The sequence below is a fragment of the Haliotis rubra genome, unplaced genomic scaffold, assembly GCF_003918875.1.
Source record: "Haliotis rubra isolate DU_JTF1 unplaced genomic scaffold, ASM391887v1 Scf901, whole genome shotgun sequence".
Lineage (NCBI taxonomy): Eukaryota > Metazoa > Mollusca > Gastropoda > Lepetellida > Haliotidae > Haliotis > Haliotis rubra.
In genome coordinates, this window is record NW_025767637.1 from 30,453 (window position 1) to 102,541 (window position 72,089).

Consider the following 72,089-nt stretch of genomic DNA (forward strand, 5'->3'; position numbering starts at 1 on the left):
CAACATTTCTCATTTTGTTCTACAAATGGCTGAGTCTCCATATCATGGAAAGATTGGGTAAGGGCCACAATAGCAAAACCTGTGAATTACTGGGCTCAATGGCCGTATTGCCACTGTTTCACAATATATACATTGTATCGTGGCTACTCGAGTTTCACCCAGTGTGTGATAACACCACCCCTCTTCGCACGCACTCACTCACTTATACACCCACCCTGCCTGAACTGGCGGTTGAGCTGGTTGTAAACATAAACGTTGTCGTCGTTGACGTTGACACAGACGACCACAAAGAGGGTTCGCTATCCCCCTCATTTAGTTATTAGCTTGTACAATAATTTATCATTTATCGATGATCAAATAAACAACTAATGGCCAGACCAGAAATACCTGGTAATCGGCGTGGCCAACTTAGAAGGGCCGCTGTTGCTGCTGACAGAAAGGTCGCCACTGAGCGTCGGCGAAAGATCGTCATAATATCAATCACTGGTTTGTCTGGACCAATCAGAATTGTTGGTGGATGTGGAGGTAGAATAGTGAGGTGTAATACATGCCATGAATGTTGAGATTCGTGTCAATACCAGCCCTGTCTTTAATGCGAGGGAGCTGCAACATGTACGTGGATTCTTACTGCCTGGTACCCCTGAAGCACGGCTAACCGTCGATATATTCATGATAGGATGCCGCGCTTTGTATTTGTTTGTCTGATGCGTAATAATAAAGGGCACCAGGTGACAACCTGGACATTGTGCTGCAGAGTTTCATGAATAAAAACGTGTTAGTTTCAGGGACGTGAAACGGACATAAACATGATAGCCGACTTATGGACGGACAGAGGGACGCGCTCATTATCAACTGTACAACATACCGGGGTTCACTAACGGACAGACGGACTGATAGCGGCGGGCAGACGTGTCTGACAAATAAGCTGTATCCCGCAGCCAATCATTTGGAGGAAGGGGTGTGGGGTTTTGGGTGGGGATGCTGTGTCCCCAGCATCCCATTCTTGGACCTGATGGGACTGGACGAGCTTGTTGGATTCTGTGTGACATTACTTCCAGTTTGTGATCGGGTGGTCAGTTTCGCTGACTTGGTTGACACATGTCATCGGTTCCCAATTGCGCAGGTCGATGCTCATGCTGTTGATCACTGGATTGTCTGGTCCAGACTCGATTATTTACAGACCGCCGCCATATAGCTGGGATATTGCTGAGTGCGGCGTAAAACTAAACTCACTCACTCACTGTTAAAGGCTGTACAAACTGCTGGCCAAGTTTATCGGGACAGTTTAAACTGACTGAAGCGCCAGACAAATAGCCGAAAATGAGTGAAAAACAGCCGTTTGGTTTCATAGAGCCGCACACAATGTGGGTGTGGTAAGGTAAACACAAATTCTTGCCTCTGCTTTTCATGTACTATACCCATATCTTCTTCAAAGTCATGTGAAAATGTTCATTCACCAAGACAAACATATTTGTCACGAAATGAATATGAAAAAAAACAATCGGACCCGAACTCGCCTACATCCCAATTCGCCTACAGTCTTAAAACAACATTTCATGGTCTGCTGACTGTTGATTACGCAATGGTAAGCTAGTGGCACCCCTATGATCTAAAAGTGGACTCTTCTAGTTGAAGTACAAATGAATTTAGCTCGGTTATTTGTCAGTTATTTATTTATTCTGTTATTTGTCATTTCCCGATCACAATGTTGTTCACATCATATCACAAATTCACATCATATCGAATTAGTATTATGGAAGTTAATTTGTGCAGATGTCCATTTAGGAGATAAACATACTGTGTTGGAAAATTAGAGGTTTATAACGAAATTATAATAGCTCTAAATTTGAATTGAAATCCCTAAATGTATAGCGTGAGTTTTTAAATACAAACTTTAGAACTAAGTAGTATACAGAATAGCGGTACGAGATCACTTTTGACAAAAGCCTCTGTAAAGCTTTATTATTTATGAAATAAAGCTTTTATCAGGCCCTAATCTCTCCCGCTATTGTATATACAACTTTTGAATCCCCAGCCAACTTCCTGGTCACTATGACCGCGAGCCAACACTTTCCTGGTCACGTGACACTATTGTGATCACTCGACAGGGAGGTAAGTGTTAAATATTTTGAACCGTTACTTCTTGGGTGGGGGTAACATTGTGTCGTGAGGCATGACCAATAATTCCTCTCTGGCGAAACCTCTTGGCGGCCCATCTTTCAAATAGTACAAGTTCGGTTCGTCGTCCTTGATGTCCACTTTATCTATGTAAGTGTTGATCGACCATGTCGGATCGGTGGCTCATTTCCGAGTGTCTCCGTGTTCTCTGGGCTGGTAGAGGTACCTAACGAGAACCCGCTCGGGTATTTGTTTCTCTTTCCCTTTACACGATGGTGCAGCTGATTCAGCGTTCACTAATTTCAATTTAATAGTGTCGGCTGTTTTTTTATTGGTGAGAAGATTGATTTCGTGATTGATAACCGACACCACTTGAGGTAGCCACGCGGCCCATTCGGTGTTGGGTTTATTTAGACTTATTTCCTGCGCGTACTGATGCCTGAATAAGCGCTCAGCCAAGGTCCTATTGAATCTCTCGATGATGGTTTGGCTGCGTTGAGCTCCGGCTGCGCCGGGCCTGACTTGGATGTCGTGCTTGGTTAGTATACTAGGCACATAAAGAAACTGTACATACAAAAATTTCAAATCTAAATTTATCAAACCTGTGTAGTCACATAAGGACTTAAACTCAGAGATAAGTGACACGCATCCAACATGCATGCACGTGCCACGTTCCGTGACGTCAGTGGGTTCGTCCTTGAGACGTGCAATACGTTGTTGCATGTGCATTCCGGGAAAGAGAAACAGAGCAAATGCATGCCACACATTACTGTCACTTTGGAAAGCTCAACTCCTGTCCTTGCGATCGTTCCAAAAATTAAATGGCTATTGAAACGCATACCATGCCAAGGCTCACGTCTGCACAACGTCATGAGGCCATTGGGGTGGTCCGTGGGGGAATGTCTCAATGACAAGTGGCTGCACATTTCCATTGCCTCCAGAACACCATTTCTGCACTGGTGAGACGCTACCAGAACACAAATGACGTCATCGATCGGCCACGTTCTGGACGTCCACGTGTAACAACGCCAAGACAGGACAGATGGATAAGGGTGACCCATCTTCACCACAGGTTTTAGACTGAAGTGATGACTGCCCAAACCATCCCAGGACTTCGCCGTATCCACCCCAACACAGTTCGACAACGTTTACGTCATCACAGGATCAGACCACGACGTCCAGGCCTATCCTGACACAGCGTCATCGACAAGCTCGCCGAATGTTGTGCCGAAATCATGTCCGCAGACCCTTGTGTTTGTGGAGAAATGTTGTTTTTACAGATGAGTAAAGGTTTAACATTTCCCATAGTGATGGAAGTCAACGTGCCTATAGACGCGTGGGAGAACGTTATGCACAGGCCTGTGTCTTGGAGAGGAATCGCTTTAGTGGTGGTTCCGTGATGATTTGGGGAGGAATAACAGCACGCCAAAGAACTTCTTTGGTGATTGTTCCGGGCAACTTAACTGGTGTGGGCTACAGGGATCAGATTCTTCGACCTGTGGCAATTCCTTTTCTGCACCGTCATGGCCCTGGGTTAACATTCCAACAGGACAATGCCCGCCCTCATACGACAAGGGTTGCTATGGATTTCTTGCAACACCACAACGTTGACTTACTGCCTTGGCCTGCAAATTAACTGGGTCTCTCCCCGAAAGAGCATGTTTGGGACGACGTCTACGCTGTCTTCCTCATCCGCCAGATAACGTCCTCGACCTTGCAACAGAATTTGAGAGAATCTGGCGTAACATCCCAAAAGCCTTCCTTGCACGTTTGATAGGTGTCGTCGATGCACTGCTGTTCTCAATGCCGAAGGTGGACATACCTGTTATTGAGCTTGTGACATGGTCGTTTGACCCCTGTCACGCTTGTGGACTCGTGACGTCATTGTGATTGACTTTTCAGTTGAAATTCTCCCGACTTGTTATGGTCTCATGATCCCTCCATTAAAGTTTATATGTACCTTTGACATTGTTATCGTACTATCAACTGCGATAATATTTTGAGAATGCACAGTTTCTTTATGTGGCTAGTATAGTTGTGACAGGGCACCCATGAACTCCCGTCCAGGGTCGACTTACAGCTCGGTGGGCCATGTCAGCGGACTGCGCATGTATATATATGCGCTCGAACGCATGAGCTACTTGGGTCGAATCTTTCGTGGTTAAGGGTTCCGCTTCTTTGTAGCGGCTGGCCACGTCAATGACGGTTAGGGCGTACTTTTATGTTTTACGTCTCACCCTGTCGTGAGGTAGAAACAGGTCAGCTTGGTGAACGCGATTTGGCGTTTTGTGATACTCTTGCTATCTCGACAAGCTTGTGTATTCTGATTTCATTATCGTCTGCTTTCAGGATGGAATACAGCGACTTGCAGCTTGGTGGGCTATGTCCGCGGACTGCGCTTGTATATATATGAGCTCGAACGTATGAGCTACTTGGGTCGAATCTTTCGTGGTTAAGGGTTCCGCTTCTTTGTAGCGGCTGGCCACGTCAATGACATTTAGGGCGTACTTGTATGTTTTACGTCTCACCCTGTCGTGAGGTAGAAACAGGAGGTCGGCTTGGTGAACGCGACTGGGCGTCGACACGTCAAATTTTCTTCTAAGTACGTAGCATGGTGCTGGTAGGTAGATTTGCCACAGGGCTTGTTTTTCCAACCACGCTTTGGCTTCGTTTTGTGATACTCTTGCTATCTCGGCAAGCTTGTGTATTCTGATTTCATTATCGTCTGCTTTCAGGATGGAATACATTTTGGGTCTCAAGCCGATGTATTCCGCGATCTGCATGCCGGCGCATTCGTCCTTCATCTTGACGAGCACTTTTTTATTGATAGTGTCATACATCGGGTGATCCTTGGGGTAGTCGCTGGTTTTCTTCATGTCCTCGTACACGTCATAGGTTCGAATTTCCAGGGAATCCGTGTCCGTGTAAAATACTTCACACCTGGCGCCGTACTGGTCCTTCAGTTCGTTGTAATAAAAGTCGTACATCAGGTGTTTGGATAAGTCGAGGATGCTCATCCCCACGTAAACAGGCTGGTTGAATTTGATTTGACTTTTTCTCATGTGCTACCAGATCGTCGCTGAAAATTTTGCTTTGGGTGAATGCTGGACTAGCTATCAGTTTTGTTCCTCTTCGATCGGACTAGTTTCATGTTCACGCGTTTTCTCCATTGTCTTACCGAACACTGAGTTGTTCATGAGCTTGTACAGGTATTTCTCGAAATCACTGTTGGCCCGCTTTCGTAAATCCGTGTTCATTCTAATGTAGGGCTCCATCCACGGACTTTGGTCGAACTTGAGCACCCTATGAATTTTCGTGAGTTCCATTCCCAGCGACAAGTACAGTTGCAGGTTGCGATAGTGAACGATACATTTTTTCTTGTTCATCAAGTTGGGTACGAGTTTTTCAACGCTAGCCGGCTTATTTTTCCCCAGTAGCGTTTGTTGATATTCGGACATCCAATCTGGGTTAACTGCCAAACGTTCGGGAGCGAGTGGATAGCTGTTGTGTGATTTGTGTAATTCCACGGGATATTCCAAGTCCACTTTGAGTATATAGCCTTTTTTCGAATCTGACACGATGGTCATGACGTCGATCATCTCGGATGTCCACTCGAATGCCCCGGTGGGTAGATACTGACTCATGGGCCAGCTGTACAAGTTGTTGGCGTCAAGATAAAGGATATGGGTGGTGGGTTGATTGGGGTTATAGTTTTTCACGTACTTGTTGTTGGCTTACGCGTAGCGTTTGGAAGCCATGGAAATCTCACCTGCAATCCTTTTTCGATGAACAGGTGCATGCCGTCAACAGTTTGAGTTGCACACCGGTCTTTTTCAACAAGGCATCCCAAGAGACACCCGGGGAGGAGAAATACCACACGGGGTCTAGGCCGTACTGTTTCGAGGCCGTTTCTCTAAATATCTTGAACACGTCAGCCAACAGGAGTACATCTGTTTTCAAGTATAGGTCATGGTAATCACCCAGATTCTTGCAGCCCAGTTTATCCCATACGTTAATCGCATGCGAGTAATCGTCCTGGGTGATGGCCGAGCCGGTCAAGTTGCTGTAAAATCGGTTGATGGGAGGCAGTGTTGCCTCGTTGAACTTGACCCAGCTGTCCATGTATTCATAGGGGTAAACGCCCTCCCTCATCAACAGAGGTTGAGTCTCGGCGTCGGTTTATCGATTGGTGATGTGGAAGTCGTTTGGGTCGTTGGCCTTAACCAAACTATCGAGAGACGACAGCAGGAATTGAACGCTGTCGATGAATCTAAGACCGTTTAGTGAGAAGGAGATTTATTTTTCCATGTTGTTGGGGATGCATGTCAGGTTGCCGTCAACCTTCGCGATGGCCTGTATAAACAAGTGAGAGTCGTACCCTCTCAAATTGTGAAACATGACAGGTTGCCGTCAACCTTCGCGATGGCCTGCATAAACAAGTGAGAGTCGTACCCTCTCAAATTGTGAAACATGACAGGGATTTGCATGGTTTTGGGATTGATTTTGAGTTTGAGGTTACACGCACGTTGTGAGCGGCGCCTCTGTACTCGTAGGTGACGTGGCAGTGATCTCTCACCGAATTACCGTTCAGCGGTTCGTCGCACACGTGGCACACGTGGCTGTCGTTGTGAGCTCGGTTGTCGGCTTGGGTCAATGGCATGGGAATGACGGTGTGCCACTTTTTTCCAGCAAACACATTAGAAATTTTCAGCCGCGTCGGGACCTCTGTACACCACGGGAGCGTTTGTTTTCCCATCGCATCGGACTACCATGTATCCGAATGCACAGGCCTCATGCTCCTGCGTTTTGTGGGTGAAAATTTTGTCTGGGGACGGCCTGATGGTGTCAACGTGTTTGATGAGGGCTTCGAAGTAGGCATAGATAATGTAAGGCATGGGCACTTGATTTTTGTGGTTGGTGAATTTTAAGATGTTGTCGTTTTCGTTGGGCATGTCGATTCGTATGGCCGTATGTCCCACGACTAGGCAACCCTCCCGATGAGATTCTAATAAATCAGCTCACGTGAAGCCGTGCAGGCACCGTTCACAAAAGTGTTTTTTCCCTTCGTATTTCGATTGGTCGTGCAACAGTCTGCTGAACTGTTTTATCCACGCGTAGTGATACTTGTCGCCTCGCTGGATCACGAATATATTGATCATGCGACCCTCGGTCATCGGGCTGATCCTGTGCACGATCGTTTTGTTGCCTTTGCGTCCAAAGACATTGATGGCTATGTGGTTCTGTTTTTCGATTTTGGTGATCTGAGATATGGGTGTGGGTTCGTCTATACAGTGCCAGTTGAGTCCGTCGTCTTCGGGATAGCTCGAAGGTCTGTTCGAATTAACGTTGACCGGAAACAATGCCGATCTGATCTCTAACCTTAAACAATTATTACCTCTGTTTTTGATGTTGACCATGGCTTGTTTTTTCTTGAAGTAAGGGGGCAAGTCTAGGTACGATCTGCCTTTGTTGAACGGTATGTAGTTATCTACGTCTAGATAGACCTTATCGATTCTTTCCACGACCCACCCGGAACCTCTGTGTGTGTAGCGTTCCAGGTATTCTCGTATTTTTTGCAACGAGGTGTCGATGGACGCGTCTATCATCTAGGGTTGAGTCGCGACTTCTTGTTTACCTCTGAAGTAAGGCTGAACTTACTCAATGACACCGTCCGTCTGCTGTTTATCAAGCGACATTTTCACCGTGATTTGAAATTTGAGACCTACGAGGTCGTTCAGTTCCTCATTGACTTTGTCAGCGACCAGTAGTTTGACGTCGTCGATGTCTATATTTTTGCCTCTATTCATCCGCCAGCCTCTCAGGTAATTACCTATAGTGTGTTCAGTGCACCTGAACTGTAGATCGACGACTCTGTGTTGATGCAACAGTTCAACGAGCTCGGGTATCCTCATACAGGAATAACCTACCAGCCCCAGCTCTTTCGCTTGGAGTTTGAGTTGTTTCATAGTGGGAAGAGGTTGTGCGGGTTCATGCAGGCGTTCGACAAGCTCTTCTTTCCTCAGGCGGGAATAACCCGTCAGCCTCAGCTCTTTCGCTTGGAGTTTGAGTTGTTTCACAGTGGGAGGGGGTTGTATGTTGTATCTCAACCGCTGAGGTTTCCTTAATCGGGAGTAACCGATTACACCTCGTTCTCGTGCAATCTGTTTAAGCTCTTGAACAGTAGTCATTGTTATACTTAGTTGCAAACCCAATCTCTAAGTGGGTCACCGGTTATGAAGGGAGGTAACTCTATCAGCCTTATTTACTGAGTAAAATAATAAATAAAGCGCTCATAAAATCTTTTTTTAATATTTTACTTTCAACATATGGAGGGGTATGCTTAGATAGACTGTACTCAACACGTTCCAGGTGTTCTTGTATGTTTTGTAATGAGGTGTTGAAATACGCATCTATCTCAGGTTGAGTCGCGATTTCTAGTCCACCTGTGATAGGGAGAATATACTTAAAAGCCCCATCAATCCACGTTATTTTCAACCATCCTATACCATCAGCTGTCTCAACGACAGCATGGGTTGCTGAAAACGAATTTTAACCCGGATGCTACCAGAGACCCAAGGGCATATATGTACGTCATATACACTCAAGGCCAGAAGAAAGTGGCCCATTTTATTTTTGATATATGAAATTTATTCAAAATTGTTCAAATTTATTTTCTATTGTTTAACAATCTCCAAAAACATCAATACTGTTGTCATTTGGAAAAATTGACTTCGAGCTAAAAAATCGTGAAATTTGTGCAAATGGTGAAGTGCACGTGTTGTTAAGGATATAAGGGACACTACGTCAGACAAAGAGGCATTAAATGACCGTTGGTATAACACAGACGTTGTGTAACAGGAAAACACTTTAGATATGCCTAGAGTTACTTCAGAACGGCGTGAAAGAATTATAGAAGTGATAAACATGGGAGCTTTTCATACCCATGTCGCAAGAACGATTGGTTGTCACAGACATACTATCAATAGACTGATTAAACGTTTCAATGAGACTGGCAGGACTGTCGGTAGACCAAAGTTCACTACCCCCCAGGAAGATCGATATCTACGATGTATACATTTGAGGAATCGGTTCCTGATAGTTTCGGAATCGGCATCAACGGCACTCAGTCGAGTTGTCAGCAGACACACAGTTAGACGACGACTACAGCATGCCGGAATTCGAGCCCACAGACCATTCCGTGGAACAATGCTGGCACCTCAACATCGACTGAATAGGCTGATATGTGTTCGACGATGACAGTTTCGTGATTGGCGTAGAGTTCCATTCAGTGATGAGAGTAGGTTTTGTTTATACCATAACGACGGTAGAGCACGCGTGTATCGCCGTTGTGGTGAACGTCATGCCCCGTCATGCGTTATGGAGGTTCAGGCTCATTTGGTGACAGTTCAAGGCAACCTGACAGCACAACAATACATTGACTAGGTGATTCGTCCAGTTGTGTTTCTTTTCGTTAATCAACACCAAGGGACATTATTTCAACAAGACAATGCTCCTGCACACACAGTTGGGATTGTTACAGACTTCATGGGAACCAATAACATCAACGTTTTGCCTTTGCCGCGTCGTTCCCCTGACCTCTCATCAATAGAGCATCTATCAGACTTTCTGGGCAGGAAAATGAAAATGAGACTAAACCCTCCAGCATACCCGAGACAACTGGAACAGGCAATTCATGAGGAATGGAGGAATACCCCAATGCATTCATCAGACGTCTCACAACGTCAATGAGACATCAAGTCCTTGCATGTATCAGGGCAGAAGGAGGACACACACCATATTAAACACACCTAAACGTTGACAAATGTGTTGTAATCTGGAGTTCACAGATATTGTTCAACACAACTGAAAACATGTAACTTTACCTTTTGATACAAGTGTCATTTCATTAAATATTGCTGGCACCCATGAAGGGCCACCTCCTCGTGGTGGGTGCTGGGTCACGCTAAGCGCCCTTCAACCCCCCGTTGTGGACCCGGGGGAATATTTGGTCCACCAACCCGTTTGCCGTGGGTTGCGCCCCTGTGTCGGTGGAGGAAGGTAGTCTGGTGGTTGAGGGCACTGGTTCCAGGAACAGTGTTCCTTTGCCCAACACACCACTTCGGCCCTGACTTCACCTAGACGGGTGGTAGAATGGGCCTGGTTCTACCAATCGGCTGGTCATGCTGAGCCCTGAGCAGTATTTCATAACACAAATTGTTAAAACTTCTAACATATCTTGTCAGTGGTCTTGGCCAAATAATATTTCTCTTGAATTTTGAAATATGCTTTTTCTATTTTTGTCTTTTGCCTCGAGTCCTAATGCCCAGAAGGCAGTGGCTCATGGGCCAATCTGGTAGGATGTATCTTTTCAAGATATTTTCTGCTTGAGTATACCCTCCTAGTATCCTTGGTGCCATCTGTTGGAGATCCACAGACATGAGGCATCGTCCTTGTTGACACTCCATGGTGGGTGGGGAGCTAGGAGGGTGAATCATATATATTTCTAACATGGCACCCCCACTCAAAAAACGCTCTCACGAATCTGAAGATTCGTTTTCTTCTGAGGATGAGGCTCCTGCAGTTATCACAAACCCGGATAACTGGCCTCGTTTCCTAGTTATGTCAGCACCGGATGGTGGAGGTCTTAAGCTTAATCCTTTTGCTGTAGCGAAAGGTATCGAAGGTTTGGCAGGTGATGTCAAGGAAATTAAAAAACTCAGATCAGGTTCACTGCTTATTGAATGTTGAAAGCTGATACAGTCTAAGATTCTGCTCTCATCGAGATCATTAGCAAATGTTCCTGTGGAGAGTGTCCCCTCACAGGACATTGAATTGTAGTAAAGGCATAGTTCATGATAATGGACGATGCCTCTCCGACATGAATGAGTTTGAGATTGTGTCCGAATTACAATCGCAAGGCGCTGCACATGTGAAACGCTTCACTGCAAGGAGGAATAACGAGACTTTCAAGACAAATACTTACTTGTTCACATTTTGTCTTCCGGTACATCCAACATCACTGAAAGCGAGATACTGTCATCTAAAGGTCGATACCTTTATCCCAAATCCTTTGAGGTGCTATAACTGCCAAAAGTATGGTCACCGTTCAAAGTCTTGCCATAACCCGGCTGCATGTCACAAATGTGCTGGAAAGTGTGACGACAGTGATCTTTGTACCAATCCTCCTACTTGTGTCAACTGTTCAGGCAATCACCCATCTTCTTCCAAGGAGTGTCCTACTTGGAAGCTTCAGTCCAAAATTTCGAAATTAAAGCATCAGAATAATATAACATTTTCAGAGGCAACGAAAATCGTTCTTTCACAAGAACAATCAGGACCAACATATTCTAATGCAGTTTCTGCATCTATTCAGGGCTCAAAGCCAAAACCTATTGCTTATCATTCTGTAGGTTGTCAGACAGACTATACATGGGCAAGGACATCTGCACCTACCTTGCTGTCTGCTGACGTCCAGTCACGGCCTTCACAAGTGACCTGCAGTTCACAAACCGCAGCCTCATCGAAAAGTATCCCTCCATCAAAGACATCACCTGAGATAGATACATCTCAGAAACTTACTAACCCTGATCCAACTGTCAAACCAACTGCAAAAGCCAAATCAAAGCAAAACAGGGAAACATCCAAAATGAATCAAAGTGGAAGAACACCAAAGGGGGCGAATAACCATATCCAACTTTTTAATAAGTTTGGATCCCTTGATGATGACATGGATGTGTCCGACCAAAGCCATGGTAGGACACATAGCTTGTCGCCATCAAGGAAGGTGAGGGGAAGATCTCCTGTTTATCCTCCGAAGAAATAATGTCCTAACTTATAATACAATGGAATTGTTGGGGACTTCGGAATAATTTAAATGATTTACAATTATTAATCCAAGATTTAAAACCGTTAGCTGTCTCCATACAAGAAACACATCTGAAACATACTGATAATTTTGACTTACGTCAATTCAATGCATATCACTGTTTTTCTCCCTCGGATGACTATTGGTGGATCATCAATCCTGGTGAGGCAAAATGTTATCCATAGCCCAGTTACACTCACAACCAATCTCCAAGCCGCTGCAGTACGTCTTACATTGCACGTTGCATTCACTTTGTGCTCTTTATACCTTCCGCCTTCATCCACTGTTCAACTAACGGATCTGCAAGCTCTTTATAATCAGCTACCTAAATCTTGTATAATCATGGGTGATTTAAATGGCCACAACCCACTCTGGGGTGGCACTGATACAAACACCAAAGGTAAATTACTGGAGGATTTTATTTCCAACAACGATTTATGCATTTATAATGTCGGTTCAAATACGTATCTTCATCCTGGCACAGGAACATATACAGCTCTTGATTTGTCAGTTACTGACTCCAACCTATTGTGTGAATTTGAATGGTCAGTCCACGACGACCCCTGTGGAAGTGATCATTTCCCAACATTGCCAACATCATCAAGATGGAATTTTTAAAAGGCCTGGTGAATCCATCGTGACGTTCCTCCATGGATTCAAGATGCCATAAAATGTTTTTGAAATAAATAAAAGGCTGAACTGGCCTTCATATATGAAACCATGGTTTCGTGACAAACTTAGGCACGGAAGAAAGCCTGAACATCCTTTTAATTTGGTATTTTCGCTGTACATGCCATAAAATGAAACTTTTCAGATGAAATAAATATATCCAAGGTGTGGAAAGCAAAGGGCTTAGTCTAGCATTACTCTGAATTCTTACTAATAAATCAGATATAATAAACTTGGTGAAACTCAGCAAATTATGTAGAATTCCAAAACTAAAAAAGCAAAAAGCTATTAATTTCAATTCAGATAATGGGGAAGACTACAATGAAACCTTTTCGATACATGAGCTTCATACTGCTCTTGATCAGGCTCACGATACTGCTTCTGGAGCTGATAACATACATTATCAACTCCTGAAGCACTTGCCAGAGTCATGTTTGGAGACACTGTTACATCTTTTTGATGACATTTGGACAACTGGAAATTTCCCTTCGTCGTGGTGTGATGCTATAATTGTACCCATCCCTAAACCTGGACGTAATCATACTCATCCTTCCAATTATAGGCCAATTTCACTAACTAGCTGTGTTTGCAAGACCATGGAACGCATGATAAATAATCGACTTGTTTGGTACCTGGAAACCAATAACTTAATAACAGATATACAATGTGGTTTCTGTGAAAACAGAAGTACTATCGATCATTTAGTGCGTTTAGAATCTTTTGTTAAGAATGCCATAATTAATAAACAATATGCAGTGTCGATCTTTTTCGATTTAGAAAAAAGCATACGACACAACATGGAAACATGGGATTTTAAAAGATTTACATGACTTAGGATTACAAGGCCGTTTGCCTCAATTTATATCCAACTTTTTAACTGACAGGCAATTTCAAGTCCGATTGTGGGTTCAACCCAATTGATGGTCTGACCATTTCAATCAGTTGGATCAGTGTGTCCCTAATTGTCTACAAGGCATAAAGTATTTTGTCTGTCACGTTGTTTAGTATCAAGATGCCGCAAAATTAAAAAGTTTATCAAAGGTTTTAACTTTCGATTCAATTGATGGATCACTTTTTGTGGATGATTTTAATATTTCTTTTGTCGTGGTAGCACGTCCGCAAAATATGCATACAATTGAACGAGCAATTGCAGTTGTGTTTAAATAAAATAAATTAATGGTGTCTTGCAAAAACGTTGGCTTTAAATTTTCCAAGTGCTAATGAAAACTAATTGTCTACACTTTGGTAGAAAATATAAGCCTCATAAAGATCCATAATTATCTTTAAATGGCACTCCCATCAAAGTTGTTAAGGAGGCCAAATTCTTGGGTCTAATTTTCGACTCCCATTTAACTTTTTTACCGCATATTAAATCACTTAAAGCCAAATGCCTAAAGGCACTCGATTTGTTGAAAGTTGTTTCCAACTCAAAGTGGGGAGGGGATCAAGCTACCCTCCTCCACCTATATCGATCATTGGTCCGCTCTAAACTTGATTATGGCTCCATTGTATATGGTGGAGCCTGCAAAAGCAACCTAAAACTACTTGATTATGTCCACCACCAAGGCCTAAGACTTTGTCTTGGGTCCTTTAGAACCTCTCCTATTGATAGTCTATATGTTGAAGCAGATGAGCCTTCTCTTACACAACGCCGTATAAAATTATCTTTACAATACATTACTAAACTATATTCTAGCGAGTCTAACCCTGCATTTAACTGTGTCTTAAATCCCCCCTATGGGGATTTATACAACAAAAAACCTTCTCTTGTTCCGCCTCTTGGACACAGAATAAAGCCCTTTATTTCTGCTGCCGGCATTGAGCTGGAAAATATAGCTCCTTCCCGTCTTCTTTCTTCTCCGCCTTGGCAACTGGTGAGGCCTGAAGTTGACCTAACTCTGACAAAGTTTAAGAAATCTGTAACTAATGAATTACAATATAAACAAGAATATAATCAATTAAAAGATAAATATAATACATACAAATCCTTATTTACTGATGGGTCCAAGGACGGTGGCGCGGTGGCATGTGTCACTGTCATTGGATCCCGAACAATATCTTCTCGACTACCAAATAACAGCTCTATTTTCACGGCAGAAGCTAACGCCATATTAACAGCACTTAAATATATTAATAAACACCGTAAATATGAACAATACATCATCTTTTCCGATTCTCTATCTTGTCTTCAGGCTGTTAAAACTATTTCTGGCAAACATCCACTTTTATTAGAAATTATAGAATTGTAAAATGAACTTGCTCCTGGCCAATGCGACATCGTCTTTTGTTGGTTACCCAGCCACGTTGGCATTTCTGGGAACACCATGGCTGATCTTGCTGCTAAGGCAGCACTCAACAAATCTGTGACACCACTTCTAATTCCATACTCAGATTGCAAAGCTAGCATTAGAACTTACATCCGTGATCTGATGCAGAAGAAGTGGGACACCCAAGTAAGTATTAATAAATTACATGAAATAAAACCTTATATTGGTTACACATACTTGGGTTGTCAGTCCAGATTTGAAGAGGTCATTATGCGACGATGTCGCATTGGCCATACCAGATATACTCATGAATATTTATTGAAAGGCGAAGATCCTCCGTTTTGTATCCCTTGTGATGAAAGCATCACAGTCAAGCATGTCTTGCTTGACTGCATTGAATATTCCATGACAAGGGATATCTATTTCAAATCCAAAACTCTGAATGATCTTTTTAATAATGTTAGTTCTCATTTAATTATTGCATTTTAAATTTTTTTAGATTTGTTGAGTGATTTGTAAATAGATATATATTTTATTATTGGTAGTTTAGATTAGCAACTGAGATTGTTAGTCGCTGTATCCTCAAAGGGGTTGTAAAGTATTGTAAAATTATTGTACGTAAGTCCCAAAACATTTCAAGTACATTTAGGTATACCAGGTGTTTAAATCGTAGTATTTTTGTCATTTTAATGTATGGCTAATTATCGGTATAAACGCCAATGGCTGAAGGGATGGTGTAAATCCAGCTAGGGTCCATGCAGGTAGCAAAGGTAATGTAAGTCCCTATGGGCCTTAGTATGGTGATCTAACTTCAGTTGTTGGCGATCTATAGCCCATTTGTACATTGTATTGTCTTCTTTAATTGGAATATTTTAGCTTTGTTCGCTAGTTTTGTATTCATATCTGTGATTATCTAGTATTTTTACTGTCCTTCGTAGGCAGGTTTTTATAATATCTATATCTATTCTATTTCAATGTCAAATGTTCTCGTTCACGATATGGCTGAAATATTGCCGATGTGACGTTAAATATTAACTCACTCACTCATTAAATATTGCTTTAACCTTACTTCGTGTTCGATGTTTTGATGTTGATGTTTACTATCAACATATCAACATAAACAGATATGGATTAATTTTTGTGTCTGTGTTGATTTTTATTAAGATTTTTAGCACAGGCCACTTTCTTTTGGTCTTGAGTGTACACCCATCTTTCAACAGCATAGGGATATACAGATATTATTGGGGATACTTAGCTAAGAAAAAAATGCATGACCATTCATTTCAAACAACAATCTTGCCTTCCAATCACTTTTTTCCAAGCTTGTTTGTGATTTTGTGATATTAAGCTAATTGATATGACTGCAATTTATTATGAAACAGAATTTACTATGAAACAAAAAATCATCAGAAATCACAAGAATGATGTGTATGTTTTCGACGTTTAATACTGACCTACATTCCAGCTATATGACAGTTATGTGTAAATAATTGAGTCTGTTCACTTTTGACAAAGAAATTATGAAAAATGTTTATTTCGTTTTCTTAAAATCATTATGAAAAAATATCAAAGTGCCATGTTCAAACTTTGCTCTTTCTACACTTATAAACATGAGTTCATGGTTACTTTTTGTCACGTAATTACTTAACATGATGTTTTATTATAGAAATAGTGAACAAATAATCAATGGCATCTTTGGCCATTTCACATGAACACCAATATCATCTAAGGATATAATACACAAGTGGTGCTGAAGCTCTTTTCCTTGTCACAGAACATTACATTTTACTAAACAAATCCAGAGATATACACCAAAATCTGAATTTATCTGAAATATGTAATGCCCATACATGTGGTATGGATAAAACAACATTGTTATTATTCTCACATATATACAGTTAATTACTTATGGCATATGTTATGATGTTAATGTGGTTTAGGTACTGGATATGAAAACAAAACATACATGTATATAACTTAAACTGGCAGCTATGTTTTCCACGCTTGTTCGAGTGTGAAAACTAGACATCTGGATACATATGAGTATTTTCTATGCACCGATCTCTACGTAACTACGTTCTTGTGTTTGATAGGGTTAAACAATGCAACTTTGATTTACAAAAATATATTGAAAGGTGTCAGTTTGTATTTTCCTCACGGTTCTGGATGAGTGACGAACGTGGATATTTCGGTACATATGAATATTTTACATGTAATGATAAGCAAACTTGAAACATATCCTCCAGTTAATTCATAACCAAATGCAGGGGGTTCCTACTCACGTCAAAGCGAAACATGTGGTGAAGAAAACGTTCACTTTCTCGTGCACATCTGGTATCGTCACTGATACTGATTCATAAACAGATCATCATATAGTCAGGATGGTCCAGTCGACTCTGTAGCAGAGATTTCCTATTGATGTGAAAAGGGTTTTGTAGCTTTATTTTACTAGGGTTAAAAATAGTGCAAAGACCAGATGTTCATGAAAAGGTGAGTGTATCCTGTCCCATTGGCGGTACACGTCATAAACAAAGGCAAAGGCTAGTCAAGTGTTTATCTGAAATATATCGGGAACGATTGGTACAAATCAAACTTTGGAACTTTATCGGACATCATTATGTCGCTGACACATTGAACTTGGGAATGGCCTACACATGTCTACCAGAGGACTCTTTGAAAGATTTAATAAGGCCTTGAATGCCCCATTCTTGATCAAACAACTTCATATAAAAGATTGCTCGTCTTTACCGCAAAAGTTGTGAAATGTAAACACCAAAGGCATCAGCTTTTTGAAAATTGCTCAACATTACAGAGAAAGCTAAGTTTTGGAACATGATCATTCTTGTCCTATACCCTTGGGGGGAGTTTGTTGTCACAGTGAATCTTTATACGTAGATCTTAATATGAACCTCATGACGTGGTATCACTTGTCTCCTTTATTTCAGGCTCAAGTGAGAAAACCAGTTGAAATGAATTGGCTATTTCATACTGAACGATAACTGATCATCAATGTACTTGAAGCTTATGGTAAAGGGCTTGTCAAAATGTCTTCTCTTGAAAATATACACAAAAACAGATCCGCAAGGAGAGAAGGACAAGGTGTGCCCATAGGGATGCCTACTTCTTGTCGAAGCGTTTCACCCTCAAATCTTACATGGTACCAATGAAGAAGTCAATCATTTCAAATAATTGTTTCTCAGTAAGCTTTTAATGGCATTTGCTTTCATTTTGGCCCTCAACATCCGGAGATAGATGAACAACCAAACTAGTTCGTTATAACCTAATGTGCGTTATGTGTTGTAGCTGGCATGTGATTATGATATTTTCCTGACAACCGCAAGTTCGGGAAGGTTATGGCATAGGCTTGGGTGAGGCAGGAGGTGTGGAATTCAGTTGGTTAGAAGGAACCAAAAACATTTGTGTGACATTAAATGAAAATCAAAATCACGGAAATTTACAGGAGGTGCTATATTAAAGCAGTATTCAAATAAAGTTGGTTAGAAGGAACCAAAAAACATCTGGTGTCCCAGCCAGTGCTATCACTGAAAGCCAACAACGGTGTAAAATAGAACTTACTCACCACTAAGTCTTACTTTACATAAACGAGACATTTGTGCCGCATCTGAGGTCAAGCACAGACTTTCGGGTAGGACAAAATAATCCACATAATCCTGAAGAGTTGCAGTGAGAAAACCTCACTCAACATGTGAATATCCTTGACTCTCTGATTTGACCTGGCCACATACTATGAGATATAATAACACAACCGATAAAAGCTGCACTAAAGATACTACAAACATCACGTAGTTTAACATTTGTACAGATATGTTTGCCATCAGTTGTCCAGTCAGAAGAGACATGACAGCATAGCCTACCATGTCAACAATGGATGATATACCATACAATATGTTTCTATGTGTATTGGTATCAAGAGCCCACGTTTGGACTGCCGGGAAAACAGGGGCACATACTACTGCTAAAATACTAGTCCCTATCCACAACCATGTGATATCTATTTCGGATACGTACACAAGTATGGCAGACATCATTATGCTCCCAGCTGTGCAGACGTTGATGAGCATAATCTGTGATATAACTTGACTACAAAGTGTGCCAAGCAAACGTCCAATCACAATGCAGGCATAATATGATATGGACATATTTGCCATCTTTGTATTGCTTGCATGTAGTTTACTGTGAATGACAAACGTTGGTAAGAATTGACTATATACAAACATCATCGTCCCACAGATTATAGTGTAGACAATTATAATTAATAAAAATATGCCATCAGTCATGCTCACTGTCTTTACTCTCTTCTCCTCTAGTTGATTCTCGTCCCTGTCTATATCATTTTGAAAAGCTTTTTGTGCAAGTATATATCCTGAAAAAACAATGACGCCTGAACAAGCAAAAACGAAAAACCCGTAAGTTACGTTTGAACTGAAAGTGTTACAGAATTTGTCTTGTGAGTGTACACTGCTGTTCTGTGAGACAAACGTTGAATTGTTATAATAATAGATTGATCCATTTTCACTTGAATTGGGAAGATGATAAGCATTGTCGGAGAGAAACAGCGAAATTACAAATGGTCCAGTAAAGAGTCCTGCACTCATTGCTAGGTTGATGATGTGGATGGATGCATCATATTCTTTACTCAAATCCCCGGAGAGGACAGCCATAGCTGCAACACAGAAAAGAAAAGTAGGGTCGAGACAATTTAGTAAGAAGAACTCTGAATTCAGATTAACAGTTTATTTTCAGCATCAGACCTGGACTTAACCCTGAACTGTCAAAGATGCGTGGCTCATGATGAAATGATTTTGTTACACATTAAACTTAAACAGGCGTGTACAAATGATTCTCTGAAAATATATAAAGTAATTTTGCAACATATAAACAAGGGCACAAATTGTTATTGTCAACGGCAAATGTCCTGAGACAGCAGAACATCCCGGTACTTCCCTGGCCAGCTGTTTCTCCGCACCTGTTCCCCATTGAACACGCTTTTAATGAATTGTAGTGACGTTTACGTCAAACTCAGAGTCAGCCATTGACGTCAGCAAGGAAAAGACCATTATTGGCATCAGTGTATTATAGGATATCAAATAAGCTTCCCCTTTCATATCAAGTTTATGTCCCTTGTGAAATAATTTTGCTTTGCCACGAGCTTTAGCGAGGCTACGATACTTCTTGTACAGTGCTACCAGAGCGCATGCGGGTGGTGGCGGTTGTGTTTCTGTCGTGCTCCACATGTCGGTACGTTACTTCGAAATATCAGCACTTAAAATAAGTCAAAGCATAGTACTAAACTGAGTAGAAATGCCAAAGGCAAGGATGGAAGAGGTGGACAACACGACACAAGCAGAAAAGGAACTTAAAGAAGAACAGGAGCGAAAACGAAAACGAGAGGGCTCGACACCAGGAGCGGATGAAGATGGCGGCGTGTTGCACGAGGACTTCGTGGCCATGCGGTCGGAACTCGTAACTGTGAGTGAGACTCTAGCAAAGGTGAACAGCACGCTAGGTGAATTAAACGATACAGTGATGAAAAACAAATACATGTGTAGCTGCCATTGAGAAACGGCTGGACAACCATGATGAACTTTTGCAAAACATGCAACAAAATATTGAATCCACTTCAAAGAAAGTTGCTAAAATTCAGGATGAAGTCGAGGTAATTTGTAAATTGAAAGCAGAACTGATAGAAACAAATAAGACTGTAGACAAAATCAGGGTACACTATGAAAATATCATGAAAGAAAATTAAAGAGCTGGAAAGGAGGGGTTTGGAACAAGAGACAAGAAGCAGGAGGAACAACCTGATATCTCTACGGTCTGAAACCTGCTGCTACCTCTCCCAAACAGGGAACGGCAAGCAATACGGAGGACTGTGAAATGCTGGTTAAATCCTTCATGACCAGCGAAATGGGGATATCTGCAGGCGAAGTCTCAAAAATAAGGATAGGGAGGGCACACAGGCTTGGAAAAGCGAACACAGCCGGGAAAGCGAAGCCCATAGTTGTGTGAAATTTGAAAGTTTTAAAGACAAGGAGTTCGTCAAAAGACAGGGGAGAAATCTGAAAGGTAAACAGAGTGGTGTCAGCGAAGATTTCCTAAGGAAATTAGAACAGCAAGAGACAAGCTGAAAGATGAACTAAACAAGCGAAGAAAAACAACAAAAGGCAACAATATTGTATCCAGCAAAGCTGTTCGTGGATGGAAAAGTGGTTCGAGAGATCCAGGTTTTCGAGGAGCAGGAGGATATAGGAGTTGCTAGGACAGAACGCTTAAAGAAGGGTGTACCACGGGACGTGTCGTTTATATCCTGGAATGTGAATGGCAACTTGGTGAGTAAACTTGATGTTTCACATTTTGTGAGAGACATTACAGAGCATGATATTATCTTGCTCTCTAAAGAAACCTGGACTAACAAGAACAGTAATGTTGATATTGACGAGTACGAAGTGTACAGTAAGCACAGACAGAGGAGAAGAGGAGCGAAGAGGGACTCTGGGGAATGGTGGCGTACTTCCACAACCGTGTAGCACATGGTGTTACACAAGTTCACAGTGATTGTGAGGGACATTATGATTTTTCGTTTCCATAAGGTGACATTTAATTTGGAAAAGATCTGTATTTGTTTTTGTTTTATATAACCCGTCGAACTCGAGTAGGAGAAATGTTTATCAAGGGTTAGATACTTTTGAATTTTTATTTCAACATGTTGCGGAATATCGACAGTGCGGTGACATTACAATTATGGGTGATCTCAACTCCCGTACAGGTGAAAAATCTGACTATATCGAACTAGAAAATATACAAGATATGGACCATATTCCACTCCCCTGAAGACTATGTGGTTGATGACATACAATCAGAGATGTCATTCATGGACAATAACGGATTTACAATGAAACGTATATCTAAGGATAAAACGATTAATGAAAATGGAAATAGGCTCTTGGATTTCTGTAAAACATTTCAGTTAAGAATTGTAAATGGTCGAGTGAGTTGTGATCGTGATGTGGGTAATTTCACGTTTTGTGGGTGCCAGGGTGAAAGTACTATTGATTATTTTTTGTCAACAATTGATATGTTTCCTTTGATTAGTTATTTTGAAATTGGACAGTTATCAGAACATTCAGATCATCGCTGTCTCCATGTAAAGTTAAAACTGGACAGTTATTACCAAGAATGTAAACCTACAGGCGAATATAGAGATCGATATAAATGGAGGGACAGTAAATGTGATGACTACCACAATTACCTCAAGGATGATCATACAAAATGTGCCTTTACAGAGCCTAAAAAACACTCTCGATAAAGTAAATATTGACAAGGATTATATTGACAATTGTGTTGCGTCAATCACTGAGGTTATGTTACGTGCCGGCAGTGATCACGTGGCTAAGCCAGCCGCACGTGCACCACGTGATAAGTATTGGTTTGATGATGAGTGTCGGTCTTTGAGGGCAAAGTTCAAGGAGTCGGAGGCAAGATTTACCAAATCTGGGAGTGATATTGACAGGGTTGATATGGTACACTGCCGCTCTGTTTATCGGAGATGTTGTAGAAACAAGGTTAAATCTTATAAGAAGAAGGCGGCAGCTGATCTGTCACTTCTGAGTAAAACAAATATTAAACAATTTTGGAAGAAAGTTAAAGGTCATAACAAAAAGTCAAGTAGTATCAGCAATTGTAATTTTGAGGACCATTTTAAGAATTTGTTTAATCCTGAGATACTCCCGGAAACCGATAATGATACTCTCAGAGAAATAGATCTTGATGATGTACAAGTGTGGATAGAGGAATTAGATGTCGATATTAGCGAAAACGAGGTATCCACTGCTGTTAAAATGTTGAAGTTGGGTAAGTCAGCTGGTTATGACGGTATTATCAATGAGTTTTTGGTTCATGGCTCATCAATATTGATTCCCGTAATGACGAAATTGTTCAATGCTATTTTTAGAACAGGGTATTTCCCATCAGGATGGACTGAAGGAGTTATCGTTCCTATACATAAGAAGGGTAGCAAGGTAATACCGGATAATTATAGAGGCGTCACAATACTGTCATGTTTCAGCAAGTTATTTACTCGTATTTTGAACTTGAGGATTTCTTCTTGGTGTGAAAAATATAGTGTAATTATTGAAGAACAGGCCGGTTTCCGAGAAAATTACAGCACTGTTGACTGTATATTTGTTCTACATGGATTAATTAATATTGCAATTAAAAATAAAGTTAAATTATATTGTGCATTCATTGACTATCGAAAAGCATTTGACTATGTAAATAGACATGCACTTTGGTGTAAATTATATAAGCTTGGGATAAGTTCAAAACTTCTAACTCTAGTTCGAAGTATGTATGAGGGGTTAAGTCTTGTGTGAGGCTGTCCAGTAATATTCATTCAAACTTTTCATGTCGTCTATTGGTGTCAGGCAAGGAGAAAATCTGTCGCCGATTTTGTTTTCATTATTTATTAATGATATAGTAGAAGAACTTTCTTCTATTGATGACTTGGGAGTTGTTATTTCTTATGTACGTTTACTTCTGTTGATATTTGCTGATGATATGGTGCTCTTTAGCAATAGTGTTAAAGGTTTACAAGACGGTTTGGATAGGATGTTTACTTACTGCACGAAATGGGGCTTGACCATAAATACCGAAAAAACTAAGGTTGTTATTTTTCGTAAAGGGGGGTAGACAAGGCAAGGCTGAAAAATGGTCCTATAATGGTTCACCCCTTGAGGTAATCAATAATTTTAAATATCTAGGTTTAATATTTTCAACAGGTGGCAGTTTTTTCACAAGCTCAGAAAATCTTATCAGAACAAGGTTTGAAGGCACTTGGTTCATTGTACAATATATTCAATGATAATGCGTACATTACTCCAGATATTCAGTATCAGTTATTCCAATCAGTTGTTTCTCCTATTCTCTCATATGGTTGCGAGGTTTGGGGCTTTATGGAAGCTAATGCTATTGAAAAGGTACACTTGAAATTTATGAAACACATATTATATGTCAAAATGTCAACTCCATCAACTTTCTTATATGGAGAATTGGGTACATTCCCTTTAAAAGTTATTCGTCTTGTCAGGATTATCAAATATTGGCTTAAGATTTTGAGAAGTAAACCAGATAGATATATAGTTTTGATGTATAATTCATTATTGAATAGTTCAAATGAGAACCCTGATGTTGAAAACTGGGCAAGTTTACTGAGAGATACGCTCTTCAGGTTTGGTTTTGGCTATATTTGGGTTGCCCAATATGTTCCTGAAAGTTGTGATTTTGTGAGAGAATTTACGCAAAGGGTTAAGGACATTTATTCTCAAATGTGGAAACATCAATTATCAACTTTAAGTGAAACTAGATTGTATCTTCATATTAAGGAAACTCTGTGCATCGAGAAATATTTAACTAATATTGATGTTAGGAAGTACCGAATTGCGTTTACACGTTTCCGACTTAGTTCACATATGCTTATGATTGAAAAAGGAAGATGGAGTGTGCCTAAAATCCCATTTGCCAATAGATTATGTCCCTTTTGTACTAACGAAATAGAAGATGAGTACCACGTACTCTTGATTTGTCCAAAATATCGAGAAATACGTAAACAGCATTTAAGTAATACTTTATTGGAAAATATAAGTATGTTTAAGTTTATCAAATTGTTAAAAGGTGAAAACAGTTTTGAAGTACTGAAAGCTGCAAAGTGTATTTATCATATCTTAAATGAAAGAAACAAAGTTGAATTTTTGTAAATCGTCCATACATATCCTCACTCTTGGGCTATAATGATAATAACAATGTGATTGCTCTCTTTATATACGTACATCGCCATGTGCACAGGCAAATATTCAATATATATATATTGTATTGGTCTTTGACCTAATAAAAATCTTGTCTTGTCTCTTGTCTTGCTACCGGACATCTGTCAGGGTCGATCGGTACAGCCCATACTCTCGGGGGAATCAGTTTAACACCAGTGCGGGTCTTGGTTTGTCGCTCGCAGTACTCAAGTTACTCCTGACCCCCACTGTCAACTCCTGACCCCCAAGTGAGACATCTCCCCAAGGCATATTTCTGTGTGGACGGACAGATCTTAAGCCAAAAAACATGGTATTATTCCACCACAATGTGTTAAGAATAGCATCGGGAGACCCCTCTCCGAGTTGACCCACCTCCTAAAGTTTGTTTATTTCGGATTGTGACACGGCCTCGGCGGCTTTAGGTAAGTTCCCCTTCCCTTCCACCTTCACGTGCTTTAATTTACACGTAAACACCTCCCTAGATCGAACAAATCCGGGGTCAAGTAGTATTAATTTTTGATAGTTCAATCTCTCCAAATGGCGGTCCAAACTTGATCGAAATCCGCGAAGTGACGATGGCTCATACCCGTCTCCGTTTGCTTTTTGGGCATCCATGAACAATTTGCACAGTAATTGATTCAGTTCGTGCGTGTGGAGTTCTTCAAGAAATCTGTGTTCCTTCAGAACATTTTGGAAATACAATGAGGCCGTTTTCAAGTCATATTTTGTTTTCTTAGCCGTGTTTACATTTTCATTTTTGGTCAAAAAGTCATCAATTTCTTTATTCCATACTTCATCATTTGTGTCATCGAAATTAGCATCTAGGCCAAGATCTAAATCATTCTCATCTTCTCTAAACAGTTCATTAATCAGTTCTTGTGACAGATCACAATAATCGCCAATCGGCAAATTTGGGGGAGGGGCCAACGAAACAGTCTCGGGCAAAACTTTCAGTCTGTATCTAGTACTTGCTTTTCTCCCTGTGCAGTCCTGACAACACACACGTTGACAATATTCACGAATTTTCCAACCAGATGTCCGTCAATTTTGACAATTAACTTTTACGGGCGACGCCATATATGATTACACTCCCGATAGTCCTAGCAGACGTATTTGTTTACTTATTTAGATTGTTTTATTTTCGTTTTTATGTACAGAAGTTTTAGTTATTTAAGGATTGAACACCTGTGCTTGTAACCACACTAAACAATACATTTTATTTAATTTTTAATTTTTAATTTTTATTTCATAGAAGTGTTCTCGTTTTACATGCTTTCAGAATGTGTGAAAAATTCTGAATGAAAATCATGAATGGAATGAGTGATGAAATTAGTACCGGTAATTTCAAAGTTCGCGTATTAGCCAATCAAATCACTCGAAGGTGTTATTACACATATTAGTCAGAACACTTTGTTATGAAACCTCTTTACGAAGTACCATGTGGGTAATAGACATAATATATAGCATCTTAAATACTTTGCAGGTCTACGATTTGCCCGTTCATTCAGAAACAGATCTGAACAGACCTTAAAAGAATACAAGAAACATTAAATATAAAATACAATGTCCTTCAACTTTCATTAGCTTATCAAAGATTCTTGTCTTCATCCGGTTCTATCATTTCAGAAATGTAATGTTAGAGAGACACAGCAAATTTCCATCAATAACACGTACCATGTAAGAATAATAAGCATCTGTACGTGGAAAAATCACAATTTCTTGATCATTGCACTTTTTAATGAATATTTTGTAAGTGGCAGGTACATCAGTTAGGTTTGACCCTTTACTCGAACATCTGGTGTCATCACTGATTCCCAATGAACCTTTAACAATTTAAACGTTCTCTCACGAGTTCGCGTTTAAAGATTATGTTGCTGCATATTATTCTCGTTTTGAACTTACCATGTATTGCGAATCCATTGGCCAGTCCAGCTCCACCAGACAACGCAAGTGCGATCCAAAATGAAGGGATGACAGGCACCAAAGGGAAGAGACAACACGACGTGGTCATAGTAGTAGCAGCGACTCCATAGATATTGTACCGATCTGGTATTTTCAGGAACAGTAGGGAGCCTATGACCCTACCTGCTGTAATGGCAGGGTGGAGTAGACTGACCTTTTGCAGTGTCACGTTGAAGATACACTGTAGATCTTGCAGTGACGGTCCCAAACAACTGTCAACCATGCCCTTTGGAGAAAGACATTTAAGATAAATCTTACAGTGAAACTGACAAATGTGAACTGTTATATCTGTAAACCGTATTCAGCCACTGTATACTGATTTTCTGTTGTAAAATTGATGATTCGGGAGGTTTGTAAACATCTCCTGAAAAGATTAACTGTTCCTGAACAACACATCATGATGTACTTACATGCAAGAACGCTATGAAACACACAAGCCCTATACGAACAACAAGCCGTGTCAACGTTTTCATCTTGTGGCTGCTCGATGCAATGAAGGCCGTTTTAAAGTAGAGAGCTTTTGCATCCACTCAACCGTCTCTCATTAGCACGATCTGTTAGTCCTGCATATTTTTATAAAAATCATGAATTAATGAAGTAATCGAAAGTAATTATTCTATGTACAACCTTTAATAATAATTGAATCGCGCAAACTTTTTTCCCGAAGTACATTTTGACAGCTGTCCAAACTTTCACCGTACTCGTGTGCCTGTCATCCGTTCAGTTTGGATCGCAATAGTTTTGTTGGGTGGAGCTGGACTTAGCAATTGATTTACAATACATGGTAAGTTCAAAATCAATGTCTCGAATATATCCAGAAACATAACCATAAACAGAAATATAGTGAGAGAACTGGTGTTCGTTGGAAATCAGTGATGACACCAGTAAAGGGTCAAACCTATTGGCTGTACCTATCACTTATAAAATATTCAATAAAACGTGCAAAGAGCCTGGAAGATGATTGCTCCATGTACAGCCATGATATGGTAGAACATTGAGTGAGGGAATAATATTTAGCGTCACATTGATAATATTTCAGCAATATCGTGACAAGAACAGTTTAATTTATATCAATATTAAAATCAATAAATTTAGAACGTAAAAACCTGTCATCGAAGGACAGTAAAAATACTAGAGTATCACGGCTCTTAATTCCAACTAGTACGCAATCATAATAAAATAGATCACTTTACACAACAGTACAATATGAAAACGGGCTATACATGACCAGTAACTGAAGGCTGATCACCACACTAGGGACCATGAGGACTTACAGTCCTTTTGGGACCTGGATTGATCCTAGCTGGATTTATATCAACTCTTCAGCACCTGGCGATAGTCGTCAAATTTAGCCAAAATTCAAATAACAAAACTACCATATTTAAAAAGTCTGGTAAATTTAAATTTCCTTTGAATGTTTTTTGACTTACGTACCTTCTCAGGAGGACAATGATTTTACAATACTTTAATCCCCCATTGAGGATACAGCCACTAACAATCTAAGTTACTACCATGAGCTACCAATAAATAAAATACGTCTACTACAAAACATATTTATCACAATTTATCTATGTTAAATCAATGTCTTTAAAAACATACTTACTTAAAGAAAATTGAAAGTAGTAAAAAAATCCAGATTTTACATTGAAATACTTTTCCACGTTTATGTCTCTGACTGACTGAGTTTAGTTTTACGCCGCTTTTAGCAATATTCAATATCATGTTAAAAGCGGGGACAGCAGGACATGCTTGACCGTTATTCTCTCATCACAAGGAATACAAAACGGAGGATCATCACCTTTTAATAGGTATTCGTGAGTATACCTTGTATGGCCAATACGACATCGTCGCATAATGACCTCTTCAAATCTGACTGACAGTTCAGTAGGTGTAACCGATGGTTGGTTTTATTTCATGTAATTTATTTGGTGTCCAATTTTGTCTACGTCAGATTATAAAACTTTGAGTATTAATATTATTAAATGCTGTGTATTATTAATGGACATTTCTGTGTGTGTGTAACATTACATTTCTGAAATGAGTGAACCGATCTAAGACTAGTTTTTGACTAGCAGTTGAAATCTGAAGAACATGGTATTTAAAGTTTCCTGTATTCTCTGTACGGTCTCTTCAGTGAGTGAGTGAGTGAGTCTCTTCAGATCTATTTCTAAATTAACAGGCAACGCGTAGCCCTGCGAAGTATTTAAGGTGCTATATATTTGGTCTTTCGCTGTCATACACAGTTTACAAGATGTTTCATATATACTGAATAGACAGGTCACAGACAAATGTATAACAATATATTTAGGAAGGTTATCTTGTGGTATAATAGTAGCCGCAGGCTACTATCTCACATAAAACCCTAGAACTATATTAGAATCCAATTTCCAGAATAAATGTAACTAAACATGAAGTCATTATAACTTTGTTATGAGGCAAGCTAGATACCTTGACTGTGTTGATATGATGTATACAGGGTGCTTAGTGCGAAATTAGGAAACATGTATCCATGGTCACTTGAGAAATATGAATACCCTGATGTTCTGGTAAAATTACATTACAATATTTTAATGTGATTATTTTAATAAATGATTTTATAACTGTAAGAAACCACTTGACTTGACCGAAGCGTTCTACCTACTGAAGGCGTACCCCTATATTTGAAAGAAGGCTAGTAGAGTACCAGTTTGTCTTGGAGAAAAGGGTTGTCATGGATCTGGCACGACCTTATGCCTGTTCTGGAACAACCTTCAGAAGGAGCAACTTACTCTTGTTGGAACCGTTCGTTCAAAACGAACATTTGTTCCAGCTGAATTTTTTCTGAAACGTGCACGAGAAGTAAAATCATCTGTTTCGGCTTTCAGGAAACGACAACTATGGTGCCCTATGTGCCAAGAAAGTACAAAGCTGTCATTTTGCTCTCAACCATGCACAGCTCTCATGTCATTGTCGAGAGGAATCACAAGGCTGAAATGATACTGTTTAACAATGAAACAAAAGAAGGTGTGGATTCCCTAGTCCAACTTGCACATAGATATACTATCTAGAGGAGAACCAAGAGATGGCATGTCGTGTATTTCATGAATATGGTTGACATAGCTGCCATTGCTGCCTATATCATCTAGGGAAAAATACTCTCAACACTAAACGCCGATCTCAGTTCAACCTCCATGATTCACAGGTTACATGCTTTGGGGCCAGAAACACCACGCACTATCAATTTGTGGACCTTTTGCGGTTGGGGTACAGCTGATTTAAAATGATTCATATATATATATACATATACACACACAAATTACAGTTATGGCTGCTTGCTTGTGTAACTGTATACCTTTTAATAACCAGTCATGATAAATGAAGCAGTCCCTCATCCACAGCTGTACTGCTTAGTTCTAGGGTTATGCCCTGTATGGTTTGAACAATCCATACAAGATATAAACAATACGCCCGTCATAGGCGATTACATTAGTATATCTGGTTAAAACATACGAGGAACTATTGGGCATAAGGCATATTAAGAATATTAACACAGTCCACTATTGTTTTGGCTTCATTTACATCAGAATAAGCGGGGTAGACAAATCAGGGTTGCTCTTTCAATGTTTTCAAATGTTCCCAACATTTTTTTAAACCTTGGATGAAAATATAACTGAAGTCGAAAACATTATGGTAGTGTGTAACACACATACTTAACGTGAATTTCTCAGACAGTTGTAGACCTAATTTTAAATGCGGGTGTTACAATTACTAACATAACCCCATGTATCCCTGGATGTTTTACCATGAGTGAGGGAGTTACACTTTAAAGTAACATCAACACTCTTTCAGCTAAATCGTGTCTATAAAAGATCTATGTTTTTTATTAATAATTCATCTAGACCACATAGTGACCTGTCACAACATGGGCAGTAATATGTCAAGGAATTCTCATTTGTTTAATATAAACTTTGCATGGAACCGTTAAAATGACTACTCATAACACACTTTACAAAAGTTGAAGTTAGGTAAGGAAAATAGGTATTACAGACAACCGAATAACGATGTTATGCTGCCTTGTACCACTCTCTTCTGTTGGAGATCTGGAGTAGTTGGATGGTGTCTTGAAATCATTAAAGGCACAATTTCACACATTTACGACAATGTTTTGGCCTATATTACATATACAGGGGTATATGTACCCATTTCAGCTTCCTATTGATGCAATAAAAGACTTAGTATATGATATATTTGGGATTACACTTTCTTAGCAATGTACAGATCCTAGAAATTTTGTTTGGTTGAGTACCATTCGGGATTCGAACCCACACCCCCAGAGCCAGGCACCTAATCACCAGCATACAAAGTCAGCCGCCTAACCCGCTCAGCCACCGCGACTGCCACAGTTGTCCGACTTCCATTTTTGTGGGTTGTGTCATTTCATATCCCTGGCCTTATGATCCTTACCGTAGTAAACATGATACATTGTAATTGTAGTAGCTCAGGGCATAAAACAGATCCAGATTTTCCTCGACAAGGAGTGACGTTTGATGTTGATTTTGAATCCACGATTCGCCTAACCAGTTAGGGTTTATGCAGGTATCAAATGTACTGTAAGTGCCCATGGCCTCTGATGTGGCGTTCCACCTTCAGTTCATGATGAAGCAAATTGTGTTTTCAACCCTCTCTATGAAAACCTGTTTCCTAATCTGCCAAGCCTGGTTGAATCAGAATTCAACCACACATATCTGCAGCTAAAATTGATCTCAGTGTTATAGCACCTTACCGACTTCTGTCTTCGCTACCGTGGCAGATGGTGAAACCACAGGTCGATTTTACCCTCACCAAACTCAAAAGGTCCGAAACAAACAGGAATACAACCAGTTACGTTCTAAGTATAACACCCATAGATCTATTTTCACAGACGGATCCAAGGATAATGGCCATGTTGACAGTTATCCAAGACTGGATCCAAGACTGTCTCCTATAGAATTCCCGACAATAGTTCCATTTTCACTGCATAGGCCAAAGCTATCTTCACAGCTTTGACTATATTAAACAACAGAATCATTCCAAAAAACGTCATCGTTTTACAGATTCATTATTTGGCCTTCAAGCACTTCAAAATGTTACTTCAAGTCTTCCTGTCATCCGGGACATTTTAGAACTCCTATAACGACCTTTCTACTGGCCAATGTGACATCGTGCTCTGCTGGTTGCCGGGTCACGTCGGCATAGCAGGTAACACAAAAGCCGATGCTGCAGCTAAAGCAGCTCTTGGCAAGCCCTTATCTCCACTGCTAATTCCGTATAGTAATTTCCAACCCACTATCAAAAGTTATACTCGGGACCTCATGCAAAAAGGTGAGACACCCAGGTAGGAAGAAATATAATTCATGAATTGAAGCCAGCAATTGGTTATACCTACTTGGGTTGTCAGTCAAGACGTGATGAGGTAGTTTTACGGTAGTTATTGGCCACAGTCGGTTTACAAATGACGATCTTTTGAAAACGGATGTAGATGGACCTCCTGTGTGTGTCTCTTGCGATGAAGTGTTCACCATCAAGCATATACTGTTTAACTGCGTGGACTTTTCGACTGCAAGGGACTCGCATTATGAAGTGATAAATCTGAAAGATCTGTTTTCCCGGGTCAGCGGGCATCTCATTGTTAGCTACCCGATGGGAGTTGAACTGTACCATAAATTGTAGCCCTGTAATGTGAATAACAAATTGCCTGCTTTTGAATTTGGTGCTAAACATTTTCGGTTTTTGAATAATAATGTAATGAATATATGTTTTCAAAATCATTTGTACTTTGTGCTCAAAATGTGTATGACTTCAGATATGATCTCGTCACTATATGACTGGAATAATGCCGATGTGACGTAAAACTCAACTCAACTCTGGTGTACCCTGCCGTAATATTGCTGGAATATTGCTAAAAGCGGTGTAAAACTAAACTCACTCACACTCAGTTAATAGTGCTATTATTGTAAGTTAAATGCTAGTTTTAAAATATATATCTGTGATATTTAAGTTGGCATAATGGCCTTTATCGGCAGATTTTACAAGTTTTTTATTATCAATATATGATTTGTTTTGGTGACTATTTGGTTGAAACATTGTCGATGTGCATTTATCTTTGAACTCCTTCACCCATAATATGTTCCGTGGTTTGTCCAATCTCCCCCTACGTGTTTGTGGATTCCTGTTTGGTATAAGATCCAGTACAAGGCGTGCTTGAATTCACGCTTCCAAGTGACATGACAAACCAGATTGCATAAGCGTAAAACAAAACAACACAATTTTCACGATTCAAAGAACGGTTACACATACGAACAGACCGTACATGTCTTTATTTGACTGAGACGAAGCACCATGTAATTGTACTAAAAATGGTTCCAAACTGGAAAGGCACAGACTTGAAAATAACAAAGATGTAAATCTTGCTCCCTGTACAGTCCACATGGTAGTGTTGGGAGAAGAGGTATAGTGTTCATGAATACATGCTCGTGATACAGAATCAGAATGGTACTAAATATTAACCCTGACGATCAAAGCAGAATTTATCTGATAAAAAAGATCATTTGAGGAAATGATCTCTTATGATAAATGCCTTCTGGCTGTTAAAAACTGATCTTATAAACATCCACTTTTAATAGAAATTATTGAATTGTATAATGACCTTGCCACTGGCCAATGCGACATCGCCATTTGTTAGTTACCCAGCCACGTTGGCATTTCTGAGAACACAATGGCTGATTTTGTTGCTAAGGCAGCACTCAACAAATCTGTGACATCACTTCTTATTCCATACTCTGATTATACAGCTATCATTAAATCGTATATAAGTGGGAAAACCAAGTAGGTATCAATAAATTACACGAAATAAAGCTAACTATCAGGTACACCTACTTGGGTTGTAAGTCCAGATTTGAGGAGGTCATCATGCGACGATGTCGCGTTAGCCATACAAGGTGTACTCATGAATATTTTTTAAAAGGTGAGAATCCTCCGTTTTGCATCCCTTGTGACGAGAGAATCACGACCAAGCATGTTCTGCTTGACTGCATTTATTTTTCCATCACAAGGAATAAATATTTCAATGTTAAAACAATGAGAGACCTTTTTAACGTTAATGATCATTTCATTATTGCTTTCTTAAAGAAATAGAATTGTTGCATATTTTTTTTTATATGTTCTGTAAATAGATAAATGTTTTATAATTGGGTAGTTTAGATTATCAGCTGAGATTGTTCAGGGCCGTATCCTCAAAGGGGTTAAAGTACTGTAAAATTATTGTCCTCCTGAGAGGGTAAGTAAGTTCCAAAACATTCAAAATCAATTTAATCTATCCACTCCTTGTAATCACAGAATATGTGTGCTTTTAATGTATGGCGAGGTTTGTCTAAATTGTTAACAGCTGAAGGGATGGTGTAAATACAGCTAGGAATCATGGTGATCTACTTTTAGTTGTCGGCAATATATAACCTGCTTTGATATTGTGTTGCCCTCTATAGTTAAACTGTTTCAGATTTAACTACTGGTGTTACGTTTCTACCTTGATAATCTAGTTATTTTACTTCGTTGGCAAGTTTTTCTAATTCAGTTGGTAACTTTTAGTCACGATATGGCTGAGATACTGCCGACGTGAGTATAAATCTTAACTCACTCACTTTTTTGATAAAAAGAATTAACATAGTCACGCAAGACCTTGAACGTCATTCGTTTTTCAAATGGGATAGAGAATGGAGAATCCTCACCTTCAGTTACAACGCATGATTATATCATCAAATGGCCAAAACGACATCATCTTTTACAACCAACAGTAAGCGTGACCAATGGTTGTTTTTTTGCATTTAATATACTGATGCTTACTTAGGTGTCCCACTAATTAGACATAATACTTGTAGCATTGTCACTTTAGCTTTGTGTTTTATAGGTAGCGTCTGATCCAATGTAGTGAAACCAGGATGTGAAAGTAATATGTTCCTAAAGTAAACTGCATTAAGGGAAAGTGCATTATTTACATTTTAAGACTACCCTTCAGTGTCACAATTGATCGGTTTTCCCAATCTGACAGTCAGGTATAATAGCATTATCATTAACAATTGCATTGTCAGGACAGCGACCATAACATAATTCAACATTTGAATACAGACATCTGCCATCAGTTGTCCAGTCAGAAGAGACATGGCGGAATATCCAGCCATATCTGCTATTGAATATATGCCATACAAAACTGTTCTATGCTCACTTGACTCGATAGACCATGCCTGAAGAGCCGAGAACACAGGTGCACAAGTAAAGGCCAAGGCACTTGTTCCTATCCACAACCATGTGATATTAATTTCTGATATGTAAATAAGGATAATGGAAACCGTTACTCCTAACATCGAGCATACATTCATCACTTGATATTGTGTAATCACGTAGCTACTAAATGAACCGAGCAATTGTCCAATTGTTAAACAGGCGTAAAATGGTAAGGCCATGTTTGCCATCTGTTTTGTGCTTGCATGCAGGCTGCAATGAATGCCAAATGTTGGTACGAATTCACCGTATACGTCAATACTTGACCCACAAAGTGAAGTGTAAAGAATTACTATGACGAAGAATATGACATTAAATATGATAAATTGGATCATCTTGTTCTCCTTCGGTTGATCCTCGTTCAGGGTAATTTGATTTTTAAACGCTTGTTGTATGAGTAAATAACCGATAACAATAAGTGCCCCTAACCCGGCAATAATGAGAAACCCGTATGTTAAATCAGAACTGAAATCGTAACATAGTTCTTGGGACCGGAAACTGTTGTTAGGTGCAACAAATGACATATTCTCCTGGTGACTGGTCGATTGGACGAGTTTGGTGTTCTCAAGATGGCTGAACTTGTCACCAAGAAAAAATGAGATGATCAAGGGTCCTGAAAATTCTCCAGCTGACACAGAAAGGTTGAGGATGTGAAAGGAGGCAGCGTTCATTGTGCTCAACTCCCCAGTCTGGACAATCCTTGCTGTCAAATAGAAGGAAGAATATTTTCTGGCTCTTTCGTGTTCTGTGCAACATGATTTCTGCCATAATACCATTTTACCATGACACTTAAAACAGTACCCAAACCCTGTCAATTTACGAGAGTATATTCTCCCTAAAACCAAGGCAATATTGTGAACGGAAATTTAAGACAAATAGCCATTGCAAGAATGTTTCTGAATCTAAATGCTGATTTGATATTTCACAAAACATACTTTAAGCCTTACATGTGCCTAGTCCCGTTGTCTGTTGGACAATAAAATATGTTTAAACCAAGCCTTACATGATAATAAGAGATTGTGCTTGTCAATAAATAGAAAACTAAAATGCCTCCTGGAGCTTCATAAATACGATTTTTTCTGTGAATAAATATATTTGATGTAGCAGATACTGAGACGGAATGTCACATTCTTTCAGCGGTGTGGGAGCAGAGGGATAACCTAGTGGTTTGAGCGTTCGCTGGTCACGCCAAAGATCGGGCTGGATTCGTCACATGAGTAAAATGTGTGAATCCCATGACTAACTCAGCTTAATTGTTGGAAAGTAAACAAAAGCACTTACCATGATAAAATAGTCCAATGGCCATTCCAGCTACTCCAAAAAACACAAGCACCAGCGAGAAGGTGGGTAGGATAGGTACAACAGCCAACAGAGAAGACGTCAGAGCCAGAGTCGCTGTGATGACTGCAAAGTCGCTCACACAGCCACGGATTTTGAAATAAAGCAGGGACCCGATAACCGTCCCTGCGGAAAGTGTCGGGAAAATAAGAGTAACGGTATGGAGTGGGACATTGAAGATGCATTGTAGATCAGGAAGTGCAGGCCCCAGAGAACTGTATAGCATGCCCTGAGAAGAAACACAAAAATCAGTTTTCATTCAAAACAGACCATGGAACTATTTCTTGTAGTTAATTCATGAAAACCTGACCATGATATTTGAATGTAGCTACAGTTGCACAAAGAGTTGAATTAGTGAGTTTAAAAATTAACGTAGTCAGCGACGAAGCATGTTTACACAAATCCACATACAAAACTTAATCAGGGAATATGTACAGATGTCCTATAATGTAACTTCAAGGACGATTTGACCATGCTACTTGAACGTTGCAAGAACTCAGCATGGAAGTGAGTGAACGAGTGAGTGAACGCATTGGCGTTTGTTCAGTCATGTAGCTACGAAACCCCGGTCGTCATGCAATTTTATATTTAAAATCTTTATTTCAAAATCGTATACATACATATTCAAACCTTCGCAGTCTATTTGCTGTAAGTCAAAGCTTGGCCACCTCATGGGGATCATGGCGACTTACAGTATTTCAGCTCCCAGCACGATATATATGTGAAGATCAGGGAGTGAATTGGTCTTCAGCAACCAACAAGAGGCCTAGGCGACTAACGGGATCGGGTGGTCAGGCTTGCTGACTTCGTTGAACATGTCACCGTGTCCCAATTGCGCAGATTAATGCTCATGCTGTTGATCAGTGGATGTTCTGGTCCAGACTCGAATATTTACAGGCCGCCGCCATGTAGCTGGAATATTGCTGAGTACAGCGTTAAATTACAAACAACACACAAAGCCGGCACGAAACCCCATCAGAATTTATGTCATAACATTAGCTACGTTCGTTTTCACAGTTAATGTGAAGTCTTTTCTATTTACAAGTTTCTTTTTTTCAATTTGTGTATATGGCGTTCTCGTTATTATAATATGTAATTGTTGAAAACAATTGAGAATTGTGTATGTTTGGCGCGCAATTAATATCATATACTCACATCAAACAACGACACCAAACCCAGAAATCCTAGGCGAAGGCGAACTTGTGTAGGTGTGTTCATTTTGTCTGAGCTCTGACTATGTGGACGACTTTTATTGTGATTTATAATTTTCATACGCTGTAGTAATATCAATATACACAAAGAAGTGCAGGTAATATTCATTTTGTAATATGCATTAAGTGTTGCGTGTCTATTATTGATCTGTAATACAATTAACTTATAACGCACGTGGTAAATGACAGATGTTGCCATGCTTTATCATCCGGCAAAATGTTAACATCGTCAAGTTTGTTCTTGCATAACACTGCAGCTGAATATGCCACTTTGGCACTAATAAAGGTTTTGACCAAAAATGGTTTTCCTTTTATACAATTGACCCTGTTTTGAAAACTGGCTACATTTTGGTAGTTACAAAGAAGCACATTATGACGTCTTCAATGATTGTAAATATTAAAAACACTCGGTATAAAACATATGCGTTTACAATATTTGATAAAACAACGAGGAAGCACGTCCTGCTTGTCTGTGTTCAATATTTTTATCAAAAAGGATCTTCAAGGTCCCTGCCTAAAAAGGATGTTTTGCATCAGATAGGTTCCCGTTTGATCATCGGGGTTAATAATCGCTGTATTCCGGATATATGTTTATTATGACTATGTGTGTATTATGACTATCAAAAGGTGGCAATAAGTTGGTAAAGGGGAGTGTTTGCTGAAAAGCTGCAGGCCCTAAAGACACAGAACCATAAAAAGTTGTGGGTCCTGATCAAAATGTGTAAGCCCTATTATGATATTGAAATAATACTCTTAGATATTGGGAATGAAAAAAGCTTCCAGCCATAAGGACCCTCAGAAACAGTGGTCCGAGTGGTTTTCAGTCGGCTTCGGGCCTAAGGACCAACGTTAATTTCGAACGCTGGGTGAGGTATCCTGTCCCAACACTACCATGTGGACTGTACAGGAGGCAAGATTGGCATCATTGCTATTTTCAAGTCTGTGCCATTTCATTATATTCGGGTGTAAAAGCTTCAAGGTAAATTAAGCATACCCAGTATCTTAAAACGTAGCAGTTTTACCATTATATATTTTGGGTAAATGTTCCTACAATCACCAACGGCTGAGGGGATGATATACATCCAGCTAGGCTCCACGCAGGTAGCAAAGGTACTGTAAGTCCTCATGGTGCCTAGCATGGTGATCTACCTTCAGTTGCTGGTAATCTATAGCCCGTTTTTCATTATACTGTTATATATGATGATGTATTTGTAGTTAAATGCTAGTTTTAAATACCATCTGTGATACTCTAGTTATTTTCACAGTCCTTCGATGACTTGTTGTTTAACAAATTGTATTTATTGTGCAAATCCCGTCACTAAATGGCTGAAATATTGCCGATGTGACGTTACATATTAACTCACTCACTCATTACGTTACCATTTTTGGGATATAAGATGGTGCTTCTTTTCAATCAAATAAAGATATGGACATGGTGTGCATATATTTAGGGGATACCTGTACTGTGTGTGATGTTTACGCGTGGCCGATATAACGTTAAATTTGCGGCTATATAACCACCGGTATACGTCCCCAATTCGTCGAACACAGTACAGTTTTCCCTATTCTAATTCAACTCGTTTTATGCTGTTTGTTCGTGAAAAAATCTTTATTTATACCAGGTCAAAGTTACTCTAGGTCAAAGGTTAATCATATCACTCCTTGAATTTACACAATCGTCAGAAAAAGTAGTTCCCTTTTCAAACTGTACACGTTTATTCTGTGCACACAGACTAAATCTGACAATGATGAATAGATCATAGCATTATAGATAAAATGGACGGAATTATGATGAAACCGCCCTTTAGTTACAGACATGAGCGGCCCGCTGATTCCTCAACTACGGGCCATTATCAGTTCTGTTGTCAAATGACGTCCCAGCAGGTCCATGATGACGTCATAAATCGTGTTTCATGATCTAACAGTGTTGAGTCAACAGCCCGTTGCGAGTAAGTTGTTTGAACTTAAAATTAAATTTATGATACTGTTGTGTGTTTTTACACAAACTCCACCCATTTTAGCTGGATACGGGAGTTAATTGACCTATGGCTTCTGTAAATGACAATGTCCTGCAAAAACAGCGTTACCCCAATAGAGTAGGGATACGTTCAAAGGTTTTGGTGAATCGGTTTTCAAATTGCGACCGTATATGCTGATTATACGGTCGGAAGTTTATAGCTTTGACCAATCAGAACTCGTGTTACATAATAAGTTGAATTAGAATTATAATTGTTGTTTTGAATCGTGAAAAGTGTGTTGTTTTGTTTTACACAAATGCAGTCCGGTTCAGCAGGTCGTGTTAAAATGATATGGTTTAAAAAGCCGGAATTAAGGAACGACTTGTATTGGTCGTGTACCTAACAAAATCCACAATCAATGTTGAGTCGAGTTGTGTTGAGTTGAGTTGGGCTTTACGTCACATAGGCATTATTTCAGCCATATAGTGACGAAAGCAAGTCTGCATTCATGAACATTTCAAGTACAAAGTGTAAACGAGTTTTAGTTTCAAAACATATACATTCATCACATTCTTATTTAAAAGCAGAAGATGTCATAGCACCAAATCCAAAAGCACTCAATTCGTTATTCACATTACATAGTTACAATTTATGGTACACGTCAACTTCCCTCAGGTAGTTAATAATGAGATGCCCGCTCACACGGGAAAATAGATCTTTCAGATTTCTTGCATCATAATGTGAGTCCCTTGCAGTCGAAAATTCCACACAGTCAAGTAGAATATGCTTGATGGTGAACACCTCATCGTAAGAGACGCACATGGGAGGTCCACCCCCATCCGTTTTCAGCAAATAGTCATGAGTAAAACGACTGTGACCAATACGACATCGTCGTACAACTACCTCATCACGTCTTGACTGACAACCCAAGTGGATATAACCAATTGTTGGCTTCAATTCATGAAGTTTATTTCTTCCCACCTGGGTGTCCCACCTTTTTTGCATGAGGTCCCGAAGTATAACTTTTTATGGTGGGTTTGAAATCACTATACGGGATTAGCAGTGGAGATAAGGGCTTGTCAAGAGCTGCTTTAGCTTCAGCATAGGCCTTTGTGGTGCAATCATGTGTATGGGTCTGACAGACCAAAGAACATATATTGTTGGCGAATCTTGGATTCGAAATCGACATCAAACGTTTCTGTCACGTCTAGGCGACGAAAATCTGTAACACAGGATATGATGACTGAGATGGTTGATCATGTGTATTCCCTTTACAATAAGTTTACATAAAATAAATCTTGTGACGTTTAGTTCACACTAAGTATAGCCCACATGGTATGATACTCCACAGCTACTGAAAGAACACTTGTGATTATTCTTGAAATATATGCTAATGGACTGCAGACATCAACTGAAAACATTTTTCTATGTGGTCATAAATGGATCAATTTATTCAGATACATGTATATTTTCATGTTAAATGAAGCAGTACATCGTCGACAGCTGCACTACTTAGTTCTAGGATTATGCAATGTATGCACCAGATATAAAAGTCAGTTTAATACGCCAGCCACCGTAGGGGAACAGTCTGGGTTAAAACAGCTGAAGTTTGGTTGGTTGGCTGGTTGTGTTACGCCGCACCCAGCCATAGTTCAGCTATATGGTCTGTAAAAAATCGACTCTGCATCAGACAATACAGTGATCAAGAGCATAACCATCAATTTACGCAGTTTGCATATGATGGAATGCGTCAGCCAAGTCAGCAGAGCCTGACCACATGATGATGTTAGTCGCCTCTTACAAGCTTTGGTTGCTGAAGACCAGTTCTAACCCGGATCCTCACGGGTTACCTAGTGTCTTGGAAGACAAATCTATTTCCAAAACATCTTTACCTATAAACATCGGAACCTCTTCGACGTTCGACATAGCAGTCAACAACTATGATCATTTGGTTTTGATTTTCCAGTGTGTATGTGTGTGTGTGTGTGTGTGTGTGTGTGTGTGTCTGTGTGTGTGTTTAAGAGGGTAAAGTAACAGTTGCAGGAAACAGCCTCAAGGGCGGGACGCACGTGCAGCTTAGAATGTCAACATTTAGGGGGTGTATCAAAACTCTTCCAGACTGGAATCTGAGGAAATTCCTGATTCCCTTTCACTACTCTCAGATTGTACACTTATGATGACTGGTTGAATGGTGGCATATTCTAAACCACTTTTTATCCAGCACTGATTGTCTATTTAATTCTCAACGTTCTGTACACAGTTTTGCCAGATTGCTGGTGTTACTTTACTTATGGCGATGTGTACTTCGTTTTGAATTTCCAAAATTTTGCATCTGATATTGTTGGGCCCCACATCAGATTTTGTGATAGCCCTGATAAGTTCTATTGGATTGAGACCACGATGGTAAGGCGGTAAACATTTCATGGCTGTGAGCTTTGAGATAATGATCTACCTGATAGGTTGGTGTTGTTTCGTTGCGCTTTAGTATGTCATACAAAAAAAGGTTTAGTTGTTTTTGATGGAAACGGAATATCTTGTTTTTCTAGCCATGCTACCTGCTGTTGGATGTTGGAGCTTTTGCATTTGGATCCTGCATGCTATGATATGGTGCGTTGTACATAACAATTAAAGGTTTCTGAGGAAGTGCTGGTACCAGCTGTGTTTTATCCCAATTTAAGAAAACATCCCCATTCATTTCAGTGTGGTAATCTCCGTTAACAGTCTTTGGATTTAGTCTTGAACACGAGTGAACAATCAGGTAGAAACCCCACACATGTACGATCTGCGTGTAACACTATGAGTGGCTCACCATTGCCTAATGGCAATTTCCTGTTGGTTCTACAGAGGAGGGATACCCATTGTGTGCTTGCAGTGTGGCTGGCGTTCACTCATGTTTCATCCACTTTCCATGTTCGAATCCTCCTTGACTTTTTTGTCTGATAGTGTGTAAGTATGTGTTGCGTAATCGCACAACGTCAGCTCCTTCACATAGCACCCGCTGTTATAACGAAACCCAGATTTATGCAAAAGTTTCCATAACTGATATTTGGATATAGTCAACGAATGTGTGTTTTCAAAATGCGCAAGGAAAGGACTTTATTTTTGCGAAAGAGACTTCTAAAAGCATTTCTTACTAACTCTTTCTGAAAACAGTCAGTCAACTGTGCCTGACTCGTTGCCTCAAAACATTTTTCAATTGTACTTCAGACAACCCAACTGCACATGCCGTGCGTTTAACAAATTTACCCAGAGCATGTCTAAGGCGACCCTTTCAATTACGCCTTTAAAATATCTTAAACTGTGACAATAATGAACTTGATTCAGAGGTGAATATTACTGCACGCGCTTTCCGCCCTTGAGGCAGTTCCTGCAACTGTAACCTACCCTCGTAAACCTCCCACGGAAATGAAAACAAAATGATCATAGTTTTTTAAGTAACTTTATATTTGGGAGACAAACGTTAGGAATCCTTTTTCCAGAGTTGGTCTGATGTTTTCATTACATTCTGCGTTTAAATGAATGTTTGATCATGAACCAATTTGGACTTTGATTGAGATTCATCGGTATCATTTTGACCCAAACAGACTATAGTCACGAATGCTCCCAGAAGACTCCCATAACTTGCATAAGGGCCCTCATGTTTCCAGTTGAGTATTTTCTCTGACGATCTTGTAGGCTTGCTTTGGACATTTTACATGCGCTTTCTGACATTTTATGCACTTTATTTGTGAACAGCTGCTATTTTCAAAACATTATATATTTTTCAAAAACCAGAAACTTGACATGCTGTTTTTGAGTTTATTTACTGAGTGCATATAACTGATTCAAACATGTCACCTTTGCTCAATTACAGTAAAATCATCACTTTACAAATGTACAAAACATGACTATCCAGAAAGTGTTAGGTAAAACCACAGAGGGCTATTAAAGCCACTTAGACAAAGTAAAAAGACAGTATCTTGTGTGACCACCATGAACATTGTGTCAAGACATTACGTCGAACTGGTGTTCCCGTAGCCGATTGCGCACTGTCTGGTTGGAGATTCGGCATAGGCCAGGGATTGGGGTTGTTGTCAATGTTGCGGTCATGGTGCGTGATGTTTCAACCAGATGTAGCGATTCTGGGCGGCGGTGGTAACTCTAGGTCGACCTGATCTAGGTCTGTCATTAACACTCCCAATATTGTTGTATCGGTTCCATAGGTTTGAGATGGTCTGTCTGGACACGCCGAAGTGCCTTGCCACCTCATTCTGCGATGCCCCTCATTGTAAACAGTCGATGGCATTATGTCGTTAAGCTTCTGTCAGTCTTGGCATTCTTTTGTCGTCTATAGAGGCTTAAAGCAATGCATGTGGAGTACCGTTGATGTGGCTTTTTATAGCCTACAGTCATAGGCTTCAGCTCGGAGTGATACACAATTTCATGATGCACGTGCATTTCATGCAGGGTGCTTTTTAGCGATTCCCTACAAACATGAGTGTAACGTTACGTTTTTGTTCAACGTTTCTTTTTTAAAACGTTTTGACGTAGGCAACCATTCCTCCACATGTTGGAATTCAGCATGGATTGGTTTGTGTCAACTATTTTCCTAAGTTTCAAATTGTTCCTACGCCTTATTTCTTTTTTCTTTTGAAGAGTATATTGAAATATACCTAGTCGATTTTAAACTGAAACACTGTGCTTAAACTTTAGTTAAATTGGATAGTTTAGGCTTATAATTGCATATGCAAGAAGAAGAAACACTATATTTGCGATTCATAAACAGTAGTTAGAAATATGCATTTAGATATATAAGATGGATAGCTGCTAATAAGTACATTAGAACATGCTTTCAACAAACCATTATCATCATTATAACTATTGTTAAAAACAGGTTATAAACGTTTTAAAGCAGTATTTGGGCTTCAGTAATGCTTATTACTGTAGGAATTAAACAGAAATATAGTTGTCGTTCTTGTATTAAGCAGTTCTATAGTACTGTCGGAAATAGACAAAAAACTTTCTCATTTATCTCTACAATTTATGTAGTTGATATGTGCAAGTGTGAAATATCTCTTAAACTAAATTCGGCCTAACTACAGTCTCAATGGTAGGGACACAAGAAACGTAGAAAAAGGACTATATTGAGGAGAGATTAGTGCAGAAATGAGCAATGCGATTTTTTTCTAAGTCCAAAACGAATTATTTGGAACAGACCATGGCTGTATGCAAATTACTGTGCGACGATATTGTATTATAAAAGACACTTTTTAAATAACCAATTATAAACGATAGGTGGCGTAAAAAATAATAACTTTCATGCTGAAACTATTAAGGATGTAGCTACCATGGAGTCTCACTGTCACTATATAAAGAAACAGATAGGAGGGTTCGTCTCAAAAGCAAAACCTGGACGGGTGTCGCAGACGATCGTTGGGGTCGGGCTTGGGGATATAGATATCATAAGATGCGATAATCCTTTTAGGGAAAATATACTGGGGAAGTACACAGCATGTCATAACTACAAATAATATCCAGTCCTGTCGATCTTCGCGATGATTAGCCACCTATATATTTTGAGACATTTAATACGATGCGAGTCAGGTATCAAACTGTCAACATAAACTTTATGAAAGAAAGACACTTAAGCTGTTAATCAATAGATGAGGCATAGTCAACACACATGAAAAAAGCACAAAATATCTTTCGACCCCTTCTGTAGGCAGCACATGCAATGCAAGGTGAGTCGAAACCTGGCTGAGCGACCTAATTGCCATCTATAGTCTGATCTATTGTTTTCAGCAGCTATTTGATTTTTCTAAGTTGGGGTAAACATGCTTTTCTGGATATCCTATTACCCATCCCACTTAATGCCAAGTTAGGGAAGTGGGTTATTTCGATATATCTATTTGCAGTTGTGAAATATGAAATTCGGAGGGGCACAAGTCAGTTTTTGGTTTGACCCGGAATAACACAAGCTGGCCACGATTAGTCAACATCCTAACAGTTGAACGTGATGCGGAGACAACCTACACGCCTTAAATCTTCAGCGGGTTTCACTGTCTTCATGATGAAGTCCTTGGGCATGTGTGGTTTTGGGGACCCGTCCATCGGTCCAGTGTGAAGTCATCACCTACTTCCCGTGTCATTTCCCCTTTATTTATCTGACGAAATTTAGTTTTGTCATCAGAGTTATTGCGATGCTCAAGTGTCTGAGTAAGAAGAATTGCAAGCGCATGTGCTGACTGGAGTCTCATTTTGACTGGAAATGTTGGCATCGACTATGACTGACACATGGGGAATATCAAACATGGTGTTTCACAAGTCTAGTTTATCATCTTGAGCCTTGTAACTCTCCAGTCATACAATCCGTATTACAAAGTTGAATGTCGGTTTAATCTCATCAAAGATAGTGTTTGACAAGTCTAATTTATCATCTTGAGCATGGATACTCCGTTCCTCCATGGATGGACAACTCCATCTTTCTTGCCTTGTTTGATCACAACCAGGGAATCACTTCTGATATCATAGATGGAGTTATCGACTTCCACAAATAGTTTGTGATAGCGTAAGAAGAATACACGACCTCCCCTTTATATTTGAGCAAGTAACATGTTTCTGCCGAGAACTGAAAGCATGAGTGCTCTTGATCAGAGTTTGTATCGTGACCATGATCGTCACCATGAGTGTTGCATATTAAACATAAATGTAGACGATATAAACATCTATCGTCGAAGGACAGTTAAATAACTAGACTATCACACATGTGCATTTAAACCTAGCATGCAGTCTTACAACAATATGTCTACAGAACAACAGATCGAGAAGCACTGAAGGTTGATCGCCATGCTAAGGACCATGGGGAGTGCTTTTGCTATCCTCATTGACACTAGCTAGATCAACACCATCCCTTCTGCATTTGGCGATTATACTCGATTTAAGCACATCAGATAAAATGACAACTCTGTCATCTGACAATGCTGGATTTTCTGTCGATCCTGTGATACTCTCGTCAAGCAATTCTCTCACAGACTTCGAATTATCCCAACATCTGACTACACCATTAGCAAATCTAGTTGTTTCTTCGGCTTTGGCTTTCTAAACAATCCAGCCTGCATTCGAGTCGATACACAGTTTGTCTCAGTTCGAGAATTTCATGGGTAAAATTATTTTCCTCCTGAGAAGGTACGTAAGTCCCCAAAACTTTCAAAGTCAATTTCGCTCAACCATACCTTTTAGTCGCAGTATTTTTGTTATTTTAACTTGCGGCTAAATCTTCCTACCATCGCCAGCGGCTGAAGGGATGGTGTAAATCCAGCTTGGGTCCATGCAGGTAGCGAAAGTAGTGTAAGTCCCCATGGTTCCTAGTATGGTGATTTACCTTCAGCTGTTGGCGATATATAGCAACTTTTTTAATATTGTATTGTCTTTCATAGTTAAGATCTTTTAGATTTTCATACTAGTTTTACAATATATCTGTGATATTCTAGTTATTGTTACTGTCCTTCGCCGGCAGGTTTTTATAATGATTTATATCAACATTATAACTTCTTGATAGTCACGATATGGCTGAAATATTGCCGACGTGACTTAAAATCTTAACTCACTCACTCCAATCACTTGTGACCTTAAACTCCGTTTTCAAACTTAAATCACCCTCCCTACCCTTGTTTTTTTCAATCTATAGCCCGTGTTTTATATTGTATTGTCTTCTTTAGTTAAAATATTTTAGTTTTACATGCTAGTTTTACATTCATATCTGTGATACTCTAGTGTTTTACTGTCCATCGTCGACAGGTTGTACTCTTCAAAATGTTTTCATTGCACGAATTGTTTTCGTCACGATATGGCTGAGATATTGCCGGTGTGACGTTAAATATTAACTCACTCACTCACGCGAGAATTTCATGTTAAAACATCTGACATGTGTCATTCTTAGGCGATGATACGTTAAGTTAACGTTAAGCCATCTCTATCATGTAGTGCCATTGTACTAATCGGTATACAGCAGCATGCACGAATATGATGATATTGCAATTGTGCCCTCGTCAGTTTTTCATTGGGAGTGTAAAATGCACCACTTTGTTCAGACTTACAATTGATTAGATATAGGGCATCAGGAACAAACGCGGCAACAGAAGAAAGAAGTGTTGTTTTGGATTGTTGTTTTGTTGATAAATTACCCGTTACTCATAGATAAAGTTGAAATTAAAATAATTCTGCGCAATAAAAAGTACGTTTTAAAAATGGTCACTGATATACGTTTCATGTGGTAGATTAATGATCATTTGCTAAAATGGCGTTACCTATAAAGTATTTATCGATAGTTCCCCAGTACAATTGTAGAATATATTTTGATATCAATGCTGACTTCGATGTTTGTTACGTGCCTGACTGAGTAGACGTTTAGGCAGGTTGGCTATAGTATCTAAGAGCCATGTTCTTTACTGAAGTCGTATTTAGCGAATATTGCTGAATTCAACATAAGATCATTGTTGCAGAACACCAGTGTTTTGTTTGTTCATTTGATGGTGACATGCTGTGTTGTTGTATAACGCTGCTCTCGGTAATATTCCAGCTATATAGCGGCTGTCAATAATCGATAATGTACATGAGCATCAATCAAAACAATCAGAATACGATGACATGTGCCAACCAAGTCAGCGATGTTCACCAACCGACCCCCTTACAACAAGCATGGGTTGCTGAGGACCAATTGTAACCCAGAAGAACATCGGTGTTTCTTATCCACTTCCTGCAGCAGTAAGGGATGTGTGTTCGCCTTCCGTCTTTTTTCGTATCCACTTTGCGATAACGAAGAGACAGAGGAATACCATTATCTGTATAACAACTATAGTCACCATGGAATAATGGAGCATATGTGGTTCAATGTCACACATCATTTGTCCAATAATAAGAGCTATCAATGATGTTCCTGCCAAGTCAAATAGTATAACGATGACGTACAACGTATGATTCAGTGTAACATTTTCTCCACACCATGCCAGGAGAGCAGCAAATAACGGAGCATAAAATAGTCCAAGAAAATGGGACCCTGCCCATAAGAATTCCACACTTTTTTCTGCAGTAAATACTAGAAAAACTGATCCAACTAAACTTCCGACCAAACACGATGTGACTAAACATGCTTGTGACACTGCTAAGCTTACAAGTACGCCTACGACACGCCCTAACAATGTGACCGCATAAAACGATGACGTCATCAGTGACATTATTGTCTTAGATATTTTGAGATTGCTTCTGGTTCCAAATAGCAAGAGTTGGGTACCGTATACGAAGTTTGCGGCACCTCCTATGAATATGATAAATATTTGCAAGCTCACAAATACATTATTCAGTTTTCCAAAGGTATATTTGTTCTTCTGGTGTGAATCCTTATTGGAGCTCTTTCTTAGATGATAACGTAAAACAGCCAAGAAGACAACTAGAAGTGCTCCGAATGATGCAAAGCTCACATATGCATATGCTATGTTTGACTCTGAGCTTCGTAATTCGATTGGCGTCATGACGAAGTCACTTGTGATGTTGATAGCCTCGCTTTGGCAGGTTGTGTTGGTGAGGAAAGGTGAGATAATCAACGGTCCTAGGATGTTTCCAGTGCACATTGCTATCCCCATCAAGTGGAAGGGTGTGGCTTTCTCTTGACCAAATTCCCCAATTTTGGCAACTCTTGCTGCAATGACATAACTGACATTAAACACAAATTGTCATCATGACATGTTATGTATGTTTAATATTTTCATCCCATTTGACAAAATTCCAGTTACAAGCCTGCTTCTTAGCTAGACAAACAAGCGGCTGAAGAGGTCAGACCTCAACACCGTAGGGGTAGGAAGACTTACAACCTATCCTGAAGGTTAGAACTAAACTATTACAGATATAGACGTAAAAGAATGATGTAAATCTAAAACGTTTAAACTATTGAAGACAATACAATATTTAAACAGACTATAGATCACCAACGACTGAAGGTAGATCACCATACTAAGGACCTACCTTATCTTTACCAAACATAAAGTTTAAAACCTTTCAAACAATTGAATTTCTTTTAAACAAAATAATGTTCATATGGTAATTGACCTGGTTAAAACGATCCTTCATTGTTTTTTCACTTCAATTGATCCCATGCGGGGGAACAATTAATGCAGTCAAGCAAAATGAAATAATCAAGTGAGAATTAATATAATTGAACTATCCTTGAATTAGATAAGTAATATGAGCACATACACAATCACTACTATGACCAGGCTTGCTTCCACCACCATAGTAAAGTTCACCAGAAATCCGTACCGCTGTTTACAACACCACCAGTTAGTCCTAACCCAGAACTTGCAGCTGCAGCCAACCAGAAGGAGGGACACAGAGGTATCACGATTACAAGGCAACTGCTGACAAGGACGCACGTCATCATGAGTGTATACACATTGAACACTGCATACAGAGGCATGTAGAGCACACTGCCTGCTGTCTTGAAGCCAGCGTACAAGGGAAACAGGGTGCTGATGGTCTGAACACTGACGCAATACAGGCACTGAAGGTCATGTAGACTTGGCCCAAAGCAGCTGTCGATGAGTCCCTGAAAAACAGACAGAAGTTGAAATCTTAGCGACAAATACCTTTCCATACTAAAAATACATTTCCAATAAAAGTAAAGATATTTGTTGAAATAATAGTCCATACATGCACGTCTCTCTGGTAAAACCCTTGAAATATAGAAAGTCACATGCCTGATGCCTGTAAGAATATTGTAGTTCAAAGAATCAGTTTCATTAATTTCTCTCTCTCTCTCTAGTTCAAATTCACATTGAAAGGTCAATAGTTGTAGTTCAAAGAATTGCTTTTATTCTTTTCTCTCAAGTTCATCATATTCATATTGAAATATTTGAATTTGAAAGCAGATTCGGGCCAATTCAACGCAAGTGACCTTGCTATAGATTGACTGCAATAAAGAAATAAGGGAATCTGTAGTTCCATATAATGTTATCAGTATCGCAGCATTAACATTCTCAACTTCATCAATAAAGATACACTTTTGACAAAGTTTTACATTTCTAACTCCTGCAAAGCGAGCGAGTTTTGAATGCAGCAAACAGTATTGAAAACGTTGGATACGCACAAATATCATTACTTCATATTGCAGAAATGCTGCTAATAGATTCATTACCTATAACACAAAGTGTTGACAAGCAGAAAATGTCAAAGTTATTCATACCGTTTGTAGACCATCTACTCTCTGACATGAAACGCTCACATGGCAAGCAGGCGACATACTGATCTCGAATCACATCGCTACCAAAAGTTATCTCCCCTTGACACCACTAAATGCAACCCGCTAAAATATTTAACGACAAACAAAAGTATAGGCATTTCTGTCAACCATAACATATTTCATACAAACCCACAAAACAAAAATTCAAACTATATACAGTTTTGGCCGTAACAAATATAAATATCATATTTGTGGTCGGTGATAGAGGTTTAGGATGAGTTGGTTGTTAGGGCACAGGTTATGTGTTGACGGATGAGTTGGTTGTTAGGGCACAGGTTATGTGTTGACGGATGAGTTGGTTGTTAGGGCACAGGTTATGTGTTGACGGATGAGTTGGTTGTTAGGGCACAGGTTATGTGTTGACGGATGAGTTGGTTGTTAGGGCACAGGTTATGTGTTGACGGATGAGTTGGTTGATAGGGCACAGGTTATGTGTTGACGGATGAGTTGGTTGTTAGGGCACAGGTTATGTGTTGACGGATGAACATGGCCCAAAGCAGCTGTCAGTGAGTCCACGGAAGAGACATTTATTTACGTGGATACCTCATTGGAAGAGTGTTCTCCCTGCTTTGACATATAATCTATGACTGTATAAATCTGAACTTAAATGTAAACAAAATTGATTTAGCGGTATACTAGTGGAACATTTTATGTAGAGAACCAAACAGTTACATATGCTATACACGCTTCTGACCATTTAGAATTGAAGAAGCTTGGACTATTGTTGACTAAATGGTTGCACTATATGATGTGATAATCAACAAAGTTCCTGACAATTCCAGGGGCGGTCGGGTAGCCTAGTGGTTAAAGCATTTGCCTATCACGCCCGTGACCCGGGTTCAAATCCCCATATGGGTCCAATGGGCGAAGCCCATTTCAGTTGTCCTCCGCGATGATATTGCTGGAATATTGCTAAAAGCGGCGTAAAACTAACCTCACTGACTCACCTTACCATTCCTGTACTTTCAGTACGCTCACAGTTAAAGGGACCCCTCTCACTCAATCCATACCTTATATGCAGTCGATAATAATGTACACTAAAACATCTGGAAGCAACTTTCTTTGGTGAAAACATGGTTAAAGGACAGAATAAGCCATAAACGACTTAGAAACATAGAGGATATGAAGAAAGAATTGGTCGTATATTGGGATATGCTGTCACAATATCATACAAACTTTGTTTGGTAGTGTACCTAGGCGCCTTCAGTCGTGTATTGCAAGGCAAGGAGGTCTCACAGAGTACTGACAAGACACTTAAGCTGTAAGAGAATGATATCTCATATTTAAGTAAAACTTCAATAGTTTTATATATATACATGTGTTACATATTTGCCGAAACAAGTTTCTCTATAATTTCTGGGAATACTAATAGGGATGCTCCTAACAACATCGTCCGTGTGGTGTTGTAAACTCACGCATATCCGCCGAATTAGGTTCCATTAGGCGGTAAAGGCAAATTAATACTGAAAATTGTATGAACAGGCTACGAAATATCAGTGGTGAAAACAGGTATTCCATTGAATGGAAGCGCCATACAAGTATTAACCCCGCTCAACGAAACACTTCATAGATTTTTCCAAATTTGTGTCAATGTCACATATAAACAGTACCTTAAAAATACACATTTCCGGAAAAGGGAAAAAAACAACAGCAAGTCTTGAACGAATATGTCACGTTCCCATGCATCATTGCATCTAAAAAGAGTTTATAAATGATAATTATAACATGGTCACATCACTGCTTTCAGTAATTCAGGCATGCACTGCCATTTTGAGAGAGTGAGTAAGTACGCCGCATTTAGCATTATTCCAGTAATATCATGGCGAGGGACATCAGAAATGGGTTTCACACATTGTACCCAATTAGGGTCTTCGGCGTGACGAGCGCGCCCTTAAGCCACTAGGTTACCCCGCCGCACCTAAATAAGTGGGACATGGTTTCTATGGGGTAGACGTTCCCGTTCAGCAAGGACAATTGTACGGGTTACTTACGTCAAGACCAGACAAGGCGAGCAACAATGCAAGTTCCATGTAAGCACATTTCGAAGATTCCAGATTCTGGCTAGATGTGGAGTGGCTCATCACAGATACAGTGTGTTACAGGTATCTACGACGAGTATGTACCTAGAGGATTTGCAATGCATATATACAGGAGGCAGATATGACGCGTAATCACTGGTCAGCTACATTCAACTTCGTCAAGGGGTGGAAGGTTAGTGACTGCAATTAGTGTTTTAATGCCTCAAAACCGAATATTTCTGAAATATGTCAAGCGATTTCAGGTTTCTACTCTTAAATTGATGGACATGTTGATGGATAATGGTGTTGTTGATAAAACAAATTTGACTCCATGTTTCAGAGCAAAAGGACGGTGTGTTCGAAAACACTTGCTGTTTCTTTTAGACAGCTCCACACATGCTGTGTACAGGAGCATTAGACCCTGCACAGCTGAGAAACAGTTGAAAAATGTCTGTAGGTAATTAACATTTGGTTGTATATTTCTTGCGACTATATTTGTTTTCAAAGATTTTTTTCGCGAATCAAAAATACATTCCCAACAGCAATTGTTGAAATTACTGTACAACTTGTGACGATTTTAATTATGAATCCTACGTTCATATCAAATGCATGTTATTTATTCCACTCCCTCTGCTGAAACGCAGATGTAGCATAATATAACTGAAAATTATTTCGGTGCAATGAGAACCTTACAAAAACAAGAGAGTGGGTAGTGATATATGTTGCTTTAAACTACGTAAAACGGATGACACACTGGCACCATGTGTGTGCTCGAACACGGGCTTGACACTCTTAAACCACTGGGCTACCCTACCATCCAAGGAAAAAATCAGGTACGCTATTCCTTGTGTTAAAGTGACCATGTGACGGCTATAGTCGTATTGAAACGGTAAATATTACCTAGCGTAAAGGTACATATGCCACGCTTGAAGTTCATTTATTTGAAGTTGTTGTTTTCTGAAATCTGCACAATGCATCTTTCAATGATTCCGAATTTGCAGCGGCATGTTCATGCACAGCACAGTTTGGAACCTGATACTCGCACACGTGTTTTTTAATGTATCAGCTCACAGTGATGGTTTGTCTACTGCGTACTCATAAAACAACTTTGTTTAACCGTAAAGTATCCTTAAGCAATCCCACGTCTTGCTGAAAAAGGGAACATATTTACATCAGTCTTCTTTGTTACACTTGCAATAATATGTCTAACTCTCAAATATTATTGCTAAAAATCTATTGATAAAACAAATTGTGTTCATGTTAAACATTCCACTTTGCACACTTTAACCTAGAGTATAAAACCTGATTATAATCAGAATCTATAAAAGGTCTAATCTTTTCAAGCGAAATGTGATAGCTTGTTTTCCCGATTTCCAACAAGCAGATGCATGTACCTGCTTCCGACAAGATTTCAGGGTTGGATAATGGCGCACGTCTGTTCTGAAACGTCACACTCAGCAATATTCCAGCAGTTTCACAGCGGTCATCAAATCGATTCACATGCCTCATTTTATTCTGTTACAAATGGAGAGCGCTTATTTATGCATAACATTGAAGAGGATGGCTTAGGGGTTGAGATGGAGCTGCTGATATCCCCGGATCTCCTGACGTCCACAGGCAGCTGTTTTCATTCAGGGGGCGGTGGGGTAGCCTAGTGGTTAAAGCGTTCGCTCGTCACGCAGAAGCCCAGTTCCGGTGTCCCCGGCCGTGATATTGCTGGAATATAGCTAAAAACGGCGAAAAACCATACTCACTCACTATAGATATATATATAATGCAAATATAGGGTGTGAAACAACAAAGAAACAAACAAACCTATGTATGATGGTAAGATAATATTTTATTGTTCAGTTGTTTATTTTCAAAATCCATTGTCCGTAAAGTCTACAAACAAAAATGACCGTGACATGTTATCTGATTGTTCAGATGTTTATTTTCAAAATGCAATATCCGTGAAGTAAATGCGAAACTGAAGGCACGAGCGCAGTATCTCAATTGTTTATTTATAATTTGAACGTTACACCAAACACAGGCATTTAAGCAATAGCTCCTGCCTTCACTGACGCAAAATCCTATACCAGCTTAAATACTGAGAACTAAAAATCACTAAAACCCCAATAGTTTAAACACTTGCAATCACACAAAGAGTTGAGTGAGTGAGTGAGTTTTACGGAGCTCCTAGTAATATTCCAGCTATACGGCGGCGGTATGTCAATATTCGACCCTGGACCAGACAATCCAGTGATCAACAGCATGATCATCGATCTACGCAACTCGGACGCGATGACATGTGTCAACCAAGGCAGCGAGCCTGACCACCCGATCCCGTTTGTCGCGACTTACGACAAGCATGGGTTGCTGGAGATCAATTATAGCCCGGGTCTCTTCTCCCCAGTTGTCCCGAAATAACTTTCAAAACATAATTTTAACTAGCTACATGTACTGCCACAAGTTAGTCGCATATTATTTGAAAATATTGCCGTGTTCATTTATCACCCCTCTGCTGTTAAACACAAATAGAGGCAAAAAATTGCGTAACTAAATGGGAACAGCTTGTGTTTTATCCGCGCAAGGCTGTTATTTAATTAAATGTTTTAGGGCTAGTGTCATATGCACTAGGTGGATATTGTCACTTTGCAAATGGGCCTGAATTCACATGCATGCATGAGGGTAAGTCGTGATCATCAGGCCATATCAGTTATTTTAGTATGTGACTGTTAAGTCAAGCATGGAATGCTGAAGACCAATTCTAAGCCGGTTCTTCACAGGTAGCTTAAATACACTAAAAACCCAACGGTTTAAACACTTTGTGATGGAATCACGCAAATAATTACACAAGCCACATTCCAGCTTTATCGATTGGAGATAAATATGTATTTTGTGAAAATGGCTGTAGCATTGATGAAAATATAGATCACAATAAAGGTCAGCATGGGAGAACGGATGATAAATGCCGAAAAACATCGAAGGAAATTTCTACAGAGCCAATGGAAATTTCTACAGAGCGACAATCCTCCTCGTCCTTAAGAAATCCCTGTTAAAGGGATTACAATTTAGACAACATCATGCACATATCTATATCAGTCATTATCAAATGATGTGATGATGATTTAAAAAGACCCATTCAGATCCGGGTTAGAATTGGTCTTCCGCAAATACATTCCTGTCGTAAGCGGCGTCAAACAGACTCGGGTAGTCCCCCTCGCTTACCTGGTTGACGCGTGTCATCGTATCCGAGTTGCTCATGGTGTTGATCATTGGATTATCTGCTCCAGAACCGATTATTTACAGCCCGCCGCCATATAGCTGAACATTGCTGAGTGCGGCGTTAAACAGGCTCGGGTAGTCCCCTCGCTTACCTGGTCGAAGCGTGTCATCGTATCCGAGTTGCTCATGGTGTTGATCATTGGATTATCTGCCCCAGAACCGATTATTTACAGCCCGCCGCCATATAGCTGGAACATTGCTGAGTGCGGCGTTAAACAACAATCAAATCAATCAAGAAACAAACATACAGACAAACACATGGCCCTAAATAAGAACAAGGATCTTGACCAGCTGAACTTTAGTAATTTGTCATTTTTGACTTCATGAATTAAAACATACCATTGAGACACGGAGCATAGCATGCTTCTAAAAGGGTTCATGAAGCGCGGTTACAAGACAGTGAGTTTAGTTTTACGTCGCTTTAGCAATATTCCAGCAATACCACGGCGGAGGACACCAGTAACGGGCTTCACACATATTCTAATCATGTGGGGAATCGAACCCAGTTATTCAGCGGGACGAGCGAACGCTGTTACCACAAGGCTATCCAGCCGCCCCGGTTAAAATACAAGCACTGTTACACTGTTAGAATACGGAGGAAATTTATTTTTGATGGTTCTATATTATATATAATTCTATTTATAATATCTATTTAGCATTGGAGCTAGATTTACCAAACCAAGGTAATTAAAGCTTAAGAATCATTTAAATATGGCACAAAAGCCATTTCCAGGAACATGTCGCATTTCTGTTGAAGGCAGAGTCTAGTTTACGATTTCGACTGCATGGGGCGAATGGGTTATTCTCTAGTAGTGATGTGCCAGGTGTTGCAAATACCGATTTCAGTAAGCCTAAACACATTAGAATCAGACACATGTGATATGCAATCGTAATTAACTATATTTTCAATTATGTTAGTGTTATATTACAATACAGTATAGAGGATCTTTATGGATAACAACTTCTTTATTTCGTGATTGCGATGTTTCGATACAGATTCTTGTACCGTTGTCAAGCAGGGATGATTTATTACAGTCACCTGGAGACGCATGCCTACGGTGTAACGGGTGCTTTTAACTGGTTAACCAAGAATTAGCAGCTCGGACATACATTGTCATATGTACGGTACCTGTCATGATTTGTAAGTAATTACCTTCTTGTTGATCGTGGTGGGGCGTTCGCTCGTCACGCCGAAGACCCGGGTTTGATTTCCCTCATGGGTACAAAGTATGAAGCCCATTTCTGGTGTCACCCGCCGTGACATATTGCTAAAAGAGGCATAAAGCTAAACTCATTCACTCACTCGTTTTAAAGTCTGCTAAAAAGTATTCATTTTATGCTTCTCTGTATCATTATTACGTCCAGACAATACGTAATGTCTGTCCTTATATATGATTCAAACTTCACTCAGGATAAAACATCATCAAAATCATCCAGCAAAGATAGACTGGAACACCTCGGTACAACATGGTTTGTACCACCCCTGTAAATTCGACGCTTCAAGATGACGGGACATCGTGGTGGTAATGCTGTCAAGGGAGTTTGCGCCATCTGCATGGAAATCTGTATCTATCGTGATAGAATTGATGTACGTCATGGGCGAAGAGCTAGCAAAGCTTGCTACTGAGGATTGCCACAATCTCTAAGCCTCAGAGACGTCGTTTGACGACCGGCAGATGCACAGGTTTGCCTGAAACTGGATCAACACAACGTCACGTTGATATCGTATTTGGTCTTTGGCAATACTATTGCAATTGTTTTTTCTCATTGAATTGTCTCATTTGAAGTCATTTCACAAAATGAATGTATAGTTTATATGAAATGAAAACAAGTTAAAGTAGTTTCAATCTCTTTTAATAACTCACAAGAAACTCGAACTTCAGATCAAGTAAACGGTCATGTTTGCTTAAGAGGTGACAGGGGCGGATAACTCAAAATCAAATTGAACGAATGTAGTACTTCCTGCATTGCAACCAAGACAGAATTTTTTGTTGCTGCAGTTGTATATGCGCATGGATATCCTGATATGTATGTAATATCTTCCCGACTACCTTCTACTAATGTTCTGCACTCTGTGTATGTAGATGCAGTTGAACAACTCTTTGATATGTATGATATCCTTAGTCAAAAGGGTGATACTTTTATACTGGGTGACCTCAATGCAGATATCTGTAAAAACATATTATCCCCACGTGATAGTGTGCTTTATAACTATATCACAGAACGGCATCTTATACATGCTGTTAGTACATTACGCAACCATGGGCCTGACCATACATTTAGAAGTAAGGACAGCAGATTTAAATCGCTCATTGATTACATACTCCTCCCGTCACACCTGACCGATCAGCTTGCCTATTGTTGTGTAATGGATGATTGTAGCTACGCTGTATCTGATCATTACCCATGTCTTGTTACTGTATCTAGACAACAGGAACATGTACGCAAATCTGATAGCCTCTATTTTCCAAAATGGCATAAAGCTGACCAATTTGACATTAACGTATACAGCGAGGAGAGTTCCCGACTTCTCTCAGAAATTACTATCCCCTCTCATCCCCTACCTCCCAATGAAATTGAATCATACACATGTAATGTTATAAATGCTTTACAATCCGCCAGTTCCCGGTGTATTCCTTCGGGTGTTTTTAAAGCACATTTAAAGCCATACTGGAAATCAGACGGACTAAACGATTTGCATTACAATATGCGTGTAGCTAGACGCGAGTGGTTGGTTGATGGTAAACCAAGGACAGGTAACTCGCCTTTGTATATTAATTACAAATCAGCTAAGCGGGAATTTAGACGATTACATCGTAAGTCTAAACGGAAACAGCGGTCAGACTTAAGTAGCGAATTAGAAAGGTGCTCCGATGCTGATATAGGTACTTTCTTTAAATCAGTTCGCAAAATGAGGCGACAGAGTCCAGTTGTTAAAGAGCTAGTATTTGGTCATAAATGTGCAAACACAGCAGAAGATATTTGTGAACTATGGGGTGATTACTTTGCAGATCTCGCCAAACCTCATTACTCTCCATTATTTGATAGCAACTTTCTAATAACAGTTGACAGGAAGGTTAGAAATATAAGCCAGAAACAATCCTCATGCAAAAAAGATATTTTATGTAAACATATTGAAAGTGATGAAGTAAAGGAACATATCAGTAATCTCCACAAAAATAAATCCCCTGGCCCGGACTGTATTCACAATGAACATCTTATTTATGGTGGTGATGACATCGTAAATACATTAACGGCACTTTTAACTCTATTTTAGGATCTGCATATGTCCCTAGCACTTTCAGAAGAGGTGTAATTATCCCAATATATAAAGGTAAAAGGCGAAAAATGATCCAAAAAATTATAGAGGAATAACTCTAACTTCTTGTATTGGTAAACTTTTGAAAAGTCTTATTGGCTAGACTAGAAATCTGGGTACAAGAATACATACCCTCATTTCCAGACAAGCTCCAATTTGGGTTTAGAAAGGAACATGGAGCAACCACTTCAGTCTTTACTCTAAACGAAAGCTTATCATATTATCTAAGCAGAGGTTCTCCAGTTTATACAGCCTTTATGGACAATGAGAAGGCGTTTGATCGCATATGGCATAATGGACTCTTTTTAAAGCTATATCAAATGGGTATAAAGGGCAAAATGTGGCAGCTCCTATATCAAAGTTATACATCAAGCTCTGCTTTTGTGCAATATTGTGGTCTGAGATCAAATGAATATGTTATCAAGCAAGGTGTTGGGCAAGGTAGAGTCTTGTCTTCCTGGTTTTTCCTTGTTTTTATTAATGATTTGATATGTGAACTTAGAGATTTGAACAATGGCATTTGTGTAAGTGGCATTAATATCCCATGTATTCTATTGGCTGACGACACAACACTTGCTTCCACCTCTCCAAAAGGTCTTCAATCATCACTTGATACTATTTATAGCTATGCTTGTAAGTGGCGTCTAACGTATAACGGTTCTAAAAGCACTTGTGTCATTTTCTGCAAATATAAGAAACGTCTGGGTAATTATTCTTTCAAATTTGGTGATTCAGAAATACCAATAAGTGATTGTGTTAAGTATGGAGGCATTTTACTTTCGTCTGATCTATCCCCAAAATCTAGAGTATATTCATACTGCCAGAAAGCACGACAATCTGTAAATTCTCTAAAAAGTCTTGGTTTAAATGGTAAAGATCTCCACCCTACTTCTTCTGTTAAAATATGGAAAAGAATGATACTTCCAACGAGCTTTTACGGTTGTGAACTTTTACCCATTCTTCGAGGTAAAGATTATGACCTGGTAGAAAGTACACAGAGATATTTTGCCAGATGCATTCAGGGTTTCGGTAAGCGCTTTTCCTCTGCTTCAGTGCTAGGTAACCTTGGATTGTGGAGCATGGATGGTTATATAGATAAATGTAGACTATTATTTCTCGGCAAGCTGTGCAACAGCAAGTGTAACTCTTCATTTAAGGATATTTTCTGTGTACATTTAGCCACCTTTCAAAACAGAACAGCTGTCTTACACAGTATATGTGACACACTTATTCAAACCAGTTTAAAATACAATCTCTTCAATTATCTTAGTGACTATCTCGATTTTGGAAGGTTTCCATGTAAATCGTCATGGCGAAGAATAACTATTAATTGCATAAATAAATCTGAAACTGAACGATGGATTTCTCACGTGTGTGTAAGGCACGATATGAATAGATATCGCTTGACCCACAATTTCTTTGGTGTACATAGATTGTATTGTTTGATGTATTTTTACCCACAGTTTAAAGATATATTACAGTTTTGTGTACAAATCAGCTCAAGGGAAAATTCTCAAAACATTGTGAACTCTGCAAAAGATATTGTAATGATTATGACTGCCATATAATTTTACACTGTGAACACTATATGTACAACAGAAATAATTTCTTTTCAAAACTTATAGATCTCTTTGATGTGGATGTTTATGTACAAATAGAATTATTATCTGAAGATGAAATGTTATCACTATTTTCTGGGGTGAACTACTAGTTACTAACGATATTGATGAAATGTCATGGAGATGTATGATTGTCCTCTTCTGTAAATACCTATATTCCTTGCTTCCCTCACTAAACTGTGCATTCTAGACCTTTCATCTTTTTCTTTGTACATATATATGACTATATGAATGTGTTGTGAATATATTGCTGTGATTATGTTGCTGTAAATATTTCATGTACATGTTTATAATGATCTTCGGAATATAATCTGGAGGAAATAAAGAGATTCATTCATTCATTCATTCATTCATCAGCATGTGACACCTCGCTAGGATTCATGGGTAAATTGTTCTTATATTTCGAACGTCATTACAGCATTATCTATACTGCAGTTGAGGTTGAAGGATACACTTAAAGACACTGGCACAGTTTTAGACAAACTTAAGTGGAGTACACACTAATGAACACAACTAACAAAATATGTAGTCAGTCTGCAGCACCTCGCCAGGTTTGATGTGTAAATTGTTCGTATATTTACACCTTCATTACAGCATTATCTATTCTGCAGTTGAGGTTGCAAGAGACACTAAAAGGCATTGGCACTGTTTCAGACAAACCAAGTGAACACAACTAGCAAAATATGTATTCAGCCTGCAATGTGACTGACAATAGGTTACAACGTCATGGTAAAATGAATCTTATTCTATTTCAGACACACCAAGTTTTAGACAAACCAAAATGGCACTACCTATTAGTGAACACAACTAACCAAATAAGTATTCAGCCTGTGACACCTAGCTAGGATTCATAGGTATATCGTCCTTTATTTTTCAAACGTCACAAGTATTCTGCAGTTGAGGTTGAAGGATACACTTACGGACACTGACACTGATTTTAGACAAAGCCAAATGGCGCACACACTAGTGAACATAACTAGCCAAATATGTAGTCAGTCTGCAGCACCTCGCTAGGATTCATAGGTAAATTGTTGCTATATATCCCAAAGTCATTGCAGCATTATCTATACTGCAGTTGAGGTTGTGGATTACACTTAAAGACACTGGAACTGTTTTAGACAAACCAAAATGACGTACACACTAGTGAACACAACTAACCAAACATGTAGTCAGTCTGCAGCACCTCGCCAGGTTTCATGGGTAAATTGTTCGTATATTTCGTATTCATTACAGCATTATCTATTTTGCGGCTGAGGTTAAAAGTGAGTGAGTGAGTGAGTGAGTTAATATTTAACGTCACATCGGCAATATTTCAGCCATATCGTGACGAGAAATGTTTTATACAAATAATAAATTAAAGTTGCTTAAGAATCAGTCAGCGAAGGACTGTAAAATAACTAGAGTAACACAGATGGAGTCTAAAACTAGCATGAACATGTAAAACTATTTTATTTACGAAGACAATACAATATAAAAACGGGCTATAGATCGCCAACAACTGAAGGTAGATCACCATACTAGGAACCATGGGGACTTACATTACTTTTGCTACCTGCATGGACCCTAGTTGGATTTACACCATCCCTTCAGCCATTGGCGACAGAAGAGAAATCTAGCCATAAATTAAAAACACACTTATTCTACGATTAAAAAGCAGGTACACTTAGATTGACTAAATGTTTTGGGACTTATGTACCCTCTCAGGAGGACAATAATTTTACAATACTTCAACCCCCTTTGAGGATACAGCCACTAACAATCTCTGAGGTTAAAAGAATTCACTTAAACACAGCTCATCCCTGGTCTCTTCAAATAGGCGAGTAAACACTCTTTGTTTTGCTCTTCATGCCTGACCTGTCGGTCAGATATGACAACATTAACACCAGAAGTTGCAGTAGTGACACACTAACCATGATGTAATTCAACATTTGTACGAAGACCAATGCCATCAGTTGTCCAGTCAAAAGAGACATGGCACAATATCCAGCCATATCACCAATGCATGCTATACCATAGAGTATGTTAGTATGCTTACTTGCATTCAATGACCATGACTGACAAGCAGGGAATACCGGACCACCAAATACAGACAAGATACTTGTCCCAACAAACAGCCACGTGTAATTAATCTCTGATACGAAGACAAGTGAAAAGGATAGGACTATGGTTCCAACGGTGCAGATACTGAGCAGAACCTTCTGATTCATTATGACACTTGCGAGCGTGCCCAGTAGACGACCCATCATAAAGCAGGCCAAATAAGACATTGTCAAGAAGGCCATTCTTTTGGGGGTTTCATTTAAAGTACAGTGAATACCAAATGTAGGTAAGAACTGGCCATACACAAAAGTCATAGGTACACAGATTGACATGAATGTCGTCATCAGAAGTAAAAATGTGACGTCGGTCTTGTTTAATGTTCCGTCGTTTTCTTCACCTTGTTTCTCTGTTGCGTTAATGATGGGATCCTGAAGTACGCCACGCCCGAGTGTGTAACCTACAACGACAGGTGCCCCTAGGCTTGCGATTATGAGAAACCCATAGGCAATATCCGAACACACGTTATTGTGTGATAGTCCGTGGACCCGTGTTAGGTTGTTTTGTTGATTCGTTGGTTCGGTCACGTTGGGGCTTCGGACACTCTCACTGACAAAAGGGGAGAAAACCAATGGTCCTCCAAAGCCTCCGACAGCTAAACCTAGCTTGATGAGGTGAAGTATAGCCGGGTTTTCTTTACCCATCTCACCATAGAGGGAAATGCATGCTGCAAAGTACAAAAACGAAATAGTTACATTAAGTGACCTTGAGTCAACCGTTAACATTACATTCAGGATCCTATGTAAAAAGGTACCCCAAACCCTTTGTATGACACAGATCATTACTGTCAGCATCATTTGTGTGGATAAGAAAGTTCTTTTGACATTAGCGTCCTAAGATAAATTGACTCTTAAGAAGGGGAGTTATATATTGATGTCAACTCCTTAATTTTATGGAACATAACGTTTGATACAAGATGACCTGATGAAGGAGTAAGTACATACTCCGAAAAGTTGTGCTCCTCATACGTCTGTAAAACTCTTTTCCTTTAGTGCATCACTTCTGAATGTCATTGAAAGACCAGCAATCATTCTTACCATGCGTCGCAAATCCAAGAGCCAAGCCAATTCCTCCACATATCGTTATTGCCATCCAGAACGTAGGAACGAGAGGCACAGCAACCATCAGACAACATGCTGTAGTAGTAGTTATTGCTACGATGGAGTAGTTGTTGGCACGACCACGGATGTGTATATTCAGTAGAACCCCAATAACCTTACCTCCAGTCATAACAGGATTGAAGAGACTGACCTTTTGAGGTGTGACATCGTATATGCACTGGAGATCACGGAGTGCCGGTCCAAAACATGTGTCCGTTATGCCCTGTAAGGTACACCATTACCGCTTGTATTTTATGTTATGACAGTGACACTTACCATTTTTTTCACATGAAAGATCCCGTGAAGATCCGCGTTCTAATTTGTCTTCAAGAACGAATGCTTGTCTAAGGTGACTGACGGGGTCGTGTGATAAGGTTGTCCGGTTCGTTTATTTGCTGATATGGTTGATGCATTTCATCGCATCCCAATCGCGTAGATAGATGCTCATGATATCACTCACTGGATTGCTCGGTCCAGATGCGATTACTTACATTCCGCCGTTTGAATGCTGTTGTGAGCGACTTGTTATGAATACTTGTAAAATGAACTCATTGAGTGTTTAGCAATATTCCAGCTTTCTGTAAATAATCGAGTCTAGATCAGACAATCCAGTTATGATCATCATGAGCATCGATATACGCATTTGGGACACGATGACGATGTCAACTCTTTCAGCGAACCTTACCACCCGATTCCGTTAGTCGCCTCTTACGACTAGTATGGGTTCCGGAAGACCAATTCTAAGTCGGATCTTCACGGGTGTACAGTAAAGTAAGGCAGTTGTACTTACAATAATCAACTGTATGAGACACAGGAACCCTGTCTGTACAGTGCGTTCAGTCGGTAGACCAAACATGTTTGGACAAGAGGAAAACTACTTCCACGACATATCTTCAGAAGCTATGATTTTGACACCTATATACATCATTGTTAAATGCACAAAGCAGTCATGTTTCATTTGTGTGTTGGTCACAGCTTGGCATGTATGACATTTATAGAATATCGAGGTTGTGAATATTGTGGTGTTACATATAAATATACAAAATACATGAAGAATTGCATATTGAGCCCAATAAATAAGGCCCTGGAAATTCTAGATTTGTCAGCACCAAATCCGTGTTTGTAACATTTCCCCAAAGAGGTAAACATCTTAGACTTGCATCACTATAATAAACCTTCTTCCCATATTAATCTGACACAGGTTAATTGATTCACATTGCGACAGTTACCCCTGCAACGGATACGACGACTGACTGGGGGTATGCGACGTAGGGTACAGGCAGTTATCCAAGCACATGTATGGAACACTAGATATTGATGGTCCAACGTTCCCAGCTTATACATATACTGGGATTTCCCGTATTTAGGCCCACGCGAAATGTACGGGAAAGAATCCCGTATTTTCGCCCATGGGCTTTAATTTGGATGATATTCTGAGGTGTTTAGAGTGACATCCGTTTTCAAACCCATGGCTGACCTCGACGTTTTCCACTTTAGTTGCGCTGTGCGAGGTTATCACGTTTACAGAACGGAGAAAAGGAATACACGCCTTCCGGAAACAGGAAAAGGCCTTCCTACCAGAAAACCATTGAGATGGTATCCAAAGCAGTCGAAACCATTCAGGCGTTTACAGTTACCTGCTCTTTGAGTTGTGGGATGCCATTCCGGATTGGAGGAAGCCGATACGGGTGACAACGATGCTGATGATCCATTTGATTCCGCGCATGATGCATGAGGTAATGTGTCGTTGGCGTTTCAGGGGACATTTACACATGCATTATCTGTTGCATTAGAATAATTTATCTTCTGTGAGCCTAACAACCATGAATAGACAAAACATTCATATTCAATGACAACTGCTCTGCCAACTAAGTCACAATCAATCTCCGTCACCCACCACCAATCTCTGCTCAGTCAACTAGCTCACCACTCACCATTCTTCTCTGTCACCCACCACCAGTCTCCACCACCCAATCTCCCTGTCTCAAATTTATCTCTGTCACCCACCACCACTTGGTCAACTATCATCTCTGTCACCCACCACCAACTCCGCTCTGTCAACTATTTCATCATCTCTGTCACCACCACCACTCCGCTCTGTCAACTAGCTTCACAATTCATCTCTGTCACCCACCACCAGTCTCTGGACCTAATCTGTCAACCAGTTCACAATTAATCTCTGTCACCCACCACCAATCTCGTCCCTGTCAACTAGTTCACAATTCATCTCTGTCACCCACCACCAATCTCTCTGTGAACTATCTCACAATTCATATCTCACCCACCACCAATTCATCTGTCAACTCAATTCATCATGTATGTCACCCACCACCACTCTGCCCTGTTGTCAACTTGTTCACAATTCATCTCTGTCACCACCATCTCTGCTCTGTCAACTTGTTCACAATTCATCTCCGTTCTGTCAATCTCAGTTCTGTCAACAGTTCTGTCAATAATTCATCCTCTGTCACCCACCACCAATCTCCGCTCTGTCAATGTCTCATTCCACCAATCTCCGCTCTGTCGACTAATTCACAAATTCATCTCTGTCACCACCAATCTCCGCTCTGTCAACTATCTCACAATTCGCTCTGTCAACCATAATTCACAATTCATCTCTATCACCCACCACCAATCTCCGCTCTGTCAGCTATTTCACAATTCTCATGTTCACACCATCTCTGTCGCCCACCACCAATCTCTGCTCTCATCTATTTCACAATTCATCATGTCACCCACCACCAGGCTCTGTCCCTTGTTAACCATCTCTGTTCTCCGCTCTGTCAACTATCTTCACAATTCATCATCTCTGTCACCCACCACCAATCTCTGTTCTGTCAACAATTCATCTCTGTCACCCACCACCAATCTCCGCTCTGTCAACTATTTCACATCTGTCACCCACCGTCACCCATTCATCCGCCAATCTCTGCTCTGCCCTCTGTCAACTTGTTCACAATTCATCTCCGTCACCCACCACCAATCTCAGTTCTGTCAACTAGTTCACAATTCATCTCTGTCACCCACCACCAATCTCTGCTCTGTCAACAATTTCACAATTCATCATGTCTGTCACCCACCACCAGGCTCGGCCTTGTTAATAGTGCAGTGGCTTAGGTCCGATTTTGAGGTTGATCGTTACATGCTGGACTTAAGCATGAAACTTTGCATAGTGCTGGGGAATATCATGATAAAACGTATTTTTGGGGGTGCCCGATTTTTGGGGCCCAATTTCCGAAAAATTTAAGATGGCTGCCAAAAATCAAGGATTTCCAATTTTAACACTACGTGACTTTTCCCCGCTGGATTAAAACAGATAACCTTGCACAGTGCTAGGAAACATCATAATAAAACATACTTTTGGGGTGTGCCCAAATTTTTGTGCCTATTTTCCCAAAAATCCAAGATGGCCGCCAAAAATAAAAAAAGTGTGACGTCCACCCTGAATGCTCGTCGACTATAAAAAATCCTCATTTGTTGCAATATGTGAGATATATTCGCCGTTCAAAGGGCTATTTCTAATACTTTCAAGAACAGGATTTATATGTTTAGTATTAAAAGATATCATTCATCATTCAATTAATGAATAAGTTACTGTTTTGATCAGTCACGTGACATCATTTTGTCAAACATCGATCTCTGTGATTCTGAAGTCTCGTTTAACAGTTCCCATTGTAGTTGCAGAGCGATGTGCATAGAAGTTGAGAGGGTTTACAAATACAGTTTTTTGAACACAGAGGTTGAGACTTGCAGCCACATTTGATACATTTTCAACAACTTCGTGAAACGTCTGGCAGTGCCATCTACACCGGTAGCCATGCGTTGTTGTCCCTTGTCCAATCAAACAAATCTGGCTCTGGTGCTTTCTGTCTGGGAAGTAAACAAGTAAGCCATATGCTGACCTGGTACAAGCTCCTGTTTGTGTGCTGTAGCAGAGCAGGTTCTGGGAGGAAGGTTCTGCATCAACTTGATCTTGCGATCGTGGCAGATCTTGTGGCAGTTCGTTGACTGTGTTCACTGATGTAGTTCTGTCAGACAAGATGCATGTGAATCGCTCAACTTATGAAAACACTTCTGAGTCTTTGTCCACAGGTTGGAATGGGTGCTGTGCAGGGAAAGGAATTCTCTCAGTCACATCCTCATAGGATATCCAAGTCTTCACTGAACTGTGATGTTGTGTCAGAACCAGTAAATGCGTGGAAAAAGGGAAGCACCACTCATCTTCGACAGCCAAGATCTTGGAATATTCTGTTGATGTGATAACATCTGACGTTTTTCCCGTTTCCTAATGGAATGCTTGGAATGCACAATATGTAGAATCACATACGTCATTCATTCAGTCGTTAACCATAAGACTCAAAGACATATACCTTCAAACTTGGTGTAAGAAAATATCTTTGCCAAGTAAATGTTTTACTATTCAAAATTTTAAAAAGATCTATTCAATGAAGTATACTTATCATGTGTTAATATAAAGAACTTTAGGCGATCACTTGCAAGATTCCGATGTTCATCTCAGGATTTGTTGATTGAAAGCGGCAGATGTAAAAATGTTAAAAAAGAAGATAGAATATGTACACTTTGTAATTCAAATGAGATTGAAGATGAATATCACTTTCTCCTCATCATATAATTCAATACGTTGTAAATACTATATCCATCCAAGCATCATAAAATTCTCTACCCTTATAAGCAGTAAAAATCAAGATATATTACAAAATCTTGCCATGTTCATTCACATTGCAATGTTGTATAGAACAAAAGTTTTATCACTGTAATGTAAATATATTTATTTATGTATTTCCCCATTATATATGTATATGTACTATAGGCCTGTGGCCTCTTCAGTACGAAATAAAGATTGAAACCCACAGCTGAACAGCAGACTTTAGTTCAACAACATTTGTGTTGACAGTGCTAAACCATGATGTTTGTAGCACCTTTTTGCAAAGCATCTTTGACATGAAGGCAGATGCTGATATCCGCCTCTTCCTGATCAGTGCACTGCATATTTTCTTCACTTCCTACTGTCACCACTGATTCCACAGCTGTTATGCACACCACCTTTCCTGGCGGGTAAGAGCTGCTAGCCACACCATCTGTTATGAATGCAAAGAGTTCTTCTTTGTCATTTGATTCTTTTAGAAAAGAAGCAAAGATCATTGGTAGACTAGTATGACGGGAAACGTTTCTTCTACTGCCTGTTCATTTTCTTTTCTCGCGTTGTCTCAAGCAGAGTCATACTCAGGTGATGCAAGACAATCTAAGAGCTCTTGCATCTTGCATCTGCAGTTTGGTAAATGAGGTTTTCCATGAATTGATATTGATGGTGACCACGGGTGGTTTTCATGAGAAAAGAATTGGTTTAAATCAGATCGACGTACCTGAAAACCAATGAACATCTGACTGAAGAGACTGTTGTCATCTTTCAGGTCATTCGTTTGCTGTTTGATTTAGACTGAGGTTTTGTTTGTGGTGGCTTGAGAGTAGGTGATTTTTCTTTACGGGGCTGTAAGCATCTCTTTGAAGCTTTGCTAGTGATATGGCAGCTATTTGATGAGCATGTCTTTGTAACATGAGACGCCGAAATAAAAGATTCAGCTGTTCCACTTGAGGCAATACCCGCTTTTATTTGGTGCTGAAGTCCATAAGGTTATTTCAATGTGAAGACCTCCAAGCATGATAGTGTACACATCTTCACCAAACACACTAGGCCATCTCCATTGAACATATTTTGTTAGCGCAAAGAGTGGTTGGGCTATAGCCATGACCGGGAGTTGTCCTGGATTGCAATGTTCTGTGACTGTATTGATGATAGACATACCATGCCTAACCATGGCAAGACTTGCGGCTTTGTCCTTAAAGAGAGTAAGGAGAGACCTTATCCTTGCTGCAACCTGTTCTTGGGATTGACGAGAAGCATGAAATGCACCAGGCAACTCATCCTTTTCCAAATGTTCTTCAGCAAGAAGGCCAGTGCAGTGCTTGATCCAAGATTCTTCTTTAGCTTTGGTGATCTTGTCCTCGACCTGACGATGCGTGTGAGTTCCAGGCACTTTAACTCATTGCAGGCTCATTCCATATTGCAGGCTACTTACTATACAGTAACTGCCTGGAAGTGTAGGTTTGGAAGAGCTTTAAATAATGTCTATTGAAATAGGTTTTCCACTGGTACCATTATCAACAACATCTTGCAACTTCAATGGGAACTGTTAAAGGAGACTTCTGAATCAGAGATCGATGTTTGACAAAATGATGTCACGTGACTGATCAAAGCACTAACTTTTCATTAATTGGATGATGAATTGTATATTTTTCTATTAAACATAAATCTTGTTTGTATTGAAAGTATTAGAAATAGCCCTTTGAACGACGAATATATCTCACATATTGCAACAAATGAATAATTGTTTTATAGTTGGCGACCATTCTGGGTGGACGTCAGCACTCTTTGATTTTCGACGGCCATCTTGGATTTTGGGGAAAATAGGCCCAAAAATTCGGGCACACCCCTAAAATATGTTTTATCATGATGTTTCCTAGCACTGTGCATGGTTATCTGTTTTAATCCAGAGGGGAAAAGTCATGTAGTGTTCAAATTGGAAATCCTTGATTTTTGGTGGCCATTTTGGACGCCATCTTGGATGTTTGAGAAAATGGGCCCAGAAATCTGGCCACACCCAAAAAATACGTTTTATCATCATGTTCCCAATCACTGTGCAAGGTTTTCTACAATAATCCAGCGGGGGAAAGTCATGTAGTGTTAAAATTGGAAATCCTTGATTTTTGGCGGCCATCTTTGACGCCATGAAGAATTTTTCGGAAAATGTGCCCCCAAAATCGGGCACCCCCCAAAAATATGTTTTATCATGATCATCCCCAGAACTGTGCAAAGTTTCATGCTTTAGTCCGCCAAATATCTATTTTCACCCTAAGCCACTGCACTATAACCAGTTCACAATTCATCTCACCCACCACCAATCTCCGCTCTGTCAACTAGTTCACAATTCATCTTTGTCACCCACCACCACTCTGCGCTCTGTCAACAAGTTCACAATTCATCTCCGTCACCCACCACCAATCACTCCTCTGTCAACTATTTCGCAATTCATCTCTGTCACCCACCACCAATCACTCCTCTGCCAACTATTTCACAGTTCATCTCCGTCACCCACCACCAATCTCTGCTCTGTCAACTATTTCACAATTCATGACTGTCACCCACCACCAAACTCTGCTCTGTCAACTATTTCACAATTCATCTCTGTCACTCACCACCAATCACTCCTCTGTCAACTATTTCACAATTCATCTCTGTCACCCACCACCAATCACTCCTTTGTCAACTATTTCACAATTCATCTCTGTCCCCCACCTCCAATCTCTGTTCTGTCAACTATTTCACAGTTCATCTCCGTCACCAACCACCAATCTCTGCTCTGTCAACTATTTCACAGTTCATCTCTGTCACCCACTACCAATCACTCCTCTGTCAACTATTTCACAATTCATCTTTGTCACCCACCATCAATCTCTGCTCTGTCAACTATTTCACAATTCATGTATGTCACCCACCACCAATCTCTGCTCTGTCAACTATTTCACAGTTCATCTCTGTCACCCACCACCAATCTCGTCCTGGTCAACTAGTTCACAATTAATCTTTGTCACTCACCACCAATCTCTGCTCTGTCAACTATTTCACAATTCATGTCTGTCACCCACCGCCAATCTCTGCTCTGTCAACTATTTCACAATTCATCTCTGTCCCCCACCACCAATCTCTGCTCTGTCAACTATTTCACAATTCATGTCTGTCACCCACCATCAATCTCTGCTCTGTCAACTATTTCACAATTCATGTATGTCACCCACCACCAATCTCTGCTCTGTCAACTA

At 39.8% G+C, this 72,089-nt stretch overlaps 1 protein-coding gene across 1 annotated transcript; it reads right to left on the reverse strand.

Moving 5' to 3' along the window:
• Positions 1-48,134: 48,134 nt before the first annotated feature.
• On the reverse strand, positions 48,135-52,938 carry LOC124264018 (major facilitator superfamily domain-containing protein 4A-like). Its single transcript, XM_046698739.1, has 3 exons — positions 52,762-52,938; positions 49,792-50,077; positions 48,135-49,174 (listed from the first exon to the last, which is right to left on the reverse strand). The coding sequence occupies exons 1-3, from the start codon at positions 52,849-52,851 to the stop codon at positions 48,225-48,227; spliced, it is 1,326 nt and encodes a 441-aa protein (XP_046554695.1). The 5' UTR covers positions 52,852-52,938; the 3' UTR covers positions 48,135-48,224.
• Between the last annotated feature and the right edge of the window lie 19,151 nt (positions 52,939-72,089).

Coding starts and splice junctions, on each gene's coding strand:
- LOC124264018 (XM_046698739.1), bottom strand. CDS start 52,851: ATGAGCCACTCCACATCTAGCCAGAATCTGGAATCTTCGAAATGTGCT. Junction 50,078..52,761: donor TCGCCTTGTCTGGTCTTGAC/GTAAGTAACCCG, acceptor TCTGTTTTTCAG/GGACTCATCGACAGCTGCTT. Junction 49,175..49,791: donor TGGTGGTGTTGTAAACAGCG/GTACGGATTTCT, acceptor ATGTCATTGCAG/CAAGAGTTGCCAAAATTGGG.